Below are 72,089 nucleotides of genomic sequence, written 5' to 3'. Positions count from 1 at the left end.
TGTGGGAATCTCACAAACCGGATCCCAAACAACAATGCAATATCAAGAAGGCCAAAACACCCAGGAATTCCACATGTCCTCAGAAGTTGCCTACAATCACGGGCACATGTGTTCACTGGGTGCTTATAATGGCCATGCCAGTCTTCTGAGAAGCACAAAAAATCAGTGACCATCCTGAAAGTCTGAGCTGACTTTCTAACATTTCATTTCATTCCTCTAGTTCTTTAGTTTCTTGCAATCAACTAGAGAATATCGTCTGTTCTGCTTTGTTGCTTATTTTTAGCTTCGTTTCTCCCGATTCTTCTTAAGAGGTATCATACTTTTTGAAAGGCAGATAGCACATTCTAGTAGGTATGTATTGATTTTACTTGTTTAATCTCAGATCAGGGGTTGGGAGAATCTAATTTCCAATACTGAGTATTGACAATAAGGAGCACTATCATAGATGAGTATATTCCTTTATTTCACAGAGTGAAAAAAAAAAACAATGATGAAAATTTATCTTTTATGAGGATAGAGACAGAACTGGGTACAGGGGTCAGGTCTGGTGACTCACAAACCAATGCTCTGGCCGCACATGATAATGATTATTCTCTAGTTCTGAGAAGTGCAGAGTAAAGTATGGCTTTTATTTAATATTTTAATTTTTGACATATTTTTTTATAATTAGCTATAAAATTAATATTTTCCAATATTGCATCAAAAATACAAATATTTTGTAATTCTAGTTTGTTTCTCTTATTCCTACCCTATAACATTGGTTTCCAAACTGTATTGTGCATCAAAATCATCTGGAGAGTTGGCCAAGCCTGTATATTTCCATGCTTCACACCTACACTTCTGCTTTGATAGAGCATCTCAGATACTGAATTGCATGCCCCCAAGAAGGCACCAGTATTATATTCTTCTCTAAAGTGCCATCCAAAGACCTTGGGGCCAAGGAATATCTTGTAGAGGTCGCTCCATCTCAGTGGCCATAGCTGTCATTTGCGTGTACTGAATTCTACCCACACCCTTGCCTTAGACAGCACCTCAAGGAGCTCAGCCTGGCTCATGCTGGAGAGATTGGCCAGCTGGGGACCCAGGAACAAGGAGTGTAAGGTGGCAGACTTATCTCAGAAAGAGAAAAGGGAACTGATGTGACAATTCTACAATGTTCCTGATGCTTTTCAGAGATTGCCACTGGATACCTCAACAACATATGGGGTGACACTCTTCTGTTTCTGCTGGACAAACAAGATCAGTGAAAAAAAAGTCCTTGTGCATGGAGGTCAGATACTAGGGGTCCAGTATTTTACTTTTGTTTCTTACCTGGCTCTCTTCTTTTCCTTGGAAGATAAAACACAGAAGTTTGTGTTAATCATATTCCTGCATTCATTGATCTATTCTTCTATTGGTCTATGCCAGGCTCCTTTTTTTTTTTTTTTTTAAATCTTTTTGCAGTGCTGGAAGTAAAAACCAGGGTCTTGCTCATGCTAGTAAATGTTATGCCACCAAGATACATTCTAAGCCTCTTTTTCTTGTTTTATTTTAAATAATTTATTTTCTTTTTTTTGTTCCACCCTCACCTGCATTTCCCTCACTTCCACCTCATCACCTCTAGTGGGCTTGTTGTATGTCACTAGGTCTGTGTATATCTTTGTAAACTCTGCTCTGTTACTTGGAATAGTTAACCCACTGGACCATACCCATATATAAACTATGCAAGCATTTTAGAAATATATTGAAGATTTTTTTAGTGGTTCTTCTCTTCTATAAGGAAATAATTACTTGGAAAATTTACTTATCTTTACCATTAGGATGTAGGTTTGGATTAACATTTAAGAGGGCATTGCACCTGGCAAAGTGAATACAAAGAGATAAAAAAATCTCTGCAGATGGCATTTGGATTTGATGGGATAAGGAGACAACCAGGCACTTTTGCATATTCAATCAAGAGACAGCTTGTTTTAACACACACTGACCACATGGGGGTGCTTTAAGCCTTTTCTGTATAGTCAAGCGACCTCTCTCCTAGTATGTATCAAGGGCACAACCAGGATCATGTTTTAGCCAAAGGACTGCCCCTTTCTGACAGTACCACCAAATCTGGTCTTCTGAGTTGGTCTTTATCAGTAAAAATAAGTATCAGTTTAAAATAAGAGGATATTCTTGCAAAAATGACTTGTATATAACATCAGATTTGCAGCCTAAGAAAGAATTAAATTTGCAAATAAGTCCTAGACTGCATATATTCTTACAGTGTTGATAAATGTAATTTGTCCTCCAGTTTGGAATGAAAAAGGTGTTATTTTATAAGATTCTTAAGCTCTTCATATTTTTAATTATTGAAAATGTCAAATGTATGTAGTATACATTATAACTATACCATAATATACTGTTCTATGCCATGAAAATATGGTGAACGGATTCATACATACCATACACAATTGTAACTACTAATATCTAGGCAATCTTGTTTTAATTATACCCTCTTCAGTGTTATTTTGAACCAAATCCCAGACATTCCTTGGGATCTGTGGGGGATTGATTCAGGACCCCCTCCAGGTACTAAAATCTGGATGCTTGGATCCCTTATGGGCATAGTATTTGTGTATAATATACAACATCCTCATGTAGTGTATTTTAACTTCTCTCTTGATTCATTATAATACCTAATACAATGTAAATGTGTAAATAATTGTTATGCTATATTTTTAAGGAGTAATCACAAGAAAAATGTCTGTACAAGTTCAATATAAACGAAATATTTTCAATCCACATTTGGTCGAGTCCCCAGATATAGAACTTATGGACTGACTGTACTTCATTATGTGCTTCTAAAATGTAAGATACTCATAACACTATCACACCAAATGTGAGGCAATTTGACCAAATAGAAAAGGCTTAAAGCATCCCTGTGAGGTCAGCATAGGTTCAATTTTGTCTTTTTACTCAATAAGTAAAACTGGCTGGTTGCCTCCTTAAAATTGAGCAGCACTCTGCCTTGTGCAGTAGGCTATCCTCGTGCCTCTTTGACAGCCCAGTGATGCTGCTGAGACAGTACAGTTGACCAGCTCTGTCCAGAACGTTGGGCACACTAGGAATCCAACTTGACAGTGGTTGGTTGCTTGACATAATGGAAAGACCAGAGCAATACAATGGAAAAAACCTATATCATGTTCATAACTGGATATTTACTAGCTGTGTGCCACAGTCAGATTATTTAAGCTCTTTGAGCCCCAGTCTTTAATTTGTAAATTAGAATTACTAACGCCTGCCTCAGGTGTTTTTAAATGGGTCTTGATCTACATGAGCTTTTCTAGCTTAATGAATTTCACCTGCTAAAATCCCAGCATAGTACCCAACACAGTAAATATATGAATAGTTAGTATAGGTTATTATTTTATATTCCAAAATAATAAATTGGAGATTTTAATCCCAGTTAAAAATTAGCTAGTCTACCCCTAATTGAATCAAATATTATGCCAGTGTAAAACAGATGTGAGAAAGAAGTCTGGGCAGTGGAATGGGTGAGCTATTAGCTGGTCTGGTGTTAACTCTTTATTAAGGTTGAACAAATTCTATCCTTAGATAAACTTGTTAAGGCAAGTATCTTCCTATCCCTAATCTCCCAACTAGTTAGTGGCAAACATAATAATTATTCAATTTATGAATTTAGACCAAGAGTACATTTTAAAAGCATTAAGCTAGAAAGCCCATGTCCAGGGCTCTTTGATTTACCATTGTAAATAAAAATCGTGCCATGTTTGTTCTTACTGAAACCAAGCCCTGTTGGATAGGTTAAAATCTTCTGCTGGGCACCTACCAAAAATATCTTGTAACTGTAAACATGCATCGCTTGCAATTCAAAAGCATCTTTCAAAAACCTGGGAGCCACTCCTAAGGATGTAGTGATCAAAAGAATGAGATCTCTTCAAGACTCCATAGAACAGAATCTTAACTTTGATAATCAGCAGCCAGTAGCCCACAGCTGGCCTCATATGTGAGCTATGGGTGCTTTTAAAAGTTCTTTTCATAATAACATAATGGAAAAATATAATTGAATTTGATTACTGATAAGAGTAAGTATTTTTCATGATTAGCAATTAGTTCTTAAGTTTGATTCATCATTTCGTGTTTGATTACTTTAGGTTATGTAATAATGATGGATCTTGACTAGATCTTAGCATTCATCTGTTCCGGTGTCCTTCATTTTTTTTTTTTCCTTATAAACAGTAAGTTTGCATTGTGCAGATAAAATTCTGCCTACCCCAATATCTAAAACAGAAACAAATACAAGTGCTCTTGTTGAAGTGGTCATGGAGGTCCCCAACTTCTCAACTTCCTCAACCTATGAGGCTGCTTTGTGGGACACTAAGAGCTCTGTGAAACAGAGTTTGTGACCCACCCATATGTTTCTGGTCTGATCTTATTCTCTCTTGGTAGATGTCGTGGCTGAATTCCTGTAGAGGAGATTTAGTGATGTGGATCACACTCTCTGTATGATCTGGGAATGAACTAAATTAGGGCTGTCAAGAAGTGCCATCCACAGAATCCCTTTAGGCAGGTAGGCAAGGAGTGGTTGTCTGCATGTGTGCGTTGGTAGTGTGCCAAGAATATCTCTGTGGAGGAGATTTACATGTCCTTTCTCTAACAGAACACCCTTTCATATTCTTACAACTAATGTTGGCAGCTAAGCATCTTTCTTACAAAGTGAAACAATAAGGGGTGAAATGATTCACATTACAACAGGACCACAGGGTCTCTTTAAGAAGCATCTTCTTGGGAGCTTGTTTGTGGATCATTAAATACTTAATAGAGGGAGAAACAAATAATTGATGTGTTCCAGCCCACTGGTGTTTAAGTGGCAATCAGATAGAAAAACAAAGTGGATCTGAAGTTGCCCAGCTATGTGGCTGATTTTGAAATTTCACATTTTACTTAGGGAGCTAACAGGATGAAACCATGTAATTCAGCGTACAGACACTTGCCAATTAAAAGTTCTCTCTTCAGCTCATACACACCCGCAGATATTGTCCATGCAGTGAACTTTCTATATGCATAATAGTCTCTTGCTATGCTGGTCTTCTTAACAATGTAGATTCTGGTTAAAAAGTTCTGGGGTGCGGCTGCAGTGTCTTCATTTCTACCAACTTTCAAATGGTGCCAATAGTGTTGGTTTTGGAACGGTCTTTGGGTGGTTAGCATCCAGGGACTCTTTCAACAAATGCATAAGGAAATCATAATTCCCTCCAATTTCTTTTTAGAACAAATTAGAACCACTCTTCCTGTACAGAGAATCGAATTCAAAAACTAGAATCACTCACTCAAATGAACATAACCAGCCAACTAGGTTATCAATGTACTAACCAAGTTCATCCCTGGAAGTTCTCAGGTTCTTATACTCACCTCCAAGTCCCACTCTTTTACTTTATTTTATTTTTTTGCCATCTCATGGAATTAAATACAGGCACCCTCCCAGATTCAATTTTTGTGAGCAGATATTGAGCTCCTTGTGTAGTTCTGGAGTTTCTCAACCTTGACATTATTGACATTTTGGCCTGGATACTTCTTTGCTGTGGAGGCTGTCCTGGGTCTTGAAGGGTGTTTAGCAACATCCTTGACCTCTTCACAGTAGACACTACCAGATTCCCCTCCTTCACCATGAGGTAAACATGCATCTCTTGAGGCCAATTTGTGACAAATCTGAGGCCCATTTGTGACAAATGAAATGTCTCCAGATATTGACAAATGTCCTGGGAATTGCTGTGGATTGAGAACTGGGCTCTGGACTGTGCCTGGCCTGGGGAACAAACAGAAGAAACATTTGAGTTGAGAAAGGAAGAAAGCTACTTTTCCCACCCCCTAAACTTGACAGTTCCCAACACCAACAACGTTAAGGACAGGCATTGGAATATCTGCTTCAGTCACTGCAGAAACCTCTAATGCCCCTCAGTCTGGGATTGTAAGAGAAAGAGGAGAAGCCCCAGAAAGGCTACTGCCTTTTTGATCTTCACTGACCCTTTCCAAAGCATACATGGGGGCACTTTCTGTGTGGAACCCAGTTACCTTCTGAATCCTAGTCACAAAAGAGTTCAGGAATATGGTGGTTAGCTTTTTAAGCCTCCACAGTGGGGGAGGGTAAGTGGGAGGGTCCAACAGAGGAGCCTGGAATGAATGCTGAGGGAGCCAGTCCAAGGGCCTACCCTTCTCCCAAGCCTAAGACTTGCCAGTAGCAACTAAGCCTAGAGAAACTGTCTTTGGCTAAGCAAAAAAACCATTAAGGCTGTTTATAAACTATGGGCAGTTCTCCTAAAAAGCTTTAAAGTGATCATATTTTTCTTCTCTCCAAAAATAAATTAATAGACACATATGAAAGGCCTAAGCTAAACAATTTTCACCAGGCCCATCTTACGGCTAATTGTTGATTACATAAGGAGCACACACCCTCTCAGGAGAATGTTCCTCAAAATTGTGACCTTGTGAAAGATCAACAATCGTTGCTGATCTATGATAAGTGCCAGGGACCATTTTAAGGGCTTTATTTATGTTAGCTTATTTGAACCTCACAACAAATCCCGAAATGCTCTAATAGCTTTCACAAATGAGAAAACTGAGGCCCTGAGATGGTTAAGAATCTTTCCCATCTAAGGAAATGGTAGGGCTGGAATTCCAATCCTTGGAAATCTGCTTGCAAAGTCTTTTTATTATATCTGTACCATAACTGGTATTCAATTAGACATTATCATTTTATTTATAAGGATGATGTGGTCCCAGGAGACAGGGCAAGTGTGAAAAAAAAATGTCAAGTTTGAGATTGTTAACAGCTTGTGAAAAGAGATTTAAATATTATACGAAGGAAAGAAAAGGAAAGATCTAGTAGGTGATGTTAACAGCACAACAGAGGTAGCAGATTTTCTCTGAGAAGAATTCAGTTAGGTATAGCTTGATTTTAAGAGTCATAGGTGCTATGCAATACCAGCCTCTTCGTTAGCTATGAAGTCCCTGTTGTAATATGGACATATGGCTCATGGTGGCCTATTAGTGTCATTGGCTAGAATTCAGTTATCATCCTGCATTAAAATTCTAGCTGTTAAGAAGGTATCTCCTAAATTTTTGAGGATGATGTAATTGTATCTGAGTTGGTATCTTTTAACCCCCCAAAGATTTAGATGATGGAATTAAAACATAATGGTAATAGTTTCAGGACATCTGAGATTTGGCCTATTAGAAAAACAGTCATACTTGTCTCAAATGTGTGACTGAGTAATTGATTAAACTTGTCATTTTATTTTTTCAAAAATAGCAGTTTTTTATACTTTGCATATCTCAAAAAATTTGAAAACAATGACAATTTAACAGAAAGTCAGCAAATGTTCATAGACCTGCCATCTCTAGCACTAAGAGAAAAGGAGTTTTGTGGCCCTTAGAAGTTGGAATCTTGATGGCAGAACTTCAAATGTTTTAATCGCTTGCCAAGGAAGTACCATATTTGCTCTTCTACGTGACTTTCTTTATTGGTGGCGATGTTAAGACCAATTCAACTAATGATCTTGCTTCCTCTTGAGTGCAATGGAGAAGGCTATTACCTACCTGCATATTTGTACAATTTATGGCCCCTCTCTCACACTTCTTCAAAAGCAGTGCTTTCTAACATTTATGAGCAGATTTTAATAACTTCAAGAGCAAAAGCCTTGTTTTTGAATTCTTTATTAAAAACAAACTTGTTTTGTTTTTTCTATCTGGCACATTATAAAATCTCAACCAATTAAGACTAGCTTCCTGGTAATTTGGTTTGAACTTCCTAACATCACCAATATGGTTTCCGAGGTCTCAGTTCACAGATGGTTGATTTCACTGATCTGGGCCTGGGAGGGAGGCAGAACACCATTGGCAGCAGGGTATAGGGGAGGAAACCAGCTCAGGACATGGCAATTGGGAAGCAGTAAGAACAATTCATCATTTCTAAATGGAAATTACCCTAAGGTTGTAAACAATGTTAGATCATCTAAGAAAGTTCAAATTTTTATTTGTAAGTTTAATTTATTAAATATATAGCATAATATTTACATATTCAGGAAAAGGTTATTTTAATCAAACAATTGTATTATTTAGAAGGAGGTCAATTATCTGACACTTATAAATGCCATTTTACCTATTGGAAGTTTTAAAATTAAGTTTGTAAATGGAATTAAACATAAACCACGGTCCTTTTTAAAGTGTTTGTCAAAACTCTTTAGACTTGCATATTAGTGTAAGATGTACAGATTAAACAAAAAAATTAAGAAAGAACTAAGTGTTTTGCAGTTTTTCTCCTTGTGGTACTGGGAATTGAACCTATGTCCTCACACATGTAGGCAAATATTCTACCACTGAGCTACATCCCCAGCCTTCCCCATCTCTAAATTTCAACTTTAATAAATAGAATACAGCCCTTTAAATATTAAAGTAAACCTCTGGGTCAGCTTTTCTGTGTTTAGGCACTCTCCTTGAAGACATTAAAAACAAAAGCCTGCCCCCACCCACCCACACCTACAAAGTGTTGGAGAAAGAGCAAAAGGCTCTCAGGGCAAAAACAGGAAGGCTGATTATTTTACTAAGGGACGGAGACAACAACCCATGCCTTTTCTATAGAAGTCCAAATTTTCCATTAAGAGAGAAAAACAATGAAATGGAATATTGATCAATAATGAGTTTCAACACTTTCACTTCATTCTCTGCTTTTTCTTTGGAAACATATGGATGAATTTCCCACTCAAAGATCAAAACAGCTTAATAGCAATTATGAAGTCAATGTTTTTCACAACAGACTCCAGTGCTTGTCTTAAATGCTTTTCAGCACATTTCCTAATTGACTTATGCAAAGGAAGGCCTTCAACTTTGAAAACTTCAATCTTGAGGACAGGGCTAAATCAATATAGTGCTCATGAAAAATTCAGAACGAGACTTATCCTTTCGGATTAGAATGTAATTGCTATTTTATTATAATTGATTCATATCTATTTGTTGGATTCTGGAAACTTCTAACTGTTGAAGTAGATATTGTTTATTAGAGAAATAAACAAATATATTCAATGGACAACTATATAATATAATTAAAATATTGACATAGGAGTATTTCTTCAGTTATAAACCTTGATGTAGTTATTGAATTATATGTATATATATATTATATATTACATAATATATATTACATACCTATTCCCTTATTGAAATTGTAAAAGTTCATGTTTATTTGCATGTACATTTCTGTTTTTTTTTTTTTTTCCTAGAATCCGGATTTGTTTTTGGTCCTGCCATAATTAGGGGTGGGGGCAGGTTACACATCAGGTAAGTAATCTGCTGCATGTCTCTGGCCCCTTTTGACCTTCAGAATTGCATCTCTAAAGAGAAAAGATTAAAGGTAGCATTGGAAAAATGTCCTGGCACTCAGAGGGCATTATTCCGGGGTGTATTATTCAGATTTAGCCCCTGTCTGTGTAAAAGCAATAGAAAATTGTAACTTCATTTATGGCCATTTGAGCAGCCCTCATTAGGACAGTTAGTGACATAGACTTTTCCTCAGAGCAAAGCTCCATAGCCCTGGTTAAGATACCAAATATTAATTTTCTACCTGTAAAATGGAAGGATTCATACCTTCCTCATAGGATTGTGAGGGACTCAGTCATGGGAACTCCTGACACAGCCACCACTCATCATTGACAAAAATCTGGGTCCTTGCATAGCAAGACTGTAATTAAGGTGACCCCAGTCTCTCAGCAATTTCAAGATTTTTTTTCTTTTTCCTAGAAATCATCTCCCACTTGGTGTTGTCGTCTTTTCTTCAACTAGTTTTTAGATTGGGTGCCCAACAGCTTTAGGGCCCACTCCTTCCTTTGATCACCTACCTTCCAGGAAAACCTGTTCTTATGAGAGAAGCTCAATAGCTTCTTGGTTTAAGCCATCGTTTTTTTTTTTTTTTTTTTATTTATTTTCCACATCTACTGGGGTATAATTGACAAAAATTGTCTATATTTAAGGTGTATAACTTGTGAAATGTTTACTAAAATCAAGTGAATTTGAAAATCAGTCACCTTACATATCTCTGTGTGTGTGTGTGTGTGTGTGTGTGTGTATGTGTGTGTGTGTTGAGAACACTGAAAAATCTATCCTTTGAGCAAATTTCAAGTATGCCATACAGTATTAACTGTAGTCATCATGCTGTGAATTTTTTCATCTTGCACGACTAAAACTTCATACCCCTTGGCTAACATTTCCCCCACTGCTCAGCCCCGGACAATCACTATTCTATTCTCTCCTTTGATTAATTTGACTATTTAGATTCCACTTCTAAGTGAGATCATAAAGTCTTTGTTTCCTGAACTTGATCCACAGATTGCCTATATCCAAACCACCCAAGGTGCTTAAACATTTCAGATCCCATCTGGGTGTGGTTCCACATACCTAGAAGCCCAGCAACTCAGGAGACTGAGGCAGGAGGATCACAAGTTTGAGGACAGCTTTAACAACTTAGAAACACCCTAAGATATTTAGCAACAGTCTATCTCAAAATAAACAAAATAAAAAGGGCTAAGGATTTAGTTCAGTGGTAAAGTGCTTCTGGGTTCAATGCTCAGGACAAAGAATAAAATTAGATCCTTCAGCCTCAGCTAATTCTGGTCATTGAAACCAGGCTCTTGTTTTTAGTAAACTCTTTGGATGATTCTTAGTAATCCAAACTTTGAGATTTCATTTTCTAGGTATGAATGTGTCCATAACTTTACATATAAAATATACTTCAAAGGGCTACATGGCTCTAGTTAAAAAATAGAGTTTAAATTTTGCAATTCTGGCATTAGAGAGAAAGTAGGAGAGCTATTTGGAGGTTAGAAACACTTGTCCAAATTCTGCAAATTATAACCAAATTGTTGTTCACCTTCTCCACCTACTTGTAAAACTGGCCTCACTAGGCCAAGTGATTTCTGGCACCCTCCTCCCTGCATAAGCTGTTTCAGAGGTTACAGTGACCTCTTAAGAAGTGAGTTGTTCAGGAATGTCAAATCTGTCAGAAGTCATAATTCAAAAATCTTGGGCACGGGTGGGATATAGAGCAATTATTAAACTTTTTTTTTTTTTTTTTTTTTTTTTTTTTGCAGCTGGGCCTTGCACATGCTAAACAAGACCACTATCACTGAGCTGGATCCCAGCCCCCTAAGTTCTATTTTTTAAAATTTGAACTTGCTTAATTTTAAGTCTTTGGAAAATAAAAAAAGATGTTTAATTTTGTATGTTTGGTATGTTCATGTGTGTGCAAACATGTGTGACTGTGTGTGTGAGTAGTAAGGATGAATATGAATGTGTATGATATGTGATGTGTGAATGCATGTGTGTACATGTGTGGCATGAATGGTGAGTGTGCATGTGTGTGATGTGTGTACGGAGTATGCATACATGTAAAATGCACACGTGATACATGTGTGTGACTATGGTGTAGTCTATGTATACAGTGTATACAACCGTGTGCACAATGTGTGTGCATGTGTGTATGGTGTGGATGCATGTGTGAGATTGTGGGTGGTGTGTGCATCATGTGTGTGTATAAGTGCATTTGTGGCTGTGTGGTTTGTGACTTGTGTGCATGTGTATATGTGTCTCTGGGTTTGAATATTGTGTGTGGTTTGTTTGTGCATGTCTGTGTGCTATAGGTGCCGATGTGTGACTGTGTGTGGTGTGTTCTTGCGGTGTGTGTGACACTGTGTGTGGTGTGTTTGACCTCTGCTGGAACAGCCATTCAGGTTATGGAAACCTCCTGTTCAGTCATAAAACAGATTGTTTTCCTCCAAATCCTCAGACATTGCTGGAGTTCTGAGCCAGGATCATTATCTCCACCATGGAGAGGGAATTCTTTCCAAATAAACATTGTCTGTAAAGCTGACAGATTCCTGAGTTGAACCTTAGTTTGGGTTTCTATTTACTATAAGTTCTTAAGAAAACTATTTGAGAACATAATATATGTTCAAAATGCCTCCATTAGAATGTTTTAAAGGATGGAAGAGATAATTTGAATATTAACTCTGTACAAATGCCGTATCTTGTCTTTTTAGAGCTTTTTTGGAGAAACTGGCCCAAGTACGTCAGTAACATTTCCTTCCCTGGCCAAAGGCCACTTGCTCCTTTGTCCTTTGGCTCTCCCTTCTGAACCATCACTTATCATTCCAGGTATTGCTAGTTGAGCATATACGTGCCATGATCCTTACCCTTAACCTGGGAGCTGTCAGGTGGAAATCTAGGCTACCTGATTAATGCTAAACCAAGGGAGCTCTGGAGCCAGCAGAGGGAGCTTTCTGTCCAAATTGGAACTGCCTTCAAACTTGAGGCACAGATTCATATTCTTTCCTTTTAATCTTTAGAAGAAATTTCTAGGCAGCCCAACTCTGCACATAAGATTGACATGTGTAATTCCATGTCTAAGGTACGTTTGCAATGTTGCTCATGAGAACCTTGCGTGAATTAGTATGCCATGGAGGGAGAAACACATACCTTTCCTCCATGTTTATGGTCTACCCTTCTTTCCTTGTGGATGTGGAAATTGAACTCAGGGGTGCCTTACTATTGAGCTACATCCCAGGCTTTTTTATTTTGAGATAGGGTATTGCTAAACTGCTGAGGCTGGTCATGAACTTGATATCCTTCAGCTTTGGTCTCCTGAGTCACTGGGATTACAGATGTGTGTCTTGGTGCCTGATTTCCTACCTATTGATTTCAGGTTAACTTTCTAATTCTGTTTCCTGACTGGACTCTCCATGAACTTTCCTATTCTTTGTTCCTTCATTGATAAAAGGAGGCTACTACAACCATGTGGTAGAGTAAACAATGACCTCAGCAATATAATACAACTCAGAGCTAAAGCCAAACCTAGGATCAGAGAACAAAAGCATCTCGAAGCTAGAAAGAGATCTGAGTAGGGGTGCACTTGATCCAGGCCCCCATCTGAGAAGGCAGAAACCATTCCAGGGTGGGGGTCAGGTTTTCATGTGGCAGAAATCCCAGGATATAGTATCTCAGCCTATTGTTGTTCAAATTGGGTTTCTTCTGCCTTATTTATGTGACTCTGAGGAACCACATTTTTTAACTTAAGGGACATAAAAAAATGAACTTTTTTTTTTTTGTGGTTCATGCATGAACCTCACATCTTTCTGTGAAACAATACCACTTCATAGAGAAGTGGCAATGACCAACCTTATTCTATTTCTATTCCATCTGGAGAATTCATAGCTTATGCGATCCTTCATTCAGCAAATACTTCTTGAGTTTTTCTCATGTGTCACTTACTGTGCTACACAGTGCGGCTGTAGAGCCACAAGACAAATATTGCCTTTGCAACACAGCGCAAGGAATGCTGGGCTGAATGCAGCTAATTTGACTGCTAGTTTGACCTTATGTGTTCACCTCCCTGCATTTCCATGGATCTACTGTTCTGCATCTTCACCCTGCACTTTGATATTTCAGAGTTACTGTTTTATTATTTTCATTGGTGCCATATATAGAATTCACTCAATATTCCCAGTTCTCTGCCTTGCAGGTGGTCGGGAGGGCATTTACTGGCCCTATGAGTTGGAAGAGGACCATGTCACCAGTTCTCGTTAGTGATCTGTGAGTGTAATGTGATGCATGCTAGGTGACAGCATTAATTCCAGGGATGGAGACTGCTCCTCAACCTGGTTCTCTAGGTGACTAAAATGAGCAGATTCTCCTGTTGAATCAAAAGGGTCATGTGCCATAAATGAGAAATAAACCCCTGGAGTTTCCTACATGTAGTTTTCTATAGCCTATTTCAATTGATTTCCCTTATAGAACATGACAGTTGGGTTCCTACTTTATTTAAGCTGATAATCAGTGTTTATTAATTTATCTATTCTTTAATACAACAAATAGCTATTGCATGTCTCCTGTGTGCTAGGCACAGTTCTGGGGATTCATCTGTGAACATAGGTCAGCAATCTGTCCCTTCATTGAGCTTGTTATCTTTCAGTAGAGAAGAAGAGGTGTGATCACACTCAATAGGGAAGACAAACACACAGGAAATAAAAACAAAGGCACATAACCCAGTGGGCTTTGCCATTGATAGGATTACTCCTAACAAATCTTGACATTTCAGAGGGTTATGCAGGAGACTTACAGATGACAACATCAGAAACCCTGATCTATCATTTATCTGAAAATGCTAGGAGGAAACATAAAAGAATAGAGAAGGTCTGGAGTGTGTCAGTTTATTAGGGACCACTGATGTTGTTTCAAGACTGCTTGTCAGATGAAGGAATCCCTATGACTCCCAAATCAGCCACATTGAATTCTTTTTGTTTACTTCCCCCAGCTCCAGCTCCCGCTCTCCCTCAGCTCAATCTACAGTTTATTCTTTTGCTACATTATAGAGTCAGAAGTTGGAGGCGGGGGTGAGTTAGGGGGTGGGGAAGAAAGAAAGGAAGGAAAAAAAAGATGGTCATAGAGGGAATGGGGAACCATCTATTGAAAAGGTGAATGGTCCTCTTCCTTATTCCCCCTCCCCCAGGCATATCAGGGAAAATCAAACCACCCATAGCAAGAACAATTTATCATCATCTTCTAGCAGAACCTTCTGCCTGGGACAAGTCACTTAGTCTCTGTAAGCTTCAATTTATTTCTCTAAGATGGAAATAATAACTCTCTTACTGTGAAGAGGCAATGGGAAGATTCCCTGATCATATGATCATATGATCACTGGCAGCCACTGTTTGATGAAGGTAGGAAAGTTTTTCTCCACATGGTTAAAATCTCTCTCTCCTTTCCTGCTCAGCCCTCCTGAAGAGGCTGGGAGGGAAGGAACTCATTTCCTGTAATTCCTATTTCCCCAAATAAGAAAGATGCACATTTGGTTTACAGAATATGATCTCTTTGTTGTTAGATGACTCTGGTTAAGTTTTGAGATATCTGCTTTCTATCAAACATCAATTTTTATGTTTCAAATAAAGAAACATCTGTAAGAATAGATGTCCGATTGAGTATAGATAAGGCGAGCCTTTAAATACCCAGATCAGAGGGATACTGAATGTTAGGTTTTAAGTTGTATTTGGAACCCATGAATTTAGCAATATTTCTGGTGTTTTTGTTAGTTGATATTTTAGAGAACTAACCATCTAGTAAAAGTATTTAGATCTGGTTTGGGAACTCCTGAGGTCTGATTTAACCTGAAAATTGTAAACCTGTTAATGTTCATCTGTACGGAATTCTGCTTAATCTTTGGAGTGCCCTTACTCAAGAATGCAGATTGAATTGTTCCATATGAAAGTTGCTGAAGCTTAGTCTCTATAGGAGATGCCCTAAAATTTCAATCCTTAAGCCAGTAGCCATCCACCTGGTTAGAGTTCAAGGTGGATTTATGCATGGAAACAATGCTAACCACTCGTTTTTTCTTTATGTGGGTTTGGTTAAGGAGTGATGGCAACTTGGGCACATGATACTATGGAAGAACTATCGCTTCTAGACAATGATTTTTTTTTGTGTGTCTCTAGACCATGAGGCCAACCGTGGGTGTTGGCATTTGGTACTTTAGGCAATAAATAATAAAAAAATTGTGAATCAAGTCAATGTTGCTGCCATCATTCTAATGGAGTGTTGAACGTTACTCCGATAATGTCCTTAAAATAACTGAATAAAAATGGAAAACCCTCCAACCACAGCCAGTAAACATCCTTATATAAAAATGTAGGTTCTTTCTTTTTTATTGGGCTAAAAAACTATTTCAAGCAAATTAAAACCAAATGTGTATCAGAAAAAAAAAAAGAAAGAGCCCACATATATTTTTAAAGTATACCTCAGTAGTCCATGCCTTTGGGTCTGGAGCAGACTAGCTCACTCTCCCTCTTTTCTTTGTTCCTTTAGGAGGAAATAAAATACATTCCTGTTGAGAACATGTTTGTGTCATTATTATTAAACAAATGATATATCAAAATATCCCTATATGTTTTGCACAGAATTCTTTCAATAAGTTAGAAACTATCAAATAAATAACAAATTCATGAACATGAAGTTCTAAATATTTACTATGGAAGAGAACATTTCTTTATAAGTAGAAATTTATCTTCTTTTTAATAGTTCCCAAATTTGAATATCTCTGATTTCTTAAAGCTGGATGAGCAAGAACCTGTCTATGGATATCTTAATCATCTGGTAATTAAATTTAATGCTCTAAAATTTCCCCTTTAAGTCAATAGGCATTCCTCTTACATGGAGATCTGTGGGAGGAATAAATGGGTGAAAAATACGACCAGAACAGAAAATTATCAAAGGAAAGATTTAGATTTTACAAATGCATGTATATATTAAAGCACATACTCCCACGAACGTTTCCACCTACACAGACATTTAACTTGTAGGCTAAGTTCATACCAGAGAGTTTAAAATGTTTATTTGCAAGATTGAGAAAAACAGTATTTAATGGCAAATATTTTGAAGAAAGTATCTTTACTTTGTGTATTACTTCTTGAATTTTTCTTCTTTTTTACAAGACTAGACTCGTAATGTTATCTTTTTGGCAAGTTGAGCTGCTGTGACAAACACAGTGTCATCAATAAACAAGCAATTAATGGCCTATTATGGGCCAAGCAGGCCTGGCTATCATCCAACACCAGCCTTCCCTGTCCTCTGTGTTTATTAGACTTCCCATCACCCTTATACACATTAATCTTAATAAAAGCTAAAAGAGATGCCAAAGAATAGATTTGTTGACTACATGATGCCTGATTTCTCACCATTAAGGCATCAGCTCTGATTAGGAGGAGCACTACATCCAGCAGGAAACCAGAGCCTGTAGTGGCATTTGGCGGGGGATTTCAAATGCACAGATGTGATCTTTGAATGATGAAAAATCAAATGAGCTGAAGTTGGACCAAACTCGACGTAGAGCCTCCAACCTTAACTGAATGAGTTATAAAGGGATGGTTGTTCGGTGAGTCCAAAAGTCACACATTTGATAATGAATTAAATTGGACTAACCCAGCCCACACAATGCATCATCTTGAGGTTAATGTCCCTATCTCCCCAAGATGAGGAAATCATTCCGGCACATGTGTTTTAATGGGACACAAAACGTAGAACAATCTGTCATAGCCCTAGAGATGCAATGTCTGGACAGGTGTAGGTTTTGTAGGGTCCTCATGGTGCAGGCTACATACTCATCATTTGATCCAGAGGCAGTGTAATTCAAGGGACATGATTCATGCAAATCTCTCATTTGTATAACAACTTTCCCCATGGAGTCCTTATTTCTTTCCTGAAATGAATGTACCCAAGGGATTGACTTTATTTTCAGAGGATTTACTTATTAAGCTTTGGGTTGGGGTGAAAAACATTTTAAGGACACCGTCAATACAGAGTCTTAGGAACTGTTCTCTGCATTATTCCAGAGGAAAAACTCTAAGGCCTCAGTGCAATTCTTTTTCACTTGAACTGTAAAACTTTTGGCACAACAACTTTACCTGTTCTGGAATAATACCCATGAATACAACCCCACAATTCTTCTGTTTTTTTTCTCTCTGCATTTGCTAATTTTCAGTTCAATTTCTTTTCTTGATAGGTTAAAAATCCCATTGATGGTGGGATTCAGGGTGGCTCCCGCCCTCTTTCCCTCCTCCAGAACTGTAACTACACCTTAGATCTGGCATCTCATCAAGGTCTTGAAAACTGTCTCCTTTGACTTTGAAGTCCAATGGTAGTAAGTAAATGTTTGGGTATTAGAAAGAGGGCTATCATGAAGAAGCCATAGTACAATTTGATTTATAAACTGATATGTTGATCTTAAGTTGTGTTCTAAAATGTTCAGAATTCGATCTCTTAGACTTTTCATGAGATCTCTACTGGAAAAGGAAGAAGAGATTAAAACTTGAATTAACAATGCTTGTGGGTTTTATTCTTACTTGTCAGGAACAAATGGGGTAGAGGCAAGGAGTAAGGTGCACTCCTGTGAACACTCAGGGGAAAAAAATCATAAGTGAGTTGAACAGAAGTTAATGATATGAGATGAAGAAAGGAATCTGAGCTTTTCCCTTGGTGTCTCTGTTTGATGGGGCAAAACAGCTGTTCCATGATAAGGAGTGAGCAAGAGAAAATGTACTCTAAGGCCCTCCTTGAATTCAGCTATTTGATGATGAAGATCAGTGGTAACATTAAGACTTTCACATGCATAATAATGGTATGCTTCAGAGGAAGTCCAGAACTAGCATAATTTAAATAATTAATTAAGGGGATGTACATAGATTGTTAATAGAACTGAAGAGAGGAGATTTTGATAAAGGTACCTGCCTTCCTCCCCACCTTCCTCTATCTTAAGGCCTTTTCTTCAAAGACAGATACTTTTGAACATTATTAAGTGATCATATATCTGAATAATGATTTTATACTAATAATGATATTGATAGCATGAGTTTATACTGATATTTCTTATCTTATTGACTTTTAGTATATATATATTACTGCTCAGTTACCTGGGTGATAGATGGGATTTTTTAGCTTCCTCAAACCTCTTATCTCTCAATATATTTTTGTTTTTCATTATATATTTTTATTTCTTTAAAATTTTTATTTTGATGTAACTGTAGCTTTATATGCAAGAAATAATGCAGAGATATTTCATGCATTCTTTATTCAGTGTCCCCCAGTGACAGCTTTTTGCAAAGGTGTAGTCCTATGTCATACCCAGCCTATTGACATTGATAGTCATTGTGTCAACAGAATGGAACAAAATATTTCCATCATTAGGAGCGTCCCTCAGGTAGTCACACTACTTCCTTCTCACCTTGGGTCCTCCTTAACCCTGGCAACCACTTCCTAGTCTCCATTTCTGTTCTTTTGTTATTTCAAGAATGTAGAGTGAGATTGCTTATTTGAAATCTTTCATTTTTTTTTTTTAAGGGGTGATGGTGGTGATGGTACCAGGATGGAACTCAGGGGCATTCAACCACTGAGCCATATCCCCAGCCCTATTTTGTATTTTATTTAGAGACAGGGTTTCATTGAGTTGCTTAGCTCCTTGCTTTTGCTGAGGCTGGCTTTGAACTTGCCATCCTCTTGTCTCAGCCTCCCAAGCTGCTTATCTTTTTTAATGTAGACATTTATTGGTATAAAATTGTCTTTTAGAACTGCCTTTAGTGTATCCCATAGATTTTGGTATATTCTGGTTTCTTTTCAGTTTGTTTTTATATACTTTTAAACTTCCCTTTTGACTTCCTTGATTCAACAGTTGTTCAAGGGAGTGGAGTGTTGTTTAGTTTTCATGTGTCTATGAAATTTTCAATTTTCTTGCTGTTTGTTGATTTCTAGTTTCATCCAATTGTGGTCAGAAAAGATAATTGAAATTAGTTCAATTTTTAAAAATTTGCTAAGATATTTTTGGTGGTGTAATATGTGATCTGTCCTGGAGAGTGTTTCATGTGTGCTTGAGAAGAATGTGCATTCTTTTGCTTTTGAATGAAAAGTTATGTATATGGCTGTTGTACTGCTGTTAATTTCTGTCTTCAGATCTGACAATATTTGCTTTAAGTGTTTCTGGGCACTAATGTTATAATTGTTATATCTTTCTTTTGCATTGACCTTTTTATTTCATATATACTGGATGCTTTTGCCTCTAGAGAAAGTTTCAGAGTAAAAATTGGATTTGTCACTAAATAAGTCTAGTTACATTTATTGATAGGATCATCTTATTTTTCTCCTTAAACCTCTCAGCGTGATGAGTTTTTGAATGTTGAATTAATCTTACATACCTGGGATAGGTCCTGCTTGTGTGTGATGTATAAACCTTTTAATACATTGTTGGATTTTGTTTGCTTTATTGAGAAATTTTTCATTAATACTCATGGGAAGCATTGATTTTAGTTTTATTTTCTTGAAATGCCTTTATCTGACTTTGGTGTTAAGGTAATGCTGGCATTACAGAATGGGTTAAAAAGTTTTACCTCTGCTTCTCTCTTTTGAAAGAGATTGTAGAGACTTGGCATACTTTCTTCCTTAAATGTTTGTTGGAACTTGGCTATAAATGCATCTGGACTTGGCATTTTCTTTCTTTCTTAATTTTTTTTTTTTTTTAGTTGTAGATGGACACAATATCTTTATTTGTTTATCTTTATGTGGTGCTAGGGATCAAACCCAGGGCCTTACGCATGCTATGCAAGCGCTCTATCACTGAACCATAATGCCAACCCATGGGGAAAGCTGTCATACAAATGGAAGATTTGCATGAATCATGTCCCTTGAATTACACTGCCTCTGGATCTGTCCATTTCTGATAGGCATAAGTTGAATTCTCCAACTAGAATGGTGGATTCGTCTATTTCTCCTTGCAGCGGTCAGTTTTTGCTCCAGCGTTTTCATGCTTTGTTGTTTTTAGTCACATAAACATTGCACACTTGCTGGGAGCCATCAGCCAAGTAGGTATGACAAATTCCTTGCCAGCTTACTCCCATGCTGTCTAGTGGAAGGACTTCTGAAAGGTGACCTTGCTCAAGGACCAGGGCAGGATCCGTGTTTAGGGTGTTCCCCCTTTAGAATAGGGCAGTTTAGCATAATAGGAGATTAGGGTGTTCCCCCTTTAGAATAGGGCAGTTTAGCATAATAGGAGATTAGGGTGTTCCCCCTTTAGAATAGGGCGTATCCTGCTGCTGAGTTCCTCTTGAGTACTTAGGGTCAGACAGTATATTTTGGGAGACAGAAGCCCATGCAGAGTGGATTTGGGCAGAGAACGTGGATTCCCCCAGAGAGTGTTTGTAGACGGCCGGTGTGAGTTCGGGAATAAAGAATTGCTGTTTGAATCTACAAGCTGTGTGGAGACTCGTGATTTGTGCCCAGCCAGAGACTGCGGCATTTGGTGGCCCCTACGCGGAACATCTAAAAAGAAGGTAAGTGAAATTACTCGTCCCTGAAGAAGAGCGAAAGAATGGGTGAGCATTTCAAAAAACAATGTGTTCTTGTTCTGATTTATTTTGTTTTTATTTCAAATTGCCTGTTCCTAGAACTTTCTCAGACAAACTGGGGAAAATGGTTGACTCAAAGTTTGAAGTTGTTCACCTCCGAGGAAGAGAAATTGTTAGAGAAAGGAGGTACCCCAGTAAGACCAAGAACAGCTAGGGCATATGTTGATACAATACAAAAATGCAGCCCGTGGCTTTTAAACGAGAAGTTGTTAAATATATCAATGGGACCATCATGGTATCCTGTAGAAGGATTTTTCTTCAATAAGAAAGAGATGGCTAGTTCTGTTTACTACAATTGTCTAAGATCTTGGTTTTTACAGACATCTGATTAATTTACAAAACTAGAGTGTTAAAATATCAACCACTAAATATGAAATCAAGTACTCTTTACTTATTAAGTTCCATAAGGTAATATATTTAATCATTATGTGTGTTTTCATAAATTGGTGAATGGAAAAATGTTTAATATTGCTTTGGTCTATGTCTTTGCTGAAACAAGATTACTAAGTGTTAAGATTCTATCAGGTGTAATTTACATACAAAGAGTATAAGAAGTTTCAGTTGGGTGTCAATTACAGTATTATAGTATCATAAAAAACATGAAAGTCTTTCATCTTCTTAAAGTGGAGTAATTTGTCTAAATCAGAAATTTTATAAGGGTTGTTTCAGAATGTGAATTTATAAAAAGGGTTAATGGCTAGAAAAGAGATTAAGATTAAAGATGTAAAAATATATTTTAATATGAAAGGTTAAAAAATGTTTCTAGATGAGATAATCTCTGTGTGGTAAAGTAAAAAGTTGTAAAATGCCATTTTAAAAGATTTTGAGGAAACTAGACTTACTTTAAAAGCTTGAGAAAGGAAGAAAGAAAAAAAAAGTATTTGTACATGGCAGATTGAGACAAAGCTTCTTAATAGAGTAAAAAAGGCCTTTGGTTGAAGGGCAGCCATGTAAACTAATATTAAGCGATTTAAACAGAGTCTAAGCCTCGTTTAAAAGAGTGAAGCTGTAGGTGGTGAAAAAGTACATTTAAAAGTACAGTATAGATGATAATTGGAAGGCTTTAAAAGGTTAATTTGAAGGTGGTTAAGATGCCTTCATGACGGAGGATAAAAAATGCAAAAAGCTAAGACAACTATTAGATACAGACATTCAAGATAGAATTAAAACGTGCTTATTAAAGCAAAAAGGGAATTGGAAAGGGGTATATATCCCCCAAAGATAAACTTAAAATAACCCTTTTTACTCTAAACTTTTTAAATTTGGATTCATCAGGACTTAGTGCTGCAGAAAGGCATATGTATCCAAAAAATGTACATAAGACTAAAGTACTTTGGAAAGATATTCTAATGGGACAATGGAAAGATCCTGACCCAGTGATTTTCTGGAGTCGGGGTTCTGTTTGTTTTTCCACAGGAAGAACAGCAGCCGATTTGGATTCCAGAAAGACTAACCAAAACGATTTCTACAGATCGAAAAGAAGATGATTTGACTCAAATCCATAATAGCTGATATCCAGAACTCCAGCTTGGCCATTCTTACATCTGCGACTGTGATTAACCAGGATGCTTTTTTCAATATCTATTTTATTATTGCATTTTTCCACATCATAAGGTTCTATTTTTTATTTTTTGAACTCATACAAACCTAGGTTAATGTTTTTCTGATCAGTTTTATTTTTTGACTATAGAGTTTTTAAACATTGCAATGGAGATTTCACCTAGGTAAAGCTACAAGGCCTTTATTATTATCTTATGTGTTGTACGTTTGTTTGCACATTTGTGTTTTGTGTTATATGTCTGTGTGTGCGTATGTCCATATTTCATATATGAGGAGCGCTCATGAAAAATGGATCCAAATTATTATTATTATTATTTTTTATTCACGTGATTTAAATGGCTTAATTTAAATTAGGTAAACAGCTGTTGTTAAAGATTGTTTTTAAAGGTGGTTAACAGATCTGCTTGTTTACTAATTTAAATCAGGTAAACAGCTGTTAAGGATTGTTTTTTAAGTAGGTTAACAGATCTGTTTGTTTACTTTCACCTTTCCTTTTCATTATATTTAATAATTCTTTTCAGGATAATGTCTTTTTAGCATCATTGCCAGAATTCCTATCTTCATCCCAATGAATATAACTCAACAAGTATGCTCAATCAAGGAGTCAACTTACTTTGGGAGGAAACGGACTTTGGGAAGAGACGGACAAATTGATAGATTCCTCCCCTTTGAACTGCTTACAGAACTTGCCTGGACTATGTAACTACGTTTAGTGCAGCAAATTGTGGTAATGCTGGCATATCTTTGCTGATGGTGTCACCAGTGATCTTTGCTGATGGTGTCACCAATGATGCAATTTTTCCAAAGGAACTGTCAATTGGCTTGGTGTCGTGGCATTTCTGTATCCTCCTCCCTTCTGCTAGTGATGGTCTAAATTTGGGGGCCAATGGCTATATGCTGGACCGGCAGTCAGTGACGGGTATGATCCAATTGCAGTGGTATCAACCTAAGACAGGAGGCTGACGCCTAAAGGTCAGTTGCCTAAAGGTCAGTTTTCCGACGACGGGTAAGAACCATATGTTGAATTGGACAACCTACCAGGCACGGTCCTTAAGCCACATTAACCTCACTCCCCCACTGGCACCAAGGCCAAATTTGGGGGCCAACAGAGGTGAGGCAAAGAACCTCACCCCCCCACTGGTGCATAGACCTATCCACAAGTATGGCTGTATGCTGGACCGGTAGTCAGTGACGGGTATGATCCAGTTGCATTGGTATCAACCTAAGACAGGAGGCTGACGCCTAAAGGTCAGTTTTCCAATGACGGGTAAGAGCCATATGTTGAACTGGACAACCTACCAGGCACGGTCCTTAAGCCACATTACTTGTTGTTTAATTAATCAGAAGCGGGGAGATGCTGGGAGCCATCAGCCAAGTAGGTATGACAAACTCCTTGCCAGCTTACTCCCATGCTGTCTAGTGGAAGGACTTCTGAAAGGTGACCTTGCTCAAGGACCAGGGCAGGATCCGTGTTTAGGGTGTTCCCCTTTTAGAATAGGGCAGTTTAGCATAATAGGAGATTAGGGTGTTCCCCCTTTAGAATAGGGCAGTTTAGCATAATAGGAGATTAGGGTGTTCCCCCTTTAGAATAGGGCGTATCCTGCTGCTGAGTTCCTCTTGAGTACTTAGGGTCAGACAGTATATTTTGGGAGACAGAAGCCCATGCAGAGTGGATTTGGGCAGAGAACGTGGATTCCCCCAGAGAGTGTTTGTAGACGGCCGGTGTGAGTTCGGGAATAAAGAATTGCTATTTGAATCTACAAGCTGTGTGGAGACTCGTGATTTGTGCCCAGCCAGAGACTGTGGCACACACTGTTATGTGTTTCTGGAGAAATGATTCCTTTATCATTATGTAATATCTCTATCCCTGATAATTTCCTTGTTCTGAAGTCCTCCCTGTCAGAACTTAATAGCATTATTCTTGCTTTCTTTTGGTTAGTGTTAACTTGGTATATCTTTATTTACTCGAATCTATACATGTCTTTATATATAAAGTGGATTTATTATAGAAAATATATATTTGGGTCTTATTTTAGATTCACTCTGACAATTTCTCTCTTTTAATTGGCTAATTCTGACTATTGAAGTTCAAAGTGATTTTTAGATAGTTGGATTGATATCTATTATGTTTATTACTATTTCCTATTTGTTGCCTTCATTCTTTGTTGCTGTTTTTTGTATTGTATTCTTTTCTGCCTTTTGTAGTTTTAATTGAGCATTTTGTATGATTATTTTTCTCCCTTCTTAGCATTTCAGTTCTGCTTCTCTTTTTTGTTATTTTTTTTGGTGGCTGCCTTAGAGTTTGAAATATACATTTACAACTAATGCAAGTCTACTTTCAAATAACAATATGCCACATCACAGGTGGCAAAAGTAACTTTAATAGCAAAATAATACTAATTACTACCTCCTGTCTTTTGTGTTATTGCTGTCATTCATGTCCCTTATGCATAAACATAAAAAGTTGTCCTTCAGTATTGGTGGAAATTTGTTCCAGAATCCCCTGTGGATAAGAAAATCCATGGATTCTGAACAATTGTACATAAAATGGTGTAGTATTTGCATATAACCTATGCACATTCTCCCATATTCATGAAACCATACCACATTATTTATAATACCTAATGCGATATAAGTGCTATGTAAATAGTTGTTATATGATATTGTTTAGGGAATAATGACAAGAAAAAGTCTAAACATCTTTAGTACAGACACAAATTATTTTTCCCTGAATAATTTCAGTCTGCTATTGATTGAATCCATGGATGTAGAACTCACAGATGGAGAAGACTGGTCTCATGTGTATGTGCGTGTATGAATATATGTGTGTGAATATATCATTACTTTATTATGATTTTGAACAAGAGTTTTTCCTGTTAGATCAAGGGATAAATAGAAGTACTTTGAATTAGACAAAGGGGAATGAGGGGAAGCCAGGGGGATTTGGAATAGGAAAGACAGTAGAATGAATTGGACACCACTATGTGCATATATTGTTACATGACCAATGTAATTCTGTATCATGTACAACCAGAAGAATGAGAAGATATATATATGTGTGTGTGTATGTGTGTATATATATATATATATGATGTATCAAAATTCATTATACTATTATACATAATTAATTAGAATACATAAAAATAATTAAAACGAATATAAAAAGCAAAAAGCAAGTTATTATTTCACCTTCACTTATTCCTTCTCTGATTTTCTTCCTTCCATATGTAGATATGATTTTATGAACTCAATAATTTTCCATCTCTATGAAGAACTTCTTTTAGTATTTCTTGTGAGGCAGGCTTAATGGCAACAAATCACCTCAATTTTTGTCAGGAAATGTCTATTTTTCCCTCATTTTTGAAAGTGATTTCAAAGGGTCTGGAATTTGAATTTAATTTTTTTTCCTCCTATCATTTAAAGTATTTCATCCCACTTTCTGCTTGAGTTGTTTTTGAGACGTTAGATATTTCTTATACAAGATTCCCTACCCTTTTTAGCTTCTCTCAGGATGTCTGTCTTTGATTTTCTGAAGTTTGAAGATGATATGCCTAGGTGTAGTGGGCATTTATTCTGCTTGGTGCTCTCTGAGCTTCCAGAATATGTGGTTTGGTATATGATATTAATTTTTGGGGAATTCTCAGTCATTATTGTTCCAAATATTTCTCCTGTTCCTTTCTCCTTATGGAATTCTCACTATGGATATGTTATGCCTTTCATAGTTGTCTTAAAATTCCCAGATACTCTATTCTGTTTCGTTTTTTTTCCAAAGTTTTCCTCTTTTGGGGGCTGGGGATGTGGCTCAAGTGGTAACGTGCTCGTTTGAGGGGGGCTGCTGGGTTCGATCCTCAGCACCACATAAAAATAAAATAAAGATGTGTGTTCACCGAAAACTTGAAAAAAAAATTCTCTCTCTCTCTCTCTCTCTCTCTCTCTTTAAAAAAAAAGTTTTCCTCTTTTCAGTTTAGGAGGTTCTTACTGAGATATCCTCAAGCTCAGAGATTCTTTCCTTAGCTGTTTCCAGTCTACTAGAAAGCCTACAAAATGCAGTCTTCGTTTTGTTACAGTGGTCTTGATGTCTAGCATTGCCTTTTGGTTCTTTGTGAGAATTTCCATTTCTCTGTTTACATTGCCCATCTGTTCTTGCAGACTGCCTACTTTATCCACTAGAGTGCTTAGCGTATTAAGAGCCCTTGCATAGCTGTTTTTAACTTCTGGTCTGATAATTTTAACATTTCTTCCATGTCTGGTTCTGGTGCTTTTTGTCTATTCAAACTGTGTGTTTTGCCTCTTTCTATGCCTGCATTTTCTCTTGATAGCCAGACATGATGCCTAACTAAGATGATAAAAGAACATCTGTAAATAGGTCTTTAGTTAATATGATGCTAAGATGTGGGGACAGGGGAAGCATTTCATAGTCCTATGATTAGGTCTTGGTCTTGTAGCCAACATGTGCCTTTGGACCCTGAACTTCATAAGTGCTTTTTAGTCCCCTTCTCCCCTCCTTAGGTGAGACAAGATGGATGGATAAAGTTGAATACTTCTCTTTTCTCATGTGGAAAACTAAAGAGGGCTGGAATGGGGCACTTTCTTTATTCTATGTTGAAAGCTAGAAAAGCTGAATTTGAGTTTTTTCACTTCCTCTCAAGACAGGCTCTATTCAAACCCCAGCAACTTAGACCCTGGCTAAATAGTTTCTTCTGAGAGCAGACCTTGTTGAGAACAGAATGCTCTGGAATACTTAAAAATAATTACTTTCCCCTTCCCCCGTGGAAGCACAAAAAGTTTTCTTGTGGTATTCATTTATGGAACGTGGCAAAGCTCCAGCAAGTAAATTTTAAGAAACTATGGGGGTCTCTCAATGACGGAATGTCCCTAGAGTTCTTTTTGTGTGTGTGTGTTTAAATGTGTCCATGCTGAGCCTCCATACATTTGTCAGTTACAATTCACGCTTATCTTCCCTGGCTCTGTTTTTTGCTGAGGTTTCTACTTATGAATTTCAGCTCCAGTAAGTTGCAATTCTCTGTTCTTGCCTGTCTTTATTGTTGGAAGTAGTTTCTTGCTTTGTTATTTCACTTCTCTTATGGATCTAAGAATTGTTGATTTTTCAGTTTGTTTAGTTTTTTGTTTGCTGTTATGATGGAGTGGTGATTTCTATGGTGCTCACATGCTGTATCAGAATATTTCCCTTTTCTCATGTGGAAAAGTAGATTACACAAATCCCCTGTAATCCTTCTGTTAGATTGTACTGTGTTAAAAACATATTCTCCATTACCTTAGTTCTTTTTGATTTGTTGAGGTATGTTGCATGGTCTAGAATATGGTCGATCTTGGTGCATAATCCCTGGGCACTTGAATGTGTATTCTGCTGTTTTGGGGTAGAGTGTTGTATAAATGTCAATTAAATAGATGATGGTGTTAAGTTATTCTATATCTGTCTTAATTTTTCTTTAATTTTCTCTCATTTTTGATAAAAGGTATTGAATTTTTTAACTATATTGTAGATTTATCTATTTCTCCCTTCAGTTCTTTCAGGTTTGTTTCATGTATATTGTTGTTCTGCTATTTGTTGTATATATATTTATAATTGTTATGTCTTGTTGTTTTATTTATTCTTATCATTGCGTAATGTCCCTCTCTCTGGTAATTTTCTTTGTTGTGCAGTCTACTTTATCCTGTTTACTTAGAATTAGTATGTGCATGATCTTTTTTACATTATGATAATTTCAGTGTGCCTAAATGTTTATATTTGAAGGGAATTTCTTTTATTATTATTGTTTGTATTGTCACATTATGCCATATCCATACATGTACATAACATAATTTGAACACTCTCATTCCCAGTACCTTCTTTTTCTTTTCTCTTGTCTCACCCCCTGACCTACACATTTTACTGATGGCTGAACAGAATTTCTTATAGACCATGTATGGCAGGGTGTCATGTTTTAAAATTCACTCTTGTAATCTCTATCTTTTAATTTGTGTGTTTAAACCATTTACTTTTAATATAGTTACCAATATATTAGATTTAAATATGTCATTTTTTATTATAACTTATTTTTCATTGTCTGTCTTTATCTCCTCTGTTTTCTTTTTTCCTGGCCTCCTACAGGCTATTTTTTTTATTGTGATTTATCTGTAGCATTTTTTAGTGCATTTCTTTCTATGCCAGTTTTGGTGCTTTAGTAATGCATTATGTAATTTATTTAGGATTATACATATTACGTTACCTAACAATATACTCCCAACCTCATTTTATCATTTTAATTAAGGTATAGAACTCTTACTTTACATCCCCTTATTTTCCCTGTTTATAACTGCCTAAACTATATTGAACAGTGTTATGGCTTTGTTTCAACTGTCATGCATAAATTAGAAAACTTGAGAAGAAAAGCATATATTATTTCTCTATAGTTTTGCTTAATGTTTTCTTTCTTCCTGATGTTCCAAAGCCTATTTGTCCTAGAAAAACCTGGTTCTAGGGTATGGGTGTTACCACTGTTTTCTGGTGAGGAGTCCTTGCTTCCCCGAATGCTGAAGTATAACACCAGAGAAGCAAGTTTAGAGTGGAAAGTGGAAGGCTTTATTAAAGGACAGCAGAAAAAGACTTCTCCCGGGAGGAAGAAGGGGACCCGAGAGAGGCCTTCCCTTTTTTATAGCTAAGGTCTTCTTGCAGCTTTCCGCACTCCTGTTCTTTGTTTCCCTTTATCTTTCAGTGATAAAATGCAGGTGGGAAGGCCCAAAAGGTGGGAGACAGGGGGGAAGAAGGAGTAATTTGGGCAGGAAGGGCCTGGATTTGGATTAGCACTTCCTTGTTTGCTGGGAGTTGTTTCATTAACAGTTCCTTAGGATGGGTTCTGAGCCTTGGGGACATTAAATTCAATTTCCCCAAGTGCTGCTCTGCTTTCCTGGACTCCATTCTCTATAATGGCCTCCATTTTCTTTATTTTACTCCATATTAGACCTGATTTACCTAACTACACTAACTACCTATCTTTGAATCTGGCTTCATAAGAACTGGCTTGTAAGGTGCTCTAAGTCTGAAGAAAGAGGCAGATAGATCCAGTATTATGCAGAATATAATTTATTGGGGGAATTATGTTGCAGAAGCATGGTCAAGGGCAGAAGAAAGACCAACAGATTTCCACAGTTTGGATCAGAGGAGAGGGGTTCATATAGTGATCAGGACAAAAGTGATTTCATCAAGCTGGAATGGACCTGGCTTATCTCACAGACAGCAGGCACATTCCTGGCACTGATGACACCAGGATGCAGTTGTAAAGCTGCAAATATCACTCTAATGGTTTTGTTTATAGTATACTGGTAAATCATGCAAGGAAAACCGAGCAGGGGTACACAAGACCCTGATGGCTATAACACAAGATGGCTTCTGTCAGGTCAAGCTGAATCCATTCCTACATTCTTTATTTTATTATTTCATCCCTGCCACCATTTTTTTTTAAAGAGAGTAGATCTGCTGGTGATAAATGCTTAGTTTCCATTCACTGTAGAACATTTTGACATCCCCCCCCCCCCGCAACATACCATTTCTAAAGGTTATCTTTGGTAAATGCAGGATTCTGGGTTGATAGTTCTGTTCTTTAAACAAGTAGAAAGTATCACATCGTTTTCTTCTGCTCTGCAGGATGTCTGATGTAAAATTTGCTGTCAGTTCATTGATTTTTTTTTCTCCTATAGGTAACATGTCGTTTGTTTTCTGAACTTCTTTCAAGATTTTTTTAGCCTTTGTCTTCAGTTTTCAGAGGTGGAATTTTCTTTTCTTTTTTTTAATCCAGTTTGAGTTTCTCTCAACTTTTGTGGGTTTGTCTTGCCAAATTATAGAAGTTTTCAGCAATTATTTTTACTAATACTTTTCAGCCTCCACCTGTTTTTCTCCTCTCCTTTTTAAATTTGATACTAAACTTTAATGTTCCTCAAAATTCTTGAGACTCTTTTTTTATAGTTCACTTTTTATCATTCACATTAGATAATTTTTATTTCTCTATATTCCAGTTAATTGAGTCTCTCCTCTTTTCCCTTATTCTATTGTTGATCCCATTTATAGAGCTTTTATTTCAGTTATTCTACTTTTCATATCTAACATTTTCATCTGGTTCTTCTTCATATGTTCTATGTCATTTATGAAACTTTCTATTTATTTGTGAAGTTTCCTATTTCTAATTGCTTATTAAGACATTTTTATCATGGCTACTTAAAATGTGTGTCACATAATTCTAAAATTTATGTTACTTTGTGTTGATGTCTATTAAATGTCTTTTGTCATTTAATTAGAGAAATTCTTCATTCTTGGTGCAAAGATGGTTTTTAATTGAAACATGGAAATTAATATAATATGTTATGAGACTCAGGATCTTATTTAAACATTCTGTTTTACCTGGATATACTGGGGGGAATAGTGGGTCCCCCAATACTTCATGCCCATCCAGAACCTTAAAAAGTGACCTTATTTAGAAACAGGGTCATTACAGATGTAATCAAGTTACAATGAGGATTGGCCCTAATCTGATGACTAGTTTCTCTGTAAGAAGGGAGAAATTTGGACTCATAGACACACATAGAAGAAAGGTAAGTTGAAGAAACATTGAAAAAATACCACATGACAATGAGAGTAGAGAAAGTAAAGACTGGAGTGATGTCAAAGATTGTCAACAACCACCAGACGCAGAGAAGAGGTAACAAAGAATCTTTTTAATTCATCAGAGAAAAAGTAGCTCTGGTGTAACCTTTTATTTCCAGGTGTAGGTAGAACTCCAGCTCTCCTCTTGTATTTCCCTGCTACTCTAGAAGGAGATGCTTTTTCTTTTTTTGACAGCTGACCAGGGGCAAGAGTTTTGGCTTTCACCTATCTTCCATCAACACTGTAGCACTATTGTCCCCCCTCCCCCCTTTTTTTTTCTGAGTGATGGTAAAAGATCTGACTCTCCACTAGGTTCTCTGGCACCTTAATATTTATGGGGGAAAAAAGTATTTCATTATTTCCAGGTGGGGAAAATCCAGGCTCCCTAATGGTCTCCACTGAGAATATGACTGGGGTAGGGATAGGGACTACAGGCAGTTGACAGAATGGAAGTATTGGCTCATTGTCCTTCTCTGATGCCAACATGGCAGGAGTTGTAGCACACTTGTTACAAACATGTAAGAATGGATAACAATCCCCACTCTGCTTCTGCTAATATGATGGGCTGGGGCCTAAGATTTTCTGTGGTCTTTGGTTGGAGTACAATGGCAATTGTCTAAAAGTTATTTTTGTTGCTAGATTGACAGAGACTTTTGTCTGTTCCAGTTGGCACTCTTGGGTTCCTGGCCTTTACTTCTCTAACATTGAAATATATAGAGCAACAAGAAAACCTAGAGATGTTACCACCCTTTCTTCCCTCCAGTCCCATGAGCCTCATCAGTCTATTTTCTTCCCTTAACATTTCATTCTTCTATGTTTGTCTGATACCTAATGCCAAGAGTTTTTAGTTGAACTTAGCTGGAAAAACTGGAAACTTTACCTTGACTTCATCTTCCTGGAAACAAAAATCCTTTCAATGTATTTCATGTCACTGCTCTGAACTCTATTTATAAACTATGCAATTTTAAAAAGTTTAAACCTGCATTTTTTGTTCCATCAAATGTACAATCATTTTTGAATCCTATTTTTTAAGAGGAACACATTAATGATTCCATAAAAAGTATCCCATACACAGCCAATCTTCTGTCTCCTTACTCCTTTTCACTTCCTTGTCTCTGTCAGCAATACATTTCTTTTTCATTGAAAAGATTAATAATATCATTTTGTTAACATGGTTGGAACTACGTGATTTCTCTGTAGGTTGATATTAAGATTTAAAATTGATAAAATATTTTCTCATCATTATGACTACATAAAATGTTCTTTACTCTGAATTTAGTAATATACTAGGGCTAAGTTTCATCCTTTGTGGATTAAGTATTATAATCACTGCATCATTCAAAAAAGAACATTCCTTCTTCGGAGGTTTAAATCTTAAGTATGTTTTCTTTGTCCACCCTTAATTTCCTTTACCTATTTCAGAATTTTTCTAAGTTCTGAATTTTACAATTTCCCCTTTTCCAATCTCAGCTCTTATTTCCCATGTGATTTATATTATAGGTTAAACATATTCTTTTTTTGAAGATTGATCTCTTTTTTCCTTTTCTTTTTGGTTTTCTCTGTATGCATCTTGCATTCAATTCATAAGAAGAGGAACTTACTGAGACCTTGATATCACTTAAGAATCCTTTTTTTTTTTTTTTGCAAGCAAGAGAAGCTTTCTCTTAAGAGAAAAAGAATAACTAGAACAATATTGGGCTCTCAGGAGTTGGTATACATCCAAGAGACTAGATTAGATATAGGAGGAACAAGGAACAGGCATCAGGAAACATGGCCACAGTCTCCCTTGAAGGAATATCTTACAGAGGTTGCTACTGACATCAGTGGTCTCCTGTTCCTGAAATCAAGGTGAAGAGCAGTTCCAAGAGTTTGTTTAGTCTTCACCAGAGAAGAGTCATTTTTCTTGAATTAGACCATGGCCCCATACTGTAGCATATATCAAGTGGTAGAAAATGGAAGAATTATCTTCTCAGCTTGAGCAATGGTGAGTGGGAAGTGGGAGATAGGAGTCAGGAATTTCCTTCCAATAAGATTATGTCTAATGAGCGAGAGGTAGAAGATAAACACATTTATCTTCTACTAGGAAAGAAGTTGGGTGCTGGACAGCTCAGACCTGACAAATTTGGTAACGGCTATATGATTGGATTTGAAGGCTGAGAATGAATGGTCATGATTGGGAAAGATATTGTGCCTTCATCTTAGAACATCCAGTTACTGAGAAGCATGGTGTTTGTTCCCTTGTTCTTGAGGCTTTTTGTGTATTTTTAACTTATGGGAATCCATAGGCCTTTTACTTTTATTTAGTATTCTGAAATTTCATGCCATACTTCTCCGTAAGGAGGTTTATTTATTGTGTTTTTAACTTTGAAGATCTTTAGTTCTGGGAAATTATCTTCTGTTGTTATTTTATAGTTCTCTTTCTTCCCTTTCCTTAATGCTCCTTCTAAATCTACCAGGAGACTGGACCTGTAGCCTTTCTCCTTTGTGTCATTTGTTCTATTCTCTTCTTTCTATTTCTGTGATTTTGGTTGACTTACTTTAGTTCACCTTCCACCTCTTTTCTTAAGTTGTTTCTGCTTCACAAAATACTGTACTTGATTCATAAATGAATATAGTCTCAAATTTTTATAAGAATATTAATTATGTCAGTTTGAAATATTTATCATGATGTTCCTCGAATATATCTGTGACATTTTTGGCCATTTGTTCCAATAAATAATCATTGCTTGGGAAGAGTGTCTACCTATTCTGATGGCTTCTTTTTAAAAAGCAATGGCAGTCCAACCACATAAAGGGCACAGCTGAATGGCTTTTAATATATTCATAGGTCTGTGCTACCATCACCATTATAAATTTTAGAACATTTTCATCACCTCTGAAAGAAACCCCATTCCTTTTTGTCACCACCCTTCTACCTCCTATCTCCTCTGGCTCTAGGAAACAACTGTACTGCTTCTGCCTCTGTAGATTTCTCTATGCACATTTCATATGAAGTAATATATATGTGGTCTTCTGTGGATACCTTCTTTCACTTAATATTTTTCAAGATTCATTCATACTAATGGTATTAGTACCATTGGTCTTTCAATATTTGTGGTTCTGTATCAACAAATTCCACCCACTGTGAGTGGAAAATATTTGGAAAAATAATGATTGCATCTAGCTGAGCACAGTGACATGTGTCTGTAGTCTAGTACTCATTACTCAGAAAGCTGAGGAGGAATGATCACTTGAAGCCTGGAGTTCCAGACTCACCTAGGCAACACAGTGAGACTCAGTCTCAAAAGAAAAAAAAAACATTGCATCTGTGCTTCACATATACAGAATTTTAACTTGTCATTATTCCCTAAACATACAATGTAATGACTATTTACATACCTATATATAATGACACATATAATTATATATACCTATATACCTATACACCTATTATACATAGGTATAATTATATATACCTATATAATAGGTATTATAATACCTATATGAATACCTATATAATAGGTATATATATAACTATACAGTATATATAATAATACCTATATATACCTATATACCTATATAAATATATATAATAATAGTTATATATACTTATAATACCTATTAATGTATATAGGTATATATATATACATTACATTAAAATGTATATAGTTATATATATATATATATATATATATATATATATATACACACATACAGTGTAATGACTATTTACAAAGCATTTACATTATAATAGGTATTATAAGTAATCTATTATAGGTATTATAAGTAATATAGAGTTGATTTAAAATATATAAAGAATATACTTGCACAGATTCTATGCAAATACTATGCCTTTATATAAAGGGACTTGAAGATTTACAGATTTTGTTATCATGGGGTGGGGTTCCTGGAACCGGTTCCTCATGGATGCCAAGGGACAACTGTACTTCTTTCCTTTTAATGGCTGAATAATCTTCTCTGGCACAGATATACTACATTCTATTTATCCTTAGGTCAGTGGATGAACATTTGGATTGCTTCCACCTTTGGATATTATGAATAATACTATAATAAACATTTATATATAAATTTTTGGGTGGGCATATATTTTCATTTCTTTTGGGCATATCTTAGGAGTGGAATTTCTGAGTCAAATGTAACTCTATGTCTAATTGCTTGAGGATTTTCCAGACTATTTTCCAAAACAGCTACACCATTTTACATTCCTACCATCAGGGCAAAAGGATTCCATTCCCCCACCTACTTCCTAATACTTGTAATTATCTTGTATTTTTTTCTAGTCATGCTAATAGATTCGAGGTAGTATCTCATTGTGCTTTGGTTTGTATTTCTCTAATGATTAATGATGTGAAATACCTCATGTGTTTATTGGCCATTTGTGTATTTTCTTTGGAGAAATATCTATTTATATCTTTTACCCATTTAAAAAAATTAGGTTATTTCTTTTTGTTATTGAGTTGTAAGAATTCTTTGTATATTCTGAGTGTCATTCTCTTATCAGAAACATTATTTGCAGGTGATTTTCTTCCATTATTTGTGTTGTATTTTTCACTTTTTAATGGTCTTCATTGGAGCACAAAGGTTTTTTAATTTTACAAAGTCTAAATCATGTATTTTTTACTTTCATTATCATGTTTCAGTGAAATATCTAAGAATATTTTGTAAATCCAAGGCCATGAAGATTTATCCTTATATTTTCTTTGATGAATTTTACATTTGTCTCTTGAACTCATGTCTTTCTTCCATTTTGAGTTAATTTTTTTAAATGTTTTTCAGGGGCCCTCGACCACTGAGCCACATTCTCAGCCCTATTTTGTATTTTATGTAGAGAGACAGGGACTTGAAGTTGACTGAGTTGCTTAGTGCCTTGCCTTTGCTGAGGCTGGCCTTGATTTTTTTTCTTTTAGTATTTTATTTTATTTTATTTATTTTTTTATTGGTTGTTCAAAACATTACAAAGCTCATGACATATCAAAGATGAGAGGGAAGGGGAGGGGGATAGTAGGGGATAGGAAAGGTAGCAGAATACAACAGTCATTAATATGGTATTATGTAAAAATGTGGATGTGTAACCGATGAGGCTGGCCTTGAACTTTTGATCTTCCTGCCTCAGCCTTCTGAGCTGCTGGGATTACAGGCATGCACCACCATTGAGTTAATTTTTGTATACATATTCACTATTAAAAGACTATCCACTTGCCTTAGCACTATTTATTGAAAAAGACTATTCTCTCCCATTGAATAGTTTGGCATCCTTATGTAAAATCACTTAACCATGGATACATGATTTCTGCACTTCATCTGTTATTCTAATGATATACATGTCTATCCTTGTGTCAACAGCACACTGTTTTGATTATCATGGTTTTGCAGCAAGTTTTGAAATGAGGATATGTGAGTCTTCCTATTCTGTTCTTTTACAAGATTATTTTGGCCATTCTAGATCCTTTGCAAGTTCATATGAATTTTTACAGCAGCTTGTCTATTTCAACAAAGAACTCTTCTGAGATTCTGATAGGAATTGTATCGAAATTATCCTGTGGATTCTTAAATATCAAAATACAAAGAATTGAAACTCCAACACCCATAACAACTTCCTTAATTCTCTGAAAAATTTTCATTCAATTTCATTTTATAAAAACTTTTTATTGTAGACTAAAGACATAGAAAACTACATAAAACAAATCTATAGCTTAATAAGTAATAAAGGAAACAGTCTTATAACTACTTGGTAAAAAACTGTTAGTCATTTCAGAAGTCCCCTTGTGTGTGCCTGGACCACAACCTCCCTCTTCCAAGAAGTAACTGTTATCTTGACTTTATATTAATCACTTCTTTACTTTTGTTTATAGTTTTATCATCCTTATGTGCATCCCAAAATTACCACATAAAAATGGATATCTTAAGAGTTTCTTTTAATGTGTAAGTCATTGGTCTATCCTTATTTTCCTTGCTATAGATCTTTTGAATAAGCTGGCATATTTGATGGAAGAATTACAGTCTAAATTTTGTTGATTGCATTCTCTTGATGCAGGTTACAAGGTTCCTTTAGTCTCTGTATTTTTTATAAATTGATGGTTGAATTATGAGACTTGATCATATTCATGTTTGATCCGATTGGAATCAAGAGAAATTCAGTATGTAGCTGTCTTTCTTTTTGTGATATTAGTATCTTTTAGGTGCTAAATACCTAAATCTATTAACTCACTGGACATTAAAAAATAGTTCTATTCCAATTTTATGACCAGTTTTTATTCAATAGTTAGAATACTTCTGTAACGAGGTGCTATATCTCATGTACTATTTGGTTACTCTATTACAATTCTTGTAAAATTCTAAAAAAGGATAAGTGCTTGATTTTTTCCCCTTCATTTGCCATTTTTCAAAATAATGACCTTATTATCTATTTTCTAAGAAAATTATTTAAACTATTTCAATATGATTATAAACTCATGGATTTAAATATATGTGGTGTTTCCCCCAATCACAATTGTTATCCATTTCCAAGCCCAAATTGTTCCATGTTCTGTCTAGAGGAGGCTGTTTGAGTCGGCCCGAGTCCTTCTGACATGACCTCACTGCCTACTATCACAAAACGTTTCAGATTCATATTGCACGTTTTCTACTCCAAACCTTGAATTGGCTAAGAAGTTCTGGTTTACTTTAGTGGTTTTAAAATACAAAGTTTGATTGTTAGGGAGAATCTCTGTTTCTTGGTTGGTTGTTATATCTATGTTTCTTCGGTGGATAAAGCTAGAAATATGTTTCTTCTCTGTGTGAGTGTACATGAAAGACAAATTTAGAATCAGTACTAAAAGTAACCACCTATTTCCAGGTTACCATTAATCCTTATGTTCATGTTTCTTTAGTCATTTGTTTTTTTTCTGAGACTTATCCTGGATAGAGTTCTCACAGGGGAAAATTTGGGAGAATTTCTTGATTTATACTTTTTGGTATTTGTTTTTCCCTTTATTTTTCATCTTCGGGGCTCATTATCTATCTATGGTGACTCTTCTTTGTCTATCTTCAATGTTTGTCATTAACAAAACCTTTTTTTTCTCTTTTAACATTTACTTTGGATTTTTTTTTCTCCTCTATCTTCTGCTTTTCTTAAAAAATAATCTGTATATTTTCTTGTTCTTGATCTTCCTAGTTCAGTCTTCATCTCAGATGCTTTTTTTATTTCTTGAGTTCCATCTTAGTTTTTAAGTATTTCTAATTTTGATTCATGTTGCTTTTTTATATTTAGGTGCTGAGAGTACAAATATGAATAAGAGATAGTCCTTGTCTTTGATAAACCACAGTCTGGTACTTAAGATAATTGCAACAGATTGTTATATGTGTATAGCACAAAAGAAAAAGGAAGGAGCAATTCAGACAAATTTAACTTTTTAAGCTTTAAAATCTCCAAACTATGGTGTTTAACATTTCATACAAAAATTATATCAAGATTAAAGTATTTTTCTTATATCCATCCATATTTCTTCTCAGCTTGAGGAAATTAATTAAAATCAGTATTTGTTCTTTTTTGCTTTAAAAGATATTTTAAGATTAATTGTAGACATTTTGGCTGGGTTAACAAGATCAATAAATGCCACATTTTTCATTGATGTGTGACACTACAGCCACAGTTTTCTTTCTCTTTCTCTCTCTTTTTATTTTTTGGACATGGACTCTGAACTAGAGGCTAATGTTTAAAATGTGTATTAAGTAGTGCTGTTGGCATCAAATCTCTGAAAGGTAGAATGATGAAGGCGAATTGGGCAGAGTGAGAAGCTGAGCTGTGGTCTAGCTCCACAGTCCAGAATGATAGATCCTTGATACCTCTGCTTTAATGAATCACTTTAATGACTGCTCCTGAAAGGGTATGATCTTGGAGTTCTGTGCCTGACTTAATTCTTAGAGGTACTGCTAGTAGAAGTCTGTGCACTAAAAGCACTCCTAGCAATTGGGGCAATACAGTCCTTTTTAAAGGGGGATATGACTGCCACATCTCCAGGTCTACTACCTACCACTGATGGGGGATTTACTAGATAAGCAATCAGAATTAGATTTTGTGTCTCATATCTCTAACCTACACCAAGGGCAGAAAACAACTAAAAATAAGAGATTGTGGTAGTAATTTGGAAAGAAATATTAATCTTGTGATTATCCCCCATCACCTCCACCTTCTCAAATCAAGGCAGTGAGCCTGAAACAGGAACTGGTACAGAGTGCCAAAAGTGTTCATTACAGTTTAAGGAATATAGTGGATTGTTGCTAAAAGTCTGCTAAAAATGTACATGTTGAGATATGAGCCCAAAATCAGTTTAATGGAAGAGTGAAAGAGCAGTGGTTTATTTTTAATTTTTATTGGTGCATTATAATTATACATAATAATGAGATTCATTATGCCATATTTATGCATGCACATAACATAATTTGGTCAATCTCATTTCCCTGTACTTTCCCTTTCCCTCCCCTCCTCACCTTCCCATTGCCTTGTTCTACTCTATTGAATCCCCTTCAATTTTTTATTATTTTAATTAGTTCATTACTATTATATATAAAAGCTCTATTCATTGTGGTATATTTGTACATGAACATAGCATAATTTGGTAGATTTCATTCCCCAGTTCCTTTTTTCCTCCTTTCCTCATAATACCTTTCCTCTACTCTATTAGTCTCCATTCTATTTTCATGAGTTTTTTTTTAATTTCTTTTTTTTCTCCTTACCTTGACTTTCAAAGCATGCTATAATCATACATGCATACAAATATTTATATTGTATTTAATATTATAGTGCACAATCCACAATAGACAAGTTATAGAACCAGCCTGGGTGTCTATCAGTACCTAAAGAAAATGTGACATATGCATACACAATGGAGCTCAGCCATAAAGAAGAATGAAATTATGCCACTTACTGGCAAATGGATAGAACTGGAGAATAACATGCTAACTGAAATAAGCCAGACACAGAAAGTCAAATGGCAAATATTGTCTCTCACTTGTGAAACAGTGGTTTCTTAGGGAAGTTGACAGTGAGAGTGTTTGAATGGTCTCAGACTCAATCATACATGTTTCCCAGTGGTGGGAATTTGAGATGGAGAGTCAGTGTGGGGCTTTTCTCTTATTTTCATGAGGAGCAACTAGAGAGAGGAAATCTTAACATGAAGAAATTTCCCTTTGAGCTAGCTTCCCAATGGCTAAGAGAGGAGATATAAATGATCAAGTAGGGAGAATGTACTACTTTCACCATAGAAATTGTAGATTAAAGACTTGTGGAGACAAAGGAGGTGGGATCCCCCAAACCATGGAAAGACCCCAAGAGAGACTCTTGTTTAGATACTTGCAAAGATCAGAGAGCATGAAATGAAGTAGGGACTGGAAAAATTTTCTGCTACTCCTTTCCTGCATTCCAAAGATAGAGAATCAGGGCAAGAATACATAGAAAAGAAGGAGTATTCTAACACTGACTTTGTAGACTCCAGGGCTTCGTTTCCAATGTGTGGAGGGATTGAAGATTTAACCCTTTAGAATAAAGACACTTCTATTACACAGAAGTAGACATTTTGCTTACTGAAACAAGACTTTTTATGATGGAAAATTACTCAAAGATTCATGGAACTTGTCTTAAATTTTACCCAAGAGAAGAATTAGGCCCAGAAAAGTTTAGGAAATAGCAATAAATATTACAATTACCTTATGGTTATATTCCAAAGTATACTTGCTTGGGTAAATTTTATTTATTTATTTATTTTTATTGTTTTTCGATATGCATGACAGTAGAGTGTATTTTGACATATTATACATAACTTAGCATAGCTTATTCTAATTAGGATCCCATTCTTGTGGTTGTACATGATGTGGAGTTTCACTGGTGGTGTACTCACATATGGACTTAGGGAAATTATGTCCAATTTATTCTACTGTCTTTCCTATTCCCGTCTCCCTCCTTTCCCTTCATTCTCCTTTGTCTACTTCAGTGCACTTCAGTTGTTCCTTTTTCACCTTATTGTATGTCAGCATCCACATATCAGAGAGAACATTTGGCCTTAAGGTTCTTTGGGATTGGCTTATTTCACTTAGCATGATAGTCTCCAGTTCCATTTACCAGCAAATTCCATAACTTCATTCTTTTTCATGGCTGAGTTATATTCCATTGTGTATTTATGCCACATTTTCTTAATCCACTCATTTGTTGAAGGGAACCTCATAGCTTAGCTATTGTGAATTCATCTGCTATAAAGATTGATGTGGCAAGCATCACTATAGTATGCTGATTGTGAGTCCTTTGGATATATACTGAGGAGTGGGATAATTGGGTCAAATGGTGGTTCCATTCCAAGTTTTCTGAAGAATCTCCATACTGCTTTCTGGAGTGGTTGCACCAATTTGCAGTCCCACTAGAAATATATGAATGTGCTTTTCTCCCCACATCCTTGCCAACATTTTTTGTTGTTTATATTCTTGATAATTGCCATTCTTACTGAAGTGAGATGAAATCTCTGTGTAGTTTTAATTTACATTTCTCTAATTGCTAGATTGTTGAACATTTTTTCATATATTTTTTGACCATTCATATTTCTTCTTCTCTGAAGTGCCTATTCAGTTCCTTTGCCCATTTATTGATTGGGTTATTTGGTGTGTTTTTTTTTTTTTGGTGTTTTTTTTTTTAATTCTTTATATATCCTTGAGATAACTGCTCTATCTTAAGTGCAGGTGGCAAAGATTTTCTCTAATTTTGTAGGATCTCTCTTTAGGTTCTTGATTGTTCCCTTTGCTGTAAAGAAGCTTTTTAGTTTGATACCATCCCATTTATTGATTAATTATTGTACTTGTTGCATTTTAGGAGTCTTATTGAGGATGTTGATTCCTAGGTTGACATGATAGAGAGTTGGGCCTACATTTTCTTCTAGTAGGCTCAGTGTCTCTGGTCTAATGAGATTGGTGAGAGATAGGGGTTCAATTTTTTTCTGCTGCATATGGATTTCCAGTTTTCCCAGCACCATTTTTGAAGAGGCTGTCTTTTCTTTAATATATATTTATGGTTTCTTTGTCTAGTATGAGATAACTGTATTTATGTGGATTTGTCTCTGTGTTTTTGTTCTGTTCCATTAGTCTTCATGACTGCTTTGGTGCCAATATTGCTCAGCTAAATTTTTAGAACTTTCAGGTTTTTGGTGTTTCTAAACTGTTGCTTGTAGTTTGCTTAGGCAAACTCAACTCAAGGGCTTCCTGCATCCTTGAAGAAAAATTATGTACTATTCAATATAATCAGTCAAAATAGATTTTCAGATTTCTTAGGAGAATGCTGTTCTCTGAATGTGCCATAATATTGAGTGTTTACTCATGTTGGAAGTAGAACAACAATTCCAGTCCAGAAAGATCCTCAGTATTACAGAAATAAAAAAGGACATTGGAGAAAGACAATACTCTGAGAATTAATTCAGCCTTGGGCCTGGGCATGTCACTAAGAATTCAGGCTGGAGAGGTGTCATGGGCATAGTATATATATTCCCTAGAAAACACTGATAACCTGGTAATACCAGTAACCGAAATCTACTTCTGAATAGAGAGAACTACAGACCAGTATTTCTCATGAAAATACGCACAAAGATCTTCTAAAAAATTAGCAAATCAAACCTAACAGTATGTAATGAAGGTTAAACATTACCATGGAGGAAGAGATTTCATCCTAGAAAAGCAAGATGACTTTAATAAGTGAAAATTAATTAATCCAATTCATCATACTAATAGCTTCAAGGATAAGGAAACATAAAATCATTTCAAAAACCACAGAAAAACATTTGAAAAATTCAATATTCATTCACAATTAAAAAAAAGATTACTATGTATGAGGGGTTGCAAGATTAAAATTTCTCAACCAATAATGACAATTTTCAAAAAAACTACTGCAAACATTAAATTCAGTAATGAAGTTCAGTGATAAAGTTCAAAGTTCAATGTTTTTTACTTAAGATCAAAAATAAATTAAGTATTTCTGATTCAGCACTTCTACCTATCCTGTACTGTATAACTTTCATGTATACTGAATACTATATACTGTATACCTATGCTATACTGGAGATCCTAGCCAGTGCAGTAAAACAAGAAAAAGTATTTAAATAAAAGACATAGAGACTAGAAAAGAAAAAGAAAAATGTTATTATTTGCAGATAACATGAACTTGAGGAATCTAAAAGTAAGTAAGAAAGAAGAAACCTAGTAGAACTAATGAATTTAATCAAGTTGCAGGATTCATAAGATCAATATATAAAACACAATAAACATTTCTATATACTAGCAATAAACCAGAAATGAGATAAAACATCTCATTAAAAGATAAAACACTTACAACCGCCTTAAGTTAGGAATAAATTTTTAAAATGATGTTCAAAATATACCAAAAGTAATTGATGAATGATCAATTTGAAGACTCAATAAATTCCACCTATTTAATCTATAAATACAATGACTCTCAGAATATGAGCAACAATTTGTCAATGAATAATGTTGATTTAAATCTAATATAGATAAGCAGAAGACCTGGACTACCCAAAACATTTAAAAAAAAAAAAAAGAGAAGTAAGGTTGAAGAATGTACACTACCTGATTTCAAGACCTGCTATAAAACTATAGTAATTAAGATAGGGTGGTAGGGTATAAAGCTAGACATAATGATCCAGTAACATAACAGAGAGTTTAGAACTTGACCCAGACTTATGTGTTTAATTGATTTTCCATAAAGGTGCCAAATGGATTTTCATGGGGAAAATAACTTCTTTTCAATAAATTTTGCTAGGAAAATTGGATATATGTTTGGAAAAAATAATTTGGACCCTTATTTTATGCTATACACAAAAATTAACTCATAAGGAATCATAGACTTAACTGTAAATGCTAAAATGCTTTAATTTTTAGGCTGGAGAGGAAGACAATGAGAAGAGTTAAATATGCTATTTTTAAAATGATCTGAAAATGCACGCAACTAAGTGTTGTAATTGTAAAAAGCTAAAGAGATTGTATGTATGCGGAATTACAGCCTGTGATTTTCTACATATACAAAATATTTCATGATAAAAATACAGTAATGTCTTACAATGAGGAATAGTAATGAAGTAACTAACAGTAATGGAGATGAGTATAAAATAACAGAGTTTCATAGTTAGAAGCTTATTTGATCATGAAGCAATAAGTTATGTTTTGTAAAACCACTATAAACATAATTAAGAGACCTAGTTGTATAATGATTTATAACATTCAATCAAATAGTAAACTTAAAAGGCATAGTTGCTTTAAAATCATAGTAAAAAGTAGATGCTAGTAGAAAAAATAAATATTACTAACAAATTCACAAACAATACAAATAAAAATCAAAAAATTAAAAATGATTATTCCACTAGTAATCGAATGTTGAGAATTAGAGTCCACTTTTTTTAAAAAAACATTTAATTGGTAAAAGTAAAACTGATGATAATGTTCATGGTTGGCAAGGAAATGTCTAGCTTCGCACATAGGTTCTGGAAAAAAACATTTGTATACAGGATATTAGGCAACATATTCAAAGATTGTTAGAAATATGACACAATTTGACCAAGAAATTTCACTTCTATTAAGCAGCATAGTATTGAGAGAGCCTAATTCCTGAATTCCTTCCTTGAAATTCTGACTTCCACAACTTTGAACTGTGTAACCTTGGAAAGGCTACTCCATTTCATTGGGCCTCAGTTTCCCTAATCTGTATAATTTGGTGAAATAACTCATAGGGGTGCCGTGATGCTAATAAGTGCAAACACACATAAGACAACTTAGAGCAGTGTATGTCATGTGGTGAGTAGTGTGTAAATATTAGTTCCTCCTCCTTCTTTCCCTTATCATTTTATTAGAATAAAAAAATTCAGTAGACTTGGCCTGACCTCTATCTTTGATTTTTGAGGGCAGTTGCTCCACCAGGGTAGCCTCAGCAATATTTTCTTGGACCTCTGGTTGACCCATAAGCAGAACTCTTTGACTGTGTTTCTGAGTTATAGCTTCTGTCCTCCATGAACCTCAACTCCCTCCCTTAAGTGCCATGTAATTACCTTGAGTGGCTCTAACTCACCTATATCCTGTACTTACTTCTATGTGCCCACTCATTAACCCTAGGCTGGCAGCTTGCTTTCATATCTGGGCTCCCCATTATCACATGCTTAAAACTTAGAAGTATAATAGGAGACATTTGCTGGCTGTAGTTGGTTTGTTCTTTGTTCACACAAGCTGAAATATGGGCAAAAGGGAAAATGTTGGAAGAGATTTGGTGAAAGATCCTCTCCTTTCCATGCATGTGAATTAGACGTTCCCTGGGGGGAAACTTCGAATCACTGATTCCAAACATATAAAATGTGTTCCATTTCTTGTCTTATTTAGATGGTGACTCATTTAACTTTCATCACTCATCAGCATGTATTTATAGAGTGCATATTCTATGTCAGGCACTGGGCCAGGCACAGAGGATGTGAGTTTGAAAAAGACATGATCTTGGCCCTAAAGCAATCACACACTTAGAGCATCATGTAAACAAAAAGAATTTGCAATGCAGTGGGATAAAGATGAGTATAGAGTTGGATACATATTTCCAGGGTGGCACAGTGAAGGGAGGGGCTAACCTGGTCTGCATTGAATGGTGCACTGACAAAGGATTTGATTTTGACCATGTTCCAGGTGGCCTTGGAGACCTGTTCGATCATAAGACTGGCATGTCTTAAGCACAGAACTGTGTCAGAAGCTTGGTTTGCTCTGTGGCAGCAATGCCTGGCACAGCTGGTACAGGAAGTATAGGTGATATAAAACCAGAGTTTTCCATAATATGAAACCAGAGGCCACATCAGAGAGAGAGAGCACTGCTTGTCAAAGATGAGATGTACTTTCCAAGATGATGAGGAGTATACAGCAAGAGACTAACAAGATCAGATTTGTGTTTTATTAAGACAGTTTTGGGTCTGACATGGAAGATGAATTGCAGATGGAGAGATGAACTTGGAATCTTCTGCAACAGCTTACATGGAATGAAGAGGGGCATGTCGGGAAGATGGGTGGGAGGAGAAGAAGTGGAGATAGAGTTATTTGGCAGGTCCTGGTGATAAATCAGATTTGGTGAGTGAGGGACAGAGAACATTTAAAAAGTTGACTCTTGGATTTCTGACTGGGGTCAGAAGATGTATGTATCTAGAGAACGTCTGGTGTGATGGGTGATAAAGACACTGAGCTAATTTGGAAATGTTGAACCTGAGGTACCTGTGGGATATCCAGAGAGAAATATCCAGAAGGTCAATAAGATGACCTGTCAGTTACACAAGAACAGAAGCATGAACTGAATTTTGTTTTTGGGAGTTATCATCATATATGTAGTATTTAAAATTATTGGATCAGATGAATTTGCCTCTGGGAGCATGAGGAGTAGTTCAGTGCACAGAAATGGAATAGTGGAGAGGGTTTCCATGTAGAGTGAATTCAGAGCTGCCCTGTACAGGTTGAACAGTGCACATTTCCAAGAATTGGTCATTTCACAGTCCAGAGGGAGGGCAACTCCTGAAGTTGCATACTATACAACTTGTGTGGCTGTACATGGCAACCCAGGTAAGGAGAAGAATATTTATAGATGGTCAAGGATGAACAATACTGTGGATAGGAGAGGAACAAGGAAAGAATGTGACACAGAAGCCACAGGAGCAGAGTATTTCTCCAGGAGGGAGCTCAATAGACTATGTCTGAAAGCTCAGATCCCAAGAGTTTGCTTGAAAGGAACTCTTTGGTGACCTTAGGGGGAGAGTTTTCCATGCAGTGGCAGGAACAAAAGCCCTAACTCAGGGGACTGAAGCACAGTCAAGGGTGAGGAGGCTGAGGGTGAGTCTGTGAAGAAGGGAGGAGGGTAGGTGAAGGGAGCAGAGCCTGTGGGAGGGTTTTCTCTGAGGCCATAATACAGGGCGTATCACAGAGAAGAGTAAAAGGCAGAGGACTGACTAATAAAGAAAGAAGGAGGTACCACGCACTGTGGCACACGTCTGTAATCCCAGTGGCTCGGGAGGCTGAGGCAGGAGGATCGCGAGTTCAAAGCCAGCCCCAGCAAAAGTGAGGCACTAAGCAACTCAGTGAGACTCTGTAAATAAAATACCAAATAGGGCTGGGGATGTGGATCAGTGGTTGAGTGCCCCTGAATTCAATCCCTGGTACCCCCTCCCTTCCAAAAATAAGAAGGAAGAAGGTGGGGGTACAAAGGGACTTTGGCAGGAAAAGCGAGAAAGGTGAGGGATTAAGACCATCGCTCAAAGTGTCCTTTGTCTCTGGCTCTGGGAAGTTGGGGAAGGCTTTATATTCATTTCACAGGCAGCAGGAGAGTTGGGGTGGAGTCACTCACGGTGTGGGCACAGGGGGCAGGAGTGCAGGCAGACATCCTGGGAGGCAGCCATCAAGGGGGACTGTCCCAGTCAAGAGAACACTGTCAACTCTGTGCTAGAGGCAGGGCTCACACTTCAGGAGGGGGCCGAGGAGGGTCAACAGCCCCCACCCTCAGAACCTGCTTCCTCTGAGTCCTGTGAATGCCTGCAGACTGTCTCCCCATCACGCCCTCCTCCCTTGTGCTCTCTCATGGGGAGTCCTCACTTTCACCAAGAATTTAGAGAGAGCCTGCCAAGCACCAGGCTCCAGGCACTGGGCATCCACACAGCCAGGAATCAACAGGGGGTGTTCCTTCTCACTCTCCAGAGAGGATCAGCAGACGAGGACATCAGTCAGCTCTATGGCAAGTGGTGACAAGAGAGAGGAATAAAGTGCAGTAATTGGAGGAGAAGAATACAACAACATGGTGACAGCAGGGGAGAGCCTCTCTGATTGGTAGCCTTTGAACATGTGACCCTGTGGGAGTGAGAGACGGGGCCCAGGCAAGGAGGACCCTGTGGAAGACACAGGAGGTGTAAAGGCCAAGGGTTAGGGAACTGGTTAAATGGTCAGAGGATGGGGCAGGAACCTGTCCCATACAGTGTCGGAGGGCGTTGGTGGAGAGTGTTCATTTTACTGAGAGGATCAGAAGCCATTAGAGAATATCTTCTTAAAGTCCCTTTCAGGCTCTGGGAAGAAAAAACATTGAGTGAAAACCTTGAAACCAGTTTGGAGACTCCATCAATAACAACCAGAAGGCAATTATTTTTTTATTGATTTCTCTCATTCTGACTGTCTTGCTCTGACTCTTTCTATGCAGCACTTTGTTAATGTGTGGTTTTTTTAAATTTATTTTTAACATTTTTTACTGTCTATGGATTGTCCCAGTCAAGAGGTACTGAAGGTCATCTGGCACAATATCCAAAAAAGCTTGCTGGAGAAAACTGGGCTCTTCTGGGAGAGATTCCAATAGGAAATATGGTAGCGGGCTACAACACAGGGATTAAAATCTTGCCTCTAAATGAGGTGAGAAAAGCAGCGATAGAAATAATTTGAATGCTAACCAAGTTTAATACCCCATTAAACTACCTGGCTGAAATTCAGTGTCTAGGTGCAATTACCAGATTTTTTTTTATATGAAAATATAGGATTTCAAATACTACATGGGACATGCATGCTAAAAATTATCCATTGTGAATCTCAAATTTCAGTTTAATGAAGTGTCCAGTATTTTATCTGACAATCTTATATCTCTAAATGTGGTGATCTAGGGAATGGTAATCTATGGGGAAATAATTTTATTTTTTAAGCCAAAGTTCTTCTCTACATTGGAGATTAATATAAGGGAAAGAACGGTTACCTTTTGGTAATACTTCCTTAGATCTTAAAACATATTTGTTGCTTCAAAAATCTTGAAGCAAACCAGGCTAACGCTGTCCTTCCTCGCTAGCTGGTTGCCCTTGGACAGATCACTTACCTTCTCTGAATCCCAGTTTTCCCAGCTCTAACTGCTTTGAAGATTGCATAGTGAAAAATATTTTTTAAACTTGTGAAACGTTATCTAAATGTAAATACATTATTACTTTTTCACTCATTTTTCTTTTAATCTCACTTTCTGCAAGAACTATGAAGCATATGTTGATGTATTTTAGAATTAGTACTGGGGACTGAAGTGGAGAAAATTATATTCCAAAAATGTATGCTTATGTCAAATGCACCCAATGCTATGTGTGACATAAAGCACTAATACAAATATTTTAAAAATAAAATAAAATTACCATAGTCTTACATATTTCCCAGAAAAACTGTGTATTTTTTTCCACAGGCAAAGATGTTTCACTGGCCCTCACTTATAAGTGTTCCAAGTCTATTCCCCTCAGGAATTCCTACCCTCAGGCCCCTCGGGAAAATTGCTGACCCCTGCACTTTAGATAAACATAGAAAATGCTTCCAAAATATTTCTTGCTTCTTTGACCCTAGTGCTGAGCGACATGGATTTTCCAAATCCCACTCTTTCCTGTTGACCCCACAACCTAGGAGGCCGTGTGGTTGCTGGTGATCTCACACGGCTCCACTGATGCTCTGAAGCCACGCAGGCTGTATGTTCCTGAACCCCTCTAAACACCTTCCTTAAGGGGTGGGACTGGTGGACTGCAGGTAACTTTCATTAACCCAAACCAAGCTCTTATTTCACTCCTCAGAAACATTAGCAAGGTGAGCTGTAGAAAAGGTTCATATTGAGGAAAAGTGTGGTGAAGGAATTAAATGTAATCAGAAATCCCACTATCCAGAGAAAAACATCAGAGGTTGATTGATGTCTACAATTACATAAATTTCGAGTGTTGGATCATAGTGTGGAGCCCTTTATTTTTCACGTAGGGCCAAGATTATTTTTTAGATTACTCCACAGTTTTCAAAATGAGTTAAAGATCTTACTTAATTTCCTTCATACTGGTCCCTCACACGGATGCGCCAGAATTTATTCAAGCATTTTCTATATTCGAAGGCATTTTTAAGATAGAAATTTCATTCAACAAGTGCTATTCTGAGGACATAACCAAAGGGTGTGTTAATTTCTGAATGCCAAGGTTTTTCCTTGTCAGGGTCAGGGCAGGATCCATGACTTCTCTATTATCTCCCAAGTAATAGAAGGTCCTTGGGATTTCCTCTGATAATTGGAATTCTCAGATTTGTGTGTATTTGCAAATCCCTGAACTTGATTTCGAGTTTATTTTCTTTTCTGCCAGGTGGTTGTGGGCAAGCCGCTGCCGTCTGCAGAGTGAAGGTGAATGCTCCTCATGCATTTGTCTCCTGGCTACTGCTGAAAACATGGCTTTCTTTAGGAGCAGTTTCCTGGTCTTTAGAGGGTCTCCTGCTGGGACCTTCTGACTACATTCCTGAGATCTTCCACCTGGATTCCCTTTTGTCATCTCACCTTGTGACAGGAGTCCCTTTGAAATGGATCCCATTAACAATGATTCCAAACTGCTGTCCTTCTCTGGATGTCACATCTGATCTTTGGGCCTCAGGCAATTTTGAGGAGTTATCACTTTTTCTGTTCAATTCTTTGTATGGATTCTTTGTTTTCATTTTGCTTCTTTAAGTACCTAGTAGAGGAAAGGCAGGGTCCTATTTAGGAGTGATTATTTTACGTTCCCACCAGCAGCGTAAAAGAGTTTCGGTTAATTTACATACCCACCAACACTTAGTATGGTGTCTTTTTAATTTTAGCTATTCTAATAGATGTGCAGTGGTATCACACTGAGATTTTAATTTTCATTTCCCTAATGACTAATGATGTGACAATTTTCTTGTTACCCACAGCCAGAGTGTAGAATGTCAGAGATGCACAAGTTTAGTGTGTCCTGCTTGGGCAGGAGGAGCATGTAGGTGCGCACAGAACTATGGACTAGAAGGGCCAGAGTGAGGAGATAGAGCCAGGGAACTGCATTCCTGAAGATCATGGAAGGACCCATAGACCAGACCAAGTGGGCGTCAGTTAAAGAAGACAAGGAGAATCAGGGAGGCCTTGGTGAGCACTAGTGGGTGTCCAAGGGTTACTTTCCCCTTCCAAACGTCCTCCAAGGAGCAAGGGAGTGGAGTCTGGTCCTTGTGTATACTATTGGACGAAAATCATGCTTGATATGAGTCTAAGCTTGAACTGACTGTATATTTACTTAAAAGAGACTTTAAAAGCCAAAGGGATGCCTGTCAAGGAGGACACAGAACGAGGACACGCTGGCCAAGAGTAAAGGGGTAAGGAGAGGTGATTACACAGAAAGGAGCCACGTTGGTGGCTGGGTGGATAGCCCCTGGAACCCGATGAACTTGTTAGTGAATCAGCCATATTTGAGGCCACATAAGAGGTGGACATCATGCTGTTGATCAATTCAGAGGATATTCTCAATTAATACCCCTAATTTTCTTTTATAAATCTGTATATATTTAAGCCAACTTTTCCATTCTGTCTTGTGCATCTATTTTTTAACTTTTCATGTCCAGAGCCTTTTTGTTTTATCTTGTTGAATTTGGACTATGTTCAAGTCTGTTAGAAGCATCTCATATCTTAATTTCTTCACTGGTAGGATACTGTGGAAAAATCAAAAGTTTGGAGACAGACAGTATTTATATTGATATTTGATCTCTTTACTTATAGACTGCAGGAAGGCTGCTCAGCCTTTATTACCTTTGGTTTTCTTCTCTACAAAATGCAACACATTTAATAACATGATGTGAATCAAGTACTCGATCAATAAACAGTGGTGATCGTAAGCAGTGTGCTGATAAATGGTCAACTAGCTCTGTGAAATGTTTGTCGACGTCTGTGATGTAGACACTCTTATCATGACTGATTTTGCATCCTAATTCCCCTGGGTATGAGATGCACATGACCTGCTTTTGTGAGCTGGCAAACTGATGCTGGTTATATTTCAGTTCTGTCTACCAAAGTGTTAGATAGTGTCGTTATTTCAATATCTTTATCCAGATCACAACGAACATTTCTATTAAACAGAAAAGAGGTTGAAGTTAGCTAGGAGGACTCCCTTGGGTGGTTACTGCTCTTTTTCAGCCAATTTTAAATTTTTTATCAGTTTTTAATCAATATAATTGCTAATTGAACAAAATTTGGCCTGAGGATGCCTCCATGCATCAATCCTTATGTAATGAACTCAGCCCATCTCAGCAGTCAAGCTTCAGTCAATCACATGCAACCCACTGATCAGACCATGTTCAAATGAGGTGAATGCCAAACTGCACTCAGTCAAGCCGTCTGTACCTCACTTCTGTTTTCTCTTCATGTGCGCCGCCTGTCCACATTGGGGAGTGGAGTTCTCTCAACTTCTGGTTCCAATGGCTGCCCTCCTAGAGAACTGGTCGTAGCTCAGTGAAGTCCTGCTGTATTTAATTTGTCTAAAGTTTTTATTCTAAACATAGTTGGAACTTGATCCACTCAACATTTGTCCATCTTGACTCTGAGGCCATCTTGAGATTTTGTTAAATCCCTGTTGAAGTTGAATTGCTTTTTTTTTTTTTTCTACCACATTCTTTCACCTGGCAATTCCCCTCACTGACCACCATTAGAATCACCCGGGAAACCTTGAAAATAATCTGAAGGCCTAGCTAGCCCAGTACTAGTTACATAATTTGTGAAGATCAGTACAAAATGAAAATGTGGGTTCCTTGTTCAAAAATTATTAGGGACTTCAAAATTATGATAGCAGAGCATTAATCCAATGCTCAAATGTGGGACCCTTCCAAGCCTGGACCCAATGCAACTGCACAGGCTGGACACCCATAAGTAAACTCTCTTCCAGCTTCACCTACTTATTTACTAATTGGTTGAAGGTGAAATTAGGAATGTGAAATATTTTAAAAACTCTTTATGGGTGGCTGTAATATGTAGCCAGGGTTGAGAACTTAGTGGTCCTCAAATTTATTGTAGCAGAATTACTTGGAGAGGTTGGTGAAACACAGATTGCTGGACCCTGCCTAGAGTCTCAGATTTTGTAAGCTTGTTGTGGCACACTAGAGTTTACATTACTAATGAGACTTCAGGGGTGCAGCTGCTGCTGGTATGAGAATTGTCTTTGAGAATCACTGACCCAAAGGGTGAAGCTCCAAGCATGCACTGCCCCTGTGACCAGAACCCTGTCTATCTTCTGATGCTGGAACCCCAAATCAAGTCATTTGGAATTCTTCCCCCCTCCTCAAATTCCCATGTTCTTGTCTTCATGCAAGAAGTGTAGTTCTGGTATCTGCAAGAAAATTTCTTTTTCTCCTTTGAAGGATTCCTTTGACAATCCCTTTTTCTCTCCCTGAAGCAGGAAGTCTTCTATGCTCTGTGGCATCTCAGCACTCATCATGGTCACCATCTGCTTGTTTGCTTCTCTGACAGTAGATGTTCTCTGACTTTCATCTGTGTTTTCCCAGGGCCTACCATACTATGACCATTCAATAAAATCCACTGAGAAATAAATTATTCAGTCTATGTAAATACATGATTGTTTTTCCTGACTGTACGATTATTATTGTTTGATAGAATTTAAGAATGAATGAGGGAACTCATTTTTCTTTTACCCATCCATGATGACTTAAAAATACATGCTCATGGTCTAAAAGAGAATTGGGCTAGACAGAGAGATCAATTTTTGAAGAGCCCTTTCTATAGGCAGATGAGCAACAAAAACCATATTTGCAACTGAATCAACATTTTGAATTTCACCTTAAGTGAATGAGTTTTTAAAAGACATTTTCAGCTCGAAAGCTGAAAAACCCATCATATTGTCTATGCAATAAGGTAAACTTTTGCAAAGTATGATTGTAGTTTAGGTGAAAAGTCCAGCAGCATGTGGGGTTTTGTGTTTTCCACTTGACTGCAGACGACCAAATGTTGATTGGACTGGGCAATGATGTGAAAATGAGAATATAAAAAAAAATGTGTATAGCTAAAATATTAAAACATATATTAAGAAGTCTTTGGGTCAGTGTTGGTCCACAGAGCCCTGCTGTGGAGTGTAAGTATATACATACATATGTGAGGCTGTGTGTGTGGTAAATGTGGGGCTCTGTATGTGTGTGTGCATAAGTGTGTGCATGTGTGTGTGTGTCTGTGTGCATGAGAGGTGTGGGTTGGGATGGAGGTGGCAAGGAAAAGAAAGGTTGCTTGAGGTTTCTCCCTCAAGGGATCATGCACACCCACATAAAATCCAAATATAATAAATTTTGGAATGCAAGCACAGATTATCCATCTAGCTGCAGAGGTGGAAGGCTGCCTTCAGACATGGAAAATGACAGATAATTATCCAGTCTTTTGACAGCATGTCTGCTACCTAATAATTCAAGCTATTGGTATGAAGAAGAAAGCCAAGAATCTTGATGAAGTTGGAAAAGGAGCTTAATAATTTGCCTCCACCTCCTGCATTTGAGTCTATTCTTCTCCATTTAGCTGGAGAAGTGGCAAAAAGTAGCCAAGCAGAGAACAACTTGCATACTTAGGAGAACTGCAATTTTAGCTTTCAATTCATATATAGCACCCCTTTCTGGTAATGTTAAGACAAAAATGCAACTCCAAAGAACAATTGAATAATAACAATCCCTTACATTTGCAGAGTGCTTAAGAATTCAAAAAATGTTTGCATTTATTTCATGAGAACACTAACTCAGTATGGACGCCAAGTGGGTATCATCTTTCCCTTTTTATAGATGGGAGCAAACAAGGCCATACGCATGGCCACTGGCTAAAGTAATGCACAGCTCTGCTTCTTTGTCCACATATTCTCCTTTTAAGTCAAAATATGGTGCTACTTTTATATTCGTGAGGTTGGGTTTTTTACTAAGGAGCACTTAGAAGTGCCTGAGCAATTTTATTTGGAATAATCTGATTAGTGTACATGATTTCACAAATTCCCTTTTCACCAAAAAGGAGTCTTTAAGGAAAGAATTACGTAGATAGTTGTCTCAAATCTTTACTTGACTTTGCTTCCATTTACTCACACATTCTTTATTTATTACCTTGCTTTCCTACATATGATCTGGTTTAACAAACCTCTAATGATACATAAATCACTATTGTCAGCATAATCAGTCCTCATTAAGAGCAGAAATCCAGCCAGGGGCCACAAATGCATTGTGACATTCCTATTTCATTAGTTATCTGATTTAGGTCCCCAGAAAGAAATTCATCATTAGATTATATGGTAAAAATTGTTCAGACGTATTTTTCTCTAATTGTTAACACACACGGACACAGACACAGACACACAGTCTTGAGTTACTTAGGCAAATTGTATAAGTGCCTATAATACAAGTTTCACTCTACAGGAAAACTTCTAAAAATGTTTTCGCAGGTCCCTGGTGAACCTGGTTGAAGGATGATATGTAATGAACTAAAACTCAGTGCCTTATATTTTGTCTTACAAGAAAACCAATTTATTATTCAAGAAACTAGGAGGAGTATATTAAAATTCCTTAAACACTATTTGTATGCAAGTCTTTTGTACTCAACATGGAAATGATGTGAAGTTTTCCTCCTTAGTTTTGGTTGAAATAAATGTAAATAACAATAATTCCCAAGTGAATCCCTCTTTATTCATAGTTGATGATGCCGGCCTTGCTGCCTCTGGGGTAGATGGAAAGAGAAAACTTTCCTAAGCTCTTCACCACATCATTCCCTTCAGCCAGGTTTGAATTAGCTCACACTGGTGTTCTCATGCTTTGAGAAAAAGCCAAGACATTTGGTAAAGCCATTAGGAATCACTGCTGGGGATGTAGCCGTGTCCCCTGCGGGCAGCAGGGCCTCCCATGAATCCCACTCAGCCTCTCTGGGCCCATCAGTTTTTGGAGGTGAAACCAGCAAAGGAAGGGGTCACCCTTTTATCCTCTGCTTTCTAGGACACTAAAGACAGCCCCGAGCAGCTCTGTGCACACAGACAGCTCTGAGGAACTTGCCTAACCCATGCTGGACTTTGGTGATTTCAAAGAAAAATGAGGGTTTCATGAAGGCAAAGCATGGCAGGACCTCATCCCAACAGTGATTTAATGTGGAGCATACAGTCCCAGCATGCTCAGTTCTTCCTTTCCTTCCTTTTGTTCCTGCTGTTCATACACCTGAAATTCTCTTTTTATTCTTCTTTCTAGAGCCATTTTGTGATGTCATCTCCATGAAGTCCCGGGGAATTAACCAATATCTCTACTTACACATCTGGGACAGGATTTTCCCATGGGTAAAAATAACTTCTAGTTGGAACCTAGCACAAAGGCCAGTCAGCTATAACCATCCTTTCACAAGACAACCCAAGGCCTTAGGGGCACTGACTTTTCTTAGTACTGAGTTGCATTTGGAACTTGGGACTCCAGCTAATCTTTCAGATTGATGCCAAATACTGGCATCAAAGTATCACAGGTCATTTAATTTCCTTTCATGCTTCAGATCCTCTTTGCTCCAAACTTTCCATGGTGCCCTCTGTCAACTCTGCTCCAAGAGAAAACCAATTCCTCTGCTGTCTAATGACTCTTCATAGAATGCAAACTCTTGTCCTCAGTATAATCAACAAGGACATTTCTTCTCCTGCTGCTTTACAAGAGGACTCTCTTTTCCACACCTAATGTAGTAGGATAGGAGAGAAATGGTTTTCTAAACATTACACCTCATCTTCTGCTTTGTCATTTTAATGTATCTTATTTGGTTCTTTTTCTCTCTTTACCAATGGGTTGGTCATACACCACCCAACCCCATCCTTTCCCTTAACCAGGGTGACTGTGATGGTCAGTGAATGATGTAGGCAAGCAACCTAGCATCTGAGTTCCTTGACCAAAGAGGCCATATTGACCTTGGCTTTCATTTCAGCCACCCATAACCATGGTATCATCTTGCACCAAGAAAGGACATAAGTTTTTAATATTAATATCCAACAGTTCAGACACAGTATCGCATTTAAAAAATTTTTCTTACTCTTTCACTTGCCCCAACACCTTCTCGGCAATTTCATCAGCAATTCCCCTTAATCCTGTGGTTCTCAAATTTTAAGTAACATAATAATCACCCTAGGATTGAGCAAAAATGCAGACTCCGAAAAACTTCTCCTTGGATTCTGTTGTCTAGTTGCGGGCATTGCCTAGACATATGCATTTTATATACATGCTGCATGATTTTGGCACTTGTCCCTCAGACAACTCTTTGAGAGACTCTGCTTGAAGCCTTTGTTTTAACTCAGGGTGTTCGGCTTCTCCTTCTGCACTTCTCTTATGAGCAGTAGAGGCTTTTATCTGTAATATAAATCACTTTCCTACTATTATCATTGTGACAGCTAATTTTATGTGTCAACTTGTCTAGGCTCTAGTGCCTAGACATTTGGTTAAATACCAATCTAAATATTGCTGTGAAGGTATTTTTTAAAGATAAGATTAAAACTTAAATGAGTGGGCTTCCAGTAGAGCAGCTGATCTTTCATAATGTGGGTGGGCCTCATCCAATCAGTTAAAGGCCACAGGAGAAAAAAGACAGAGATACCTGTGGGGAGAAGAAATTCTGCCTTCAGAGAATGCCTTTGGACTTGTGCTGCAACATCAGCTCTTTCCTGGGTTTCTGGTCTGATGGCCTGCCCTATAGAATTTGGATGTGTCAGCCCTCACAATTGTACAAGCTGATTCCTTAACATGCATCAGGAGTCTTCTGTCTCTGTCTCTCTCTTTCTCTGTCTTCCTCACTCATTCCCTCCATCCCTCCACATGCTATTGGTTTTATTTCTCTGAAGATCCTAATACAACCATATACACTTATCTCAAAGTTAAATAAATATATCCTTCAGGATTCAAGGCTTTCCTCTTACCATTGCTGATTGAGACCAGGACAAAATCACATCCTTCCATCCTGCAGGGATCTCAGTATTTCCCCACTGTCTTTCTGAACAATTGTATATTGTGCAGCTTTAAGTTCCCACACTGCGTTTTCAAAAACCCCTTCATATTCATCTCTGCTATAGAAATCCACTGGTAACTGGTGTCCTTCTTTGCAGGGGAAATTCAAGTCAACTTAGGAACTTGATTTCCTACTATTCAGCCCCAAGGCTGCCAACTCCCCAGCCCCTGCATACTGTTTACCAATTCTAAAGGAAGAACTTGGAGCACTCAACAGAGAGGTTTTGGACATTTGGTTACTCATGTGTTCCTCAATGGTGTCAGGCTGGGATACAATGAAGGGCTGTACCATGCCCAAAGCAGGGGGAATATATGTAGATAGGCTGTGTGCCCACTGCACAGGTGGAGTTCTTTGGGTGTTTTATGAGTACCTTCTTTAATTTACAACCACCCTCACTGTGTTTTGAGTCTCACCTAAAGACTGGAGATAAGGGAAGTGGCCTGCTTTCCCTCTCCATTTCCTTCATTATCACATTCCTTAGAGTCCTGCTTATCTTTACCACAAGCTTTCCTAGAAACTGATTCATGTTTACCCCTAATACCTACTCACCATCAAGTTTACCATTGTACATTTATCATTTGTTCTAGTTTTTGTGGGCAAGACACATCTAGGACAGATGTTTTTTTTGTTGGATTCCTTCTCTCTGCTCTTACTTAAAGGGTCTTTTCTATTCCTAATTTCCCATGTTCCTCTACTGGGGCCATTTCTACTTCCTTTTTCCTCTTGGCCTCACTCTATCTAGACCGTATTAAACAAGTTAATGCAACTTCTCCCACCATTTCTTCTTCCTTTATTACTACCTTCTCTTTTTCAACTTAGAACCAGTTAATAGTGCCTAGAATTTATCTTCTGTTCCCACCATTTTACTGAAAAATCTTCCCATCAAAGTCGTCTTCCAGCTGCTACAGTGAGAGAAATATTTTCCATCCTTATCTCACTCAGTGTCTCTACACTACTTTCCACCGTCATCAGGAACTCTCCCCCATAACAGCTAATGAACAAGTTAGATGTGGACAGAGGCAGGGGAAAGGGTGGGCATCAACAGGCTCAGAATCCTTTGTAAGCTATTTTTTTTCTTTTCCTATCCCTTAACTATTGGTTTCCCCAGCGTTCCTTGTTCCATTTTCCTTTCTCTCCACACTTACCTCCCAGGGGTACTTATCCACTTTTATCCTTTAATTACCTTGATTCCAAAATAGATATTTCCTGCCCAGATTTGTCTCCTGAGTTGACTGTGAAAATATCCTCTTGTGGGTCCCATGAGCTTTGTAATCTATGCAACATTGAATCCATCATGTACATGGACTATCCTTTTTCCACCCCCAGTCTCCAAAGTCACTTCTGCTCTATGATTCATTCTTTCTTCCTTCCTTCCTTCCTTCATTTTTTTCTTTTAAAATATTTTTAGTTGTAGATGGACACAATACCTTCATTTTACTTATTTATTTTATGTGGTGCTGAGGATCGAACCCAGTGCCACACATGTGTGAGGCAAGTGCTCTACCATTGAGCCCCAGCCCCAGCCCTATAATTCTTTCTTGAAGAATGGTACAACCAGGCACAAGCTGTGACAGTCAGAAAACCTAGAGCGAAGGCATTCTGAAGTCACGTTCTCTGTTACATCATACCATTTGCACCCAGGGTAACTCTCTTCAGTCTGGTTCCTTTCTTCTTTCATAGGCATTACTTCAAGCCCTTATCAGTAATGTTTCCCTCCCAGATATATTTACTTCCTGAAATCTTACTCATTCTCTATATACACATAATTTACCAACCAAAAAGATGACAATGTGCTTAAAAAGAGAGATCTGATATTAACTGATATCTCTCATATATAAACACTCTGGAATTTAGAGATTATTTTCAATTTCCTCTTCCTCCACTCCCTCTTCTATGGTATTGTCAACCATGAACCAGGTCCAGAATAACTTAGCCTATGTTAGTGAAGTCGTATTCCAGATTCCATTGTTTCATTAGGACCCAATGTGACCTGATCTAAACAAGGAAGAAACACGCCTACTGAATCCACTAAAATAGACTGAAAATAGGGAGCAGTGCTATTAGTTTTTATAACAGTTTGAAGATTGTTTATATTTGTCCTGAGGACAAAGGGGACTTGATAAAAATCATGGAATTATTCCTTTTGTAGGAGAAAATAAATAAATATTTAAAATAAATATTAAAAACGAGACAGATTCTCCTGCCTGATTCCCCAAGATCAAAATAAAATCAGTACTATTAGCCTTGTTGGTTATGGAAACAGCATGGTTCTCCCACTCCATCCATTACCAATATGTGTTTCCTATCTTAATAGCTAGCTTAACATTTATAGAATGGAATGGAAAACAGACAAAGCCCATAAATCCAGGTGAACCAAAAGAATTCCTAGGGGAGAGCACACTCCACTTGTAAATAATTTTCATTTAAATCTTATAACTTGGAAAGGCTGAAACCCACAATCATTAAAATGACATTTCCTGTATTTTTATCATTTTAGTAGGAATGTCAGTAATTACCCATATTAAAGGTCTCTAGGGGAGAGGATTAGTAGGAGGATAGGCAGATCCTAAAATATTCAGGAAGCATAAATCCAAAATGGAGCTTTATATCCTTGGATTTTCTAAGGAGAAGAGTTTTTAGAAAACCCCCAATTTTATATTTAATTATTTTGAGAAATGTTATAAGCTTCTCACTGCATTTATAAAATTCAACTAATGTTTAAAAAATAACTGAAGACACATTGTTAGACTAGAGCATATGATTTCTCTGGCTAAAAATATACTTCAAAGGTTTTTGTTGATTTTCAAGCTGTTTTTCATGCAGTAAATACAAACTCTCTTACTGTTATTGTTAGAAATCAGGTGCTCAATAAATACCTGTCCACTAAATAAACAGGTTTTTTTTATATTAAAATTTCCAAAGTACTCCTTTGATTATATTTGTATATTGCTCAGAAATCTTCTATGGTTCCCTATTGCCTAGAGCTATGTAGTCCAAGATAGCAGCCATGAGGCACTTGTGGTTACTGAGCACTTGAAATGTATCATGTCTAAACAGAGATGTGCTGTAAGTGTAAAAAACACACCAGCCTTTGATAACATAGTGTAAGAAAAAGAATGCAAAAATATTTCATTAGTAATTGTTATGTTGATTATTTATTGAAATAATATTTTGGATACATTGAATTGAGTAAGAAATTATAATTCATATTATCTATTTCTTCCCTCAAGTTTTGTTTTAAATTCGGCTGCTAGATATTTTGAAACTACCTTCATTTTTGACTCACAGCACATTTCTATAAGAAATCAATGGTGTAGAGACCAAACTGCTTTTCCCTATATACTTTACATTCTAACCTTATTTCCTGTAACGGTTTCTCCTGTGCTTTTTTTTCTTATTGCTTCCTCCTCTTAGAATGCTCTTCTTTTAAAGAACTAATTACCCTTTGAGATCTAGCTAAAATCCTCTTTCTCTATGAAGAGTCTCTGATTCTCCTAGCCAGGAGCACTCTAAACTCCTAAATACATTTATTTGTAATTTTATATGGCACCAATCAATCCCTGCCTGTATTATAGGCATTTGTGTTTTTGTATTACTTTCCCACTAAGTCTTTGAAGGAAAGAGTACTTTTAAGTCTATTTCAAATCTCTCAAACTGGGGCAAGATATCAGTGTACCAGTCAGAAACCATGGTAGTTATTTTGACAGAAATGATTCAATGTAGGGAATTGGTTAATCTAGGATGGGAGGTCAGAACACTGAAAAAGGGGTATCAAGATAGAGGCCATCACTTCAAGAAGCAGTTACCACCCTATGGCAGGGGTGGAGATCTCAGGGGAGAAAGAGAATTATCAGAAGCTAGGAGCTGACAGAAGAACATGGTAGAGATAGAACTCAGACCTCTGAGGAAGGTCCTCTGGCTGTTTCTCAGAGAAGGGGCTCCCTCAAGCCTCAGTGAGAAGACACAGTTGGTGTTGGGAGCTCTGAGGAGGTATGACGAAACTGGTTCTGGGAGTGTAAAATAATGTGGAGACTGTAAACAACTGCTACTGGATATACTACTGCTTTTAAGATAAAGGGCAACTACTACAATGATAGTAATAGGAACAGAGGGAAAGATAAAGACACAATATTGTTCTTCCTCCTCATGCTTTCCTGAGACCTCTAGGGCTCCATATTGATGGACTTTAACAGGATCTCACTGACAATGGAGAAGGGTGGATTCCCAGGATCTCAATCATCCTGGTTTCCTGGTATTCATACCCTTGTATTATCCCCTCTTCTGTATGTGACCTGGACCTAGAGACTTGCTAGAGTATGGAAAAATTTATATCATTTCTGTGTTTAGGTTATTAGACTTGCTGGAATACAGAAAAAAATTCATAAGATATCATTTCTGTGTTTAAGACTTTCATCTTGCAGGTATACTCTGATGTATTCTTGGCTTTCATTCTATGATGAAGGAAGCTGTCATGGGAACAACTGGGTCAGGTAATAGAGCGTGCATTCCATCCAGTGAGGATCCATGGTCAAACACCACTGAGTGAGTTTTGAAGTGATTCTTTTCCAGTTTGAGCCTTAAGATGAGACTACAGTCCCTGAGCTGATAACATTGATTGCAGCTTTGCAAGAGACTGTGAATCAGGGGATACCTAGTCATGTCTAGATTCTTGGTCCATAGACTGAGAGAAAATGCCTGCCTGTTGTTTTAAGCTGCTAAATTTGGGGGTAATTTTTTACACAGTAGTAGCTAACTAATACATGCCTCTAGAATCACCAAGTATAGAAAAATAGACTTGAAGAAAAGATAATAGCTAGGCATGGTGGTGCACACCTGTAGTCTCAGTGACTCAGGAGGATCCCAAGTTTAAGGCCAATCTTAACAACTAAGCAAGGTCCTAAGCAACTAAGTGAGAACTTGTTGCAAAAAAAAAGAAAGAAAGGGCTGGGGATGTAGCTCAGTAGTTAAGAGCCCCTGGATTCAATCCACAGTACAAAAAAATGATAATAACTGGCAAAATTAACATATAAAATATATATCTAGACATCTATATCTATCAATCATCTATCTGTATCTCTTATAAAGCCATAGATATAAATACCAACAAACAAATAGAAAAATAGACAATATTTTGTGACCAAATATTTTATATTTGAATAAGCTCTTAAAAAAGAGGAAATGTATAACCAATAAGGATATGACATGAACCTCAATGTCATTAGTAGTAAGGCAAGTACACCATAGAGAGAAACACAATTATACACATATTGGTAATAACAAATTTGAAAGATGAAGGAAATGATGGATCTTCTTGACCATTGCAAGTAGGAGTAAGAATTGTTGTAACCAGTTTGGAACAGAAGTTGATATTACCTAGAATAGTAGAATGTATATATAGCAACAACCCAGAATTCAACCCTACAGTATAGATCCCATGCAGTCTTGCACATATGCACCAAAATGTCTGGGAAAGCATGAATATGTCAACCCAAAATTGGAAATCCAAATGAACATCAACAGAAGAATGGATAAGTAAATTGGCATATTTTCATAAAGTAGAATGATATCCAACAACAGAAATGATTGTAATAAACTGATTTCTATAATCATAGATGAATATTAGATATGTAATACTGAGCAAAAGAAGCCAGATACAAACTAATGAAAACAGTGTGATTCCTTGTATGTAATATGTGAATCAGGTAAACCTAAACAAATATTTTTATAAGATGTTGTAATCAAACTAAAGCAAGGAAATGATTATTGCAAAAGCAATGAAGGTTAGGAGAATGTGATATAGGGGTTTTTGATTTCTTAACTTTTTGGCATTAGATGAATATCCATATGATTCTTTTAAATGTATAGTTTAATTTTCAAAAAATTTATCTAAGGTTCATCAGTTTCTTTAGTATCATTTTCTTATTTGTTAAATTTGAGAATGTTAAATTAACTGTCCTCTACTCATAAGAATAGCACATGATATGGCCATGCATCCATCCTTGAGAGAGATCTAGAAAGATATTTACCAAATTTTAACACAGAATATTTCTGTATGATGGGAATTTGGGTAATTTGTCACTTTCTTTTAGAAGTTATCTATATTGTTTGAAATATAGGTAAAAGCAGCATTTAAAAAAATAAAATAATAATGCATCTGTACCTCTTGTAAAGTCATAGATATAAATACCAACAAACCAATAGAAAAATAGACAATATTTTGTCTCAATGGAGCCTCAGGGGAACCACATAAATTGACATTAAATAAGTTAACTTGTCCAAGTTTACATCGGTAGAAACTGGCAAAGTTTGAAGGCAGGCCAGATTTTTTTTGCGGGGGCGGGGGGTGTCGGGGTAGTGTGAATTTAACCCAGGGGGAGCTTAAGTACTGAGCCACATCTCTAACTAAGTTGCTTAGGGTCTTGCTAAGTTGCTGAGACTGTCTTTGAACTTGCGATCCTCCTGCCTCAATCTCCCCAGCTGCTGGGATTACAGGCATGTGCCATTGTGCCCAGTTAGACCTGTTTTTTTTATGAACAAATATCTGAACTCTAGTGCCTATATTAAGTAGCTTGATGTCCTGTCCATAATTCTTGCACCTGAAAAGCTCAGAGCCTGTCCATGCCCAAGAGTTCTTGATCTAAGACAGCAGGTCTGCTAAACACTTCAGCTGTTCTATGGTTTATTCATGTGACTGCACTCATTTGCTTCTACCCTGATGTTTCTAAACACTCCATAAACATTTAGAACTATAGCCAATCACACGTGCACCAATTAATTCACTGATCACTTCTTCCATTCCATCATGCAGTGGACGTGACTCACGAAGTCCATAGCACAGCCCTCTTAATGAGTGATGTAATGGAAGCAGGGCACACTAGCCTTCTCTTCTGAGTTGAATAAATCCCTCTCTTCCCCTCATTCATTGCAGGTGTCTCAACTCTTGCAAGTGAAATCAGATTTTCCATGTTTAGACCAAACTTCTCAAATTTCCTACTGGCAGGGGGTAAGGCCCTAATTAGTTCATGTGTGCCAGCTAATTAGGTAAGAAATTATTATTTTTGCTAAGAATCTCATGCAGCCCTTAACCTAAGGTCAACCAGACTGTGTTTGAGCCAGAAGCTGGATATTCACATCCCTGCTGTATTGATGAAATGACAGGATAATTTAGTTGAGAAAAAAGAAACAAGTGGAGATTTTGATTTTTCCCTATGATTCAAACCAACCTTAGGCAAAACCACAGAGAGAGAGAGAGAGGCCAAGTTTGTTCCAGATCCCTCTAGTTTATATTTCATACTATCCCCTGTGGGATTTTTCTAGTACCCAGGAAATGCTCTCTTGCTTTTTGCTTCTTCAAGGATTCTCTTAGAAAATTATCCAATGAACTCATTCATTCTAAGGAAAATAAATGACAATTTCTCATAGTGATATCTGCATTTCAAGATGAGGTAAATCCTTCAGTTTCAAATTTTGGTAAATGTTTTTCATATAACTTTTATTTGTATAGGTCTTTGGGAAGTATTCTCACCCACTATCTTGTTTGGAATATGAAATAGAAACACATACTGAAGGTATTAAGATGAGTTCTTTATTAAAAAAGAATGGTGTTTAGAATTGAGACATCTACTTCTTTATAAAATCTGCATGAATAAATTTGTAGCAGGTCAATATAGTTCTCATTTGTTTCTCTGATCTGCGGCCACTTCTTATGTTATTTAGAATAATATTTTCTGTAATTTTGATCTGGTTGTTTAAGTGGGTATATGTGTAAAGTCTTAGTTCTCTCTTTTCTGGGCTTACTAGACAGCCTTTATAGAAAAGGCTTTTCAGATCATCTGGAAACATACAAACAAAAAAGCTGCAATGTTCTCATCTAAGTTATGTCATGTGATTATTCTGTAGTAATAATAATTATAGGAAAATAAAAAACAGTTTAAAAGTTAATATTATGAGAATAGGAATAATAGGAGCTAACATTCAATGTTAGTCCACCCACGCCCTGTGCATAATTACGTTTGAGAATTCAACTCTTGGTGTTGGAGTGCAGTGACAGTCTCTGCCTGGTTAAGGTTAATGGCATGGGCTAGGGATCCAGGGATACTGGCAGTTCTTTGTCAGGGTGACAATTGTTATTAGCAGAGTGATTTGCAGAAAATTCTCTCTCCACTGTAAGAACTGAGAACAGATATGGGTGGGGAGTGGATCACAAAGACTGAGTTCTGGAATTTATTCTCCTTAAAAATAGGTCAATTCTGTTTTTCCTAGGCAGTCCCATGGGCAAAGACCCCATCCTGCACTCTTTCGAATACAAATTGACCCTGACAGTGAAACAACCTCCAACTTTTGCAACTCCCTTTGGGAAAGGGCTTTAAATACATTTCACCCTGTAAGTTCTGAAATGACTTTGGTGCTCTGGGAAGCTTGGGCTCAAGGTTATAACCTCTCTTGGGCCCTGGGGTTTAGAAGTCCAGAGACCAAAAGACCCAAGAAAGTAGGCTAGCTGGCTTGTGTTTCCTAAACTGAAAAGGTTGAAAGCAAATGTTTTCCTGCTTCCTCTAGCGTCTTTTCATTTTCTGGGCCTAGTGTTTCACATACTTGATGATATCCAGGCAATGCTAACCTCTGGACTCCATGGTGAAGTGTTTTAACTAATTACACTACCCTGAAAAATCAAGCTATCCAGAAGATGCAGATTGAACAGATCTAAATAGCTTTGGTTTTGGTTTCTTTGAAAACATTTTTTTTTTCTCTCCATCTCTTTGTGGTAAATAAACTCTTTTAAATAGATTTCTCTTTATTGTTGAGAATTATGGGGATGGGTAAGAAAAAGAAATAATTAGTACTCATACTGATGAAGAAACATGCTAAGAATCTCAGAAACATGAATGTACTGTTGGAAAATATTGCTTAATAAAAGCAAATTGTCTTATAACAAAAACTTGTCTCATTCCATGCCTTGCAGTTGTGGTTATAAGACACAGTATGTTCAAATTTGATTATTTACAGAATCAAAGGACACATGTCAAATTCAGATTGGGTAAAGGCCCTTCTGTTTATGTTTTTAAAACAGATCAAAGGGGCTTTTTATTTAAAACAATGACTGCAATGCTCAGCTTGTGTCCAGACACTAGCATCCCAGCCTCTTGGGAAAGAAGAGAGAAATGGTCTCTACACCCTGTGGTCTGTTTCTCAGATTTTCTTCCTAATAAAGAGGAGGCTCATTTACTAGAGTGGTAGGCAAGTGTGGTTGCTGGGCAGGGTGTCCAGGGCTCACTCATGGGTAGCCTGTGTGAGTGGGAGAATGCTCACTTCCTTAGCATGCCCCATTTCTTTGGTTAGTGTGGGTCTACACATAGAAGAAAATTTTACAGATGTAAAAGCAAAGAGAAGTCTCTGAAATGTTTACTTAGCAAATATCACCAACACTGGTATCTAATGGATTATATCAAGTCTCTTCATATACTGATAAGTTTGAACCTCATATTCTTGCTTTAAACATCTTCACATTATGGCTGAGTAATATTCCATTGTGTATATATACCACATTTTCTTTATCCATTCATCTGTTGTAGAGTACCTAGGTTGGTTCCATAGTTTGGCTATTGTGAATTGAGCTGCTATGAACATTGAAGTGGCTGTGTTACTGTAGTGTGCTATTTTAAATCCTTTGGGTATAAACTGACGAGTGGGATAAATGGGTCAAATGGTGGTTCCATTCCAAGTTTTCTGAGGAATCTACATAATACTTTCCAGAGTGGTTGCACCAATTTGCAGCCCCACCAGTAATGTATAAGTGAACCTTTTTTTTTTTTTTTTTTGCCACATCCTTGCCCAATATTTACTGTTACTTGTATTCTTGATAATTGCCATTCTAACTGGGATGAGATGGAATCTCAGTGTAGTTTTCATTTGCATTTCTCTAATTGCTAGAGACGTTGAACATTTTTTAAAATATATATTTGCTGGTCATTCGTACCATTTATTGATTGCTTTTTAAATTTTTATTTATTTCTTTATTTTTGGTGTTAAGTGTTTTGAGTTCTTTTTTATATCCTGGAGATTAATGCTCTGTCTGAGGCACTGGTGGTAAAAATTTTCTCCCATCTTGTAGGCTTTCTGTTCATATTCTTAATTGTTTCCTTTGTGGTAAAAAAGGTTTTTGTTTGATACTACCCCATTTGTTGATTCTTGGTATTACTTCTTGAGCTTTAGGAGTCTTATTGAGGAAGTCCTTTCCTAAGCTGACTGGGTGGAGAGTTGGGTCTACTTTTTCTTCTAGTAGGCACAGCATCTATGGTCTAATGCCTAGTGCCTTGTTCCATTTTGAGTTGAGTTTTGTACAGAATGAGAGATAGATGTTCAATTTCCTGCTACTATATTTGGATTTCCAGTTTCTCCAGTACCATTTGTTGAAGAGGCTATCTTAACTCCAATGTATGTTTATGACATTTTTGTCTAGTATGAGATAACTGTATTTATGTTGGTATGACTCTGTGTCTTCTATCCTGTTCCATTGGTCTTCATGTCTGTTTTTTTGCCAATACCATGTTATTTTTGCTATTATAGCTCTGTAGTATAATTTAAGTTCTCGTATTGTGATGTCTCCTGTATCATTTTTCTTGCTAAGAAGTGCTTTGGCAATCCTGGGCCTCTTAATTTTCCAAATGAATTTCATGACTGCTTCTTCTATTTCTATGAAGAACGTTATTGTAATTTTAACAGGAATTGCATTAAATCTATGTAGCGCTTTTGGTAGTATGATGATTTTGACAATATTAATTTTACCAATCTAAGAATATGTTAGGTCTTTCCATCTTCTAAGATCCTCTTTGATTTCTTTCTTTAGTGTTCTGTAGTTTTCATTGTAGAGGTATTTCACCTTTTTTGTTAGATTGATTCCCAAATATTTTATTTTTTGAGGCTATTGTGAATGGGATAGTTTTCCTGATTTCTCTTTAAGTTGATTTGCCATAAGTGTATAGGAACACAACAGATTTCTGGGTGTAAATTTTATATCCTGCTACTTTGCTGAATTCATTTATAGATTTGAGAAGTTTCTGGTGGAGTTTTGGGGTCTTCTAAATATAGAATCATGTCATTGGCAAATAAGGATAATTTGAGCTCTTCTTTTCGTATTTGTATCCCTTTACTTTAATTTCTTTCTTTTGTTTAATTGCTAGGGTTTCAAGGACTTTGTTGCAATATAGTATAATCTGTGTAGCTTAACCTTATCCTTACTAATATAGTTTAAATCTGTAGGCTGCTTCAGGCTAGATGAGAACACAAACTAATGATAAGAAAGTATATATGCATGTATAATATAGCCATATACCTGGTTCAGTTGTTTAAGACTAACATGGAGAAACAGACTTTGATACCAATAATCTGGTGTTCTACTTTCTGATTGTGTCCAAAACAAGAAATGTTGAAGCCAAAAGAATAAAGATATTTTATAATTATCTAAGGTTACATAATTTAACATTGATCTAAAGAGCTTAGACTTTTTGAGGTAGAACTTTTTCTAAATGTGGAAGTTGCAGGAAGTCATTGTAGGATCAATATTGAGAACAAGTTGCATATTGGGCTTCAGCTCTGGCAGGAAGGAAGGTAACAGTATCCTCTGATCTAAAATCTTGGTTACCCCAAGAAATAAAGGCAAACTGTAGGGTTTGGTTCTGGTTTTGCCATACTTATAGTCACCTGCACAAGTGGATGAATCTTTAAGTATAGGGTTTCAGATAATCACATAGCTCAGGTGGGCACTGCTGAGTGCCAGTTGGTCCAAGGAAAAGTCACATCTCAAAATGGTATAGCATTGTAGAATGAGCTTCAGGATCAAATCATTAAGGTAGTTATTTTACTAGATGTATGTCTCAGTTTCATTTTCCATAAAAGAGAGCTAATACTTAATATATTGACTGATTCACAGGCAATAATGATAATTATAGCTATTGTTGTATTGTCATTTTTATATGCCAAAAGCTGGAAGTATCAATGAGAAGATCTTCCCCAAGGAGTCTTTGATATCAAATTGTCCTATTGCTAAGATAAATTCTAACCCAGATGATTGGGTGGGGGGTAGATGATAGTTGGATATTAAGGTTGTGTTGTTTTGTTTTGTCTTATTTTTAGTTCTGAACTCTGTTTCATTCCTTATGTGGCCCCGCTGCATGTTTGTGGTGGAGTTTTCTGAGTCCTAGTTATTTCTAGATGAGCTTTCTGTCTTCCTCATTTCCATAACCATGGACACTATCCCTAGTCCTCATTATTTGCTTAACCCCTAAGTTCAAGACAAACCTGATCTGTCTATCTGGGTTCTTTGAGTATGGTTTTGAGTATGGAGAATTCCCTTTTGAGCTCTAACATTGCTTACTCACATATAAGATTAGAGTGCCATGATGTACTTACTCCATTAACACTGGCTGATACAACAAGCATGTTCTTAGAGGTACAACCTTATAAACTCAAGGGGATATCTTTGTTTGATGCCACTAAGCTTATATAAATAGTCATCACCAATCATCAGTTATAATAGAGATAAAAAAATCACCTGGTAATATTTGTTAGTCATACTGGCAAAAGAGACCAATTTTTGACTGGAATTAAGTTAGTCTTTCTGTGATTCTCAAAATGGACAAGGATCAGGGGTTATCTCAGTCTCATTCTTGGCTTGCAAGTTAATCTAACTCGTGGTATAAGAAAATGGGGCAGAATGTCTTCTAGATATGTTAGCGTCTTGATTTGCCATAAGGCCATAATTTCTCCATGAGAAAAAAATCTTGCTTTTCTTGTTGAAGAATTTTCAGTTTCTTCAGCAGAATTCAGTGGAGAAGAGTGAAATGATTACATAAATGGTGTTGGGAGTAACAGGATGGGAAAACGGCTGTTTAAAAACATTTGTATTTGCTGTTATCTAAACTCTTTCTGTGCATAATCATCTCTCTGGATAATATTCTCCACTTTTGTTCAAAGACAGTCTGATTACTCAAGTTGTGGGAATTGTAGGTTACCGAGGAACACAACTGTTTCTTTGCCTTCCAGAAGCTACTATTTTTTTATTTATTTATTTTTGTGTCCATGTTTTTTTTTATTGGTGCATTATAGTCCCTCCTTAGATGCTGCCATTTAATTTCTGCCCACACTTGGGCTCCCTGTCCCACATTATTTGGATGGTGTAATTTTTGTGGCTGCTCATTTTTATCGCCTCTCCCACCCCTCTCCAACATGATCTCCTTCCTTGCACTTGTAAGCTTTCTGAGTAGAGCTCCAGGGGATTTTATAGAACTTTGCAAAAGAATCATTCAAAGAACTCCTTTATTTTGATTTCTCCCTTTCTATCTTAGAGTAGGTGAGTCTCCAAATTTAGAAAAGGGTGGTCTACTTTTGAGTCTGATTAGAATGAAGGTGGAGTCTGCGACATGCCAGGATAAGATACCAGAGTCAGATCAGTTAAACTCCTGGGTAAAATGAATAGCACATAATCTGCATAGCCTTAAAAGGGGCTCAGTTTAGGCAGTGGAGGAATTTTTAAAAATTATAAAATGAAACGCAAATGGAAAAGTGAAAAAAACTAATATTACTTGATATTACAATAAAACAGTAAAATATTGCACACTAGTGATAAATGTTAATTATTTATCCAAAGATAGTCTTATCTTGGCATGTGGGGTCATCCAGAGGCATTTAGGAAAACTCCCTTTAAGTTCTTTGATTCTCACTTATTATTTACTGCAGTCAATGAACTTCTCCTGTTCTGTTTCCCTACTTCTCCCATTTTTCAGTTGAATGATTTTTACTTTGTCAAAATCTAACATTTACATAAAATTTTCCACTCTTTTCCTTTATCTTTGTTTTAATCTCAGAACTATGAAATATAATCTGTTCTCATCTTTAGATTTTTTTTGCCAGCTTCTGTAATCATCACTTGGTTGAAAAACTCATTCTTCATAGACTTCTCAGAAGGAGTCCAGGAATACAGCATTTTCTGAGTTCTTGCAGGTTTAAGTGTGTTTTCTACAACCTTGGTAGCTGAAGGGAAGCTTGAGTAGATATCAGATCACTAAGCATATGTTTTCTTACACAGAGTTTTAAAAAAATGTTGCCACAGTGTGTCTCGCAT

The sequence above is a fragment of the Callospermophilus lateralis genome, chromosome 1 (genome assembly GCF_048772815.1).
Source record: "Callospermophilus lateralis isolate mCalLat2 chromosome 1, mCalLat2.hap1, whole genome shotgun sequence".
Taxonomy (NCBI): Eukaryota; Metazoa; Chordata; class Mammalia; order Rodentia; family Sciuridae; genus Callospermophilus; species Callospermophilus lateralis.
The sequence above is the reverse complement of the archived record's forward strand: the minus strand, read 5'-3'. Positions refer to the sequence as shown.